Here is a 68,931-nt window from a genome sequence, read left to right as displayed (position 1 = left end):
AGGCGTTTCTGGCTGGTTGCTCCAGAGGAGGGAGGTCAGCCCCGGGGAGAGTTACTGCTGCCCCCTCCAGCAGTGTCCCTGCAGCCGGGGGAGATGTCCCCAGGAGAGCCGAGGGGACCCCAGCCGGGGACTGTGGGCTTGCTGCCTGTCAAGCCGACATCCAGGAGAGGAGCTGGTCTCCCCCAGAAAGCTGCCAGCTCCCAAGGGCAGTAGTGGAGTGAGGCCAGAGGAAATCTCAGAAGGGAACCCCCCTCCTGCATCAATAGGTAACATTGCCCTTAACATTAGAGCTTTAAAAATAACAGAGACATTTTGGGAAATACTGGGTGGCAAGGATGCCAAAGCTTCCTAGCACATCTAATGCTTCATCCCCAATCCTTTGGGAATCAGTCCCCAGAGCATCCTATAAATCCAAGCACATGTACAGGAGGCAACAAGGCTGCTCCTCCTCCCTGTTTTATAACCAAAGGGGAAACTGAGGCAGCAAAACCAAGCAGGCTCACCCACAGGTTCAGAAGGAGTCGATGTTGGAGGCAAGACAAGTGCTGCCAGCCCTGCAGCCATGTCTCGTTTTGGGGGGGAACACCCTTTACCAGGCATGGGTGGGAGCGCTGGCCGCCCCCAAGGAGGGACACAGCTCCTCCATGGGTTGATTTCTACCAGGCACTTTATTTGAAGGAACCCAGTTTCACCAAGAGGGCAGGAATATGCTCTATGTAACAAGTTATTTATTAATTTTAATAGAGCAGGGACCTTTCATCACACCCAGGAATCCCTCCTGCTATGTCCACTTCATCTTTCCCCCTCCTGATCACAGCCTGAACCCCACTTTTCGCTGAGCGGGGCAGAGCCGCCCTGGCCCCGCATCCCTGCACCGCCCTGCCGGACAGACAGACCTACGCACACCAGCTCCCAGGGCAATGGCACAACGTGTACCACCTCACGCACGTCCCTGCTGCCCACAGGAGCTGAAGGGAGGTGGGTGGGCTCACCAGCTCCCTGCATCTGGCACAGGGATCCCACCTACACGCTGTGCTCCAAGCCATGAGGGGAGGCAGCCCAAAGGCATCCCCCTCCTTCCCCTGCTCTCTCATGCTGGGGGGGCACATCTCTCCCACCCCCTCGCTCCCTCCAGCCCCAGGAGGGTTTGCAACAGCCAGCCAAGGAGAAGGACTGGGGATGACAGGAGAGGCGAGGGCTGCCACCGGACCGCAGTGCAGGGCGATGGCCAGCTGAGAGCGGTTCTGGCCGCAGCCATCAGCCCTGCCACCCTGCCAGGTGAGTAGAGAAAGTGCAAGGCGAAGCGTTTTCGGTGCCAGCCAGGCAGCCGGTGGTCCCCCATAAGCATCTCACCCCCAAAAGCAGGGAGCTAGGTTTACCCAGGGGCTTTGCATGGAAAATGAGGGTCGTGTTGTTCATCAGCAAACGGGGCTGCACGTCACTGCCGCGCAGCAGAGCTTGTGCAAGGGACTTTGAGATGGCGCAAGCGAGGTGCAGGATTTGGGAGGTGGTGATGGACAGGCCAGGACAGTAAGATGGAGCCAACAACCAATGCTCTCCCCTTGCACTCTGCATCCCCTTCCAGCGTCCCCTGCAACTGCTTCACCCCGACCCACCCACACCCTTTGTGGTTCTATTTTTTTGGCTTATTTAGTTTGTTTTTAAACCCCATGGAGATCAAATTGTGACTTGGCAGCTAACAGAGCTGGCCCTGCCGGGCTCCCCAGACTGAGTGAAGATCTTAAGAGACCAGAGTGAAGTCCTGGGGTGAGCAAAGCCCTCCCTGCCCCTCGCCCGGCCCCGCTGGCCGCTCACAGGGTGGCGGTGGGATACTGCGCCCAGCCCACCTCCTTGTACGCCGCTGTCACATGGGTGTAGATGAGAGTCTTCATCTTGGTCCAGGCGCCGTGCGCCTCTGGGGTGAAGTCGTTGGCGTACTCTTCAGCAATGACCTCCAGCATGACACCAGTGAGTTTCTGGAGGGAGGTGGACAGCAAAGGGTTAATAACTCTCCAGGGAGAAGCTAACAGCAAATTTAGCTTTCTCCTACAAAAACTGTTGCTGAGTTCTGGGAATGACAACCCTCTGCAGGACAGACAGACATTCAGGAGGTCTGCCGACACCCCAGGGAACAGAGAAGGCAGGTAACCAGCCTGCTGGGGCAGGGGGGAGGGCTGAGACCCGGGCACAGCGGGGTGCTGCTTGCAGGTTCAAGCATCTCCCTAATTTGGGTACCTCAAATTATTGAGTCCCTTCTATCATGCTTGATTTCTAAAAGAAGGGACATACAGGCACCACCATGCCGAAGGGGCTGCGGGCAGGAGGGTTTCCCCGGGCAGGGCGAGGTACTTGATGCTCCAGCGTTGGCTACATTTGGGAATGGTGGTCTGCGTGGGGTGGCATCGCAGTGGGACACTGCAGCTACGTGGGGAGCAACCCCCATGACTAGCCAACCTCCTCCGGACGAGGACAGGCAGCACCAGCTCCTCACGGCTCCCTCTCTCCTGCCCTCTTCCTAATTTCTAAAACATCCCAGAGATTTTTTTGCTCCCATCCTTTACCTTAAAGTAGATGGGCTCCACTTTGTGCTTGAGGGCATGGGCCTTGCCCACCAAGGCCAGGACAGAGGAGACCTTTTCGGAGTCATTGAGGTTCTCCACCACAGTGTTAATGGCACCCATGACCCGCCGAGCGTGCTTACGCAGTTGCAAGCTCCTCTCCATCTCCAGCGGGTCCTCCATGTGCTTGAACTGGCTGAAGTACTGCTTGGCCGACGGGAAGTTGACAAAAAACCTTCAAGAAAGAATAGACACAAAATACCATCAGGAGGGTGAGAGCAGGCTGAGAGGTTAAAGCAAAGCACAGAGTGGTGGAGATGCTGGAAAACACCCCCTTGCATCTAACACAGCTTGGGCTGGTTTTCTCATTGAATTCCCCAGGAGCTGTGGCATTCAGCTGCCTAAAAATCAGCAGGTTAATGCCTTTCTCCCCAACCTTCCCCATCTGCTACAAGGGCATTGCAGCTGGATATTCATCTACAAAGCAGAGGCAAGACTGAGTTCTTGATACCCAGAGACTCCACCCAGGCATGCCAGGTGCTGTATACATACCCTCATACATCAAAACATCATGTCCTGTCTCAGAGAGTTGGAGATGAGCATGAAAACCTCTCTTTATCCCAGCCAGCCTCTCCCTGCCCCTCTTCCCCAGTCCCACAGCAGCTTCCTGGCCCCATGGGCTTTATTCCTGCATTACCACCCAAAATAGTCTCCCGCTGCCCAGGATGCCTCTGACTTTCAGAGATCACCCCACCAGAGTGCCCAGCAAGATCTCAGCTCCTGGCTCATGTATGCCAGGAGCCCTTTCCCCCAGCACAAAGATGCCCCAAACACCCAGGCAGCCCCTCCGAGCCACTGAGGACCTTCTTTCCTGTGGGATTAAATCAACCTCAATGAAAAGCATCTGAAGCAAATGAGGCTGCAGTTGCAGCTGATGTGCTGAGCTCCCTGGGGAGTAGGAGGGCTGGGGAAGGTTTGAAGGGCACAAGGTGACGAGGTGCAGGTCTGGGACCACAAATGCCACAGCCAGTCGCTCTCAGCAGCCGGGGCTGACACTCAAGTCGCATTAACCACTCCCTTCCACCCGATTTACATGGGACAGAACCATGGCAGCATTTGTTCCCCGCTTTCACTCAGCTCCCTCCCTCCAACAAGGATCTCCCTGCCTCCTCCTGGGCCCTCCTTCGCCTGGATGGGAGGCAGTGAAAGATGCTCAGGAGGTGGCAGACAGCTCCCAGGGCTGTCCCCCATCATCCCCTTGGTCTTTGGCTCCAGACAGACACCCGGCTGCCTCCTCCCCTCTCCCAGGCTGCAGTAACCCCTTCCCCAAGCACCATCCCAAACCACGGGAACCCATCCCACCTCTATTCCCACCCATCCCTACCTCCCTCCAGGACCAGGTGGGATCCTCTTCCCCACTCACCACTCCATGAATAATCACAATATTGAGGACCAGGCTCGTTTACCACTTCATTATCCTCCTTTCCCCCCCCCCCCTTCCCCCGCTCCGTTGGCTTGCAAAAGCTTGGGGGCATTGCCAAGGAAGCGACGTGAAGCAGCGCCTGGAGTGCACCGCCGCTTCTGTTGCTTCCCAGAGGCATCTGGGATTCATCAGATGGCCCAAAATAGGTTTCGGAGGTGTGAAGAGTGTGCAGCGGAAAGGGTGGGGGAGGAAGGAAGGTGGAAAGGGGGAGATAAGGTGTTGCTTCTAAAACCTGGAGAGGACCCATGACAAAACTCCTCTTGTTATTGTGCAGCCTTCCCCCCCTGCCCCAGCAAAGCTCCTCCTAACACATCTGGTCCCTGTCAGGAGAAATCATTTCCAGGCCTGGCTGTCTCCAGCTCCTGTCACCGCAGAGATGCTCAGTCCCTACCCTTCAGCTCGGAGCCATCAGAGGGGTGGTCGGGGACGGACACCGGTCCCCTGGCCGGGGGACGGAGACAGCCAGGGCCACACAGATAGCACCGTTCCCAGGATTCAAGACTTCTGCTGGGAGCATTTCCCAACAGAAGGACAAGCGTTCCTCTCTGTTTTAATGGGACCATTTTTTCCATTTGGCCCCAGCATCCTTCTCCTGACGTTCCATCCCTCCCTACCTCTGGGCAAGCTGCTGCAGCTCCAGCCGGCCCTTGAGATCAATGCCCTCCAGCTATCGACATCAACACTCCCGCTGAGGTTGAAGCTAAGGGTTTTGCCATCCCTTCTAGTAGATCTTCCCCCCCTCACCCTCCGGCAGGCGTACCCCGGGGTGCTGGGAGCAGGGGGTGCTGCTGGAAGTTGGACGCGCTGCCCACAGAGTACCCTGATGCAGGGGATGGAGGCTGCCAGCTGGTCAAGGCATGCCTAAGCCTCTGAATCCCAAACCCTTGGAAGTTCCCCGAAAAGCCCTATTTGATCACAGCTCAAGGGCATGTTGTTGTGAAGACCCAAGGAATGAGCTGACAAAAATTCCTGGTCTGAGCCAGGCTCTTTCAGCAGGAGTACAGCAAGGGGGGACGGACCCCTGCATCGCCAGGAATCACGGCATCCCCCCAAGAGAAGAGCCAAAAGGAGCCCCGGGGCTGATGCCCTTCAGGAGCAGAGACTTTGCACCTCTCCCACGGCATCACCTCCACCTCTCTGCCGCTTTCAGCCAGCTACGCCAGGAGCAAAGATTGATTAAACCCCAAAAAGTCCCCAACCTGGGTGAGACAAGGCCAGTGAAGGATCCGAATATTTAGTTTCCAACCTTTCCCCATTTTGCAGACCCTCAAGGTGATGCTCCCGCGGGAGCCGAGCCCAGCAGTTTTTCTAAGGGACCTACAAGAGGGATGGCAGTGGTGCTGGAGGGATGTAAAGCCAGCAAAGCCCTGGCTCCCGTGCTCAACCCCGTGTGCTGTCTGCTTGCTCACATTGATGGAGAACTGAAACAGGGGAGCCCAAACCATCCTTGCTTCAAGTTGAAAAGCAAATTCGTGGCCGGCCAGAGACCTGCAGCCACTTCTCCTTGGCCATCGCCTCTCTGCAGGGCTGGAGAAAGACAGGCGCCTGCGGCAAGAACTTCTGGCCTGGAGCAAATATTTGAGTTGTCGAACCAAGAAAAAGAGGGAAGGAGGCTTGCTCAGTGGTAGTTGTTAATAAACAGAGAAGATTAATTTAACACAAAGGTTAAATATAACCAGAGGAAAGGAAAAAAAAAGGAAGAAATAAAATAACTCAAACAATAGCAAATTAAAAGAGGTGTCAGGTGGGGTTTTTCCATCTACAGAACATTTTTCGAGAGTTCAAACATCTCAGGCTGTGGAATTTTGTTGGCTCATTATCTGTGTGCGTGTTTGGGGCTCTTTTTCTTCATCAGAGTCACTAAAAGATGATATTTACCATTGCATATCACAGAAAATGATGATTGATAGAAACCAGATGCCTGCATACCGATCTCATTAAATTTCTTTTTAAGTGATTCCATTCTGCACCCGCTAATTTGTACTCTGCGAGCTACATCTGGACCCAACGGACAGGATATCAGGATTGCTTTTCCTCTCTCTTTTGCCTGTTTAACAACTTTAAGGACACAACCGTTCCCAGTAGCAGAGCCAAAGGAAATAATTAAGGTGCAAAACCACTGCAGTCACTGGGAACCTGTTTTCTGTTCAGGAGGAGAGACACCACTTCTCCTCCCATCTCCCTCCCTCTCCCCGGACCCGGCAGAGCAAACCTCACATGGAAGAAATCTTCAAACCCAGACGTCCCCTTCCTTCCGCAGCTGGAAAGGGGACACCTGGGTGCTGCTCGCTTGGTCTCCCTGAGCACCTAAATCCTTGATACTTCACTTACCGTGTTTGCAAACTGCAGGGAAAAAACCACTAGCGAGCCCTCGAAGCTGCTGGGAGGCTTCAGCTGAACCCCCAGCCAGCGCTTGTAGACTTTTTCTGCTAGATTTTCCTACAAACGCATTCATGTTTTCTCTCGCCTCATCCCTCTACGTGGGAGAAACTCTCTCTAATGCAGCCTGGAGCCTCTCCGCGTCCCTTTTCAAAGCTCTCCTTCCAACTCCTTTCTGCTCGGGTGCCTACAAAGCAGCTGATAATGGGTAGGCAGGTGGTGTGTGGTGCTGCTATTTATTATGCTGAGGGCTGTCTCACCACTTCGCCTGCACGTCCCCCTGCTCCTCCCAGCCACCTGTAGTCTATCATCCTATTTTCAGGCTGGGGCAGGGGTGCTGGGTGCTGCCCATGTTTACAGCTCCCAGGCCAAGGTGAGAAAGGTCTCAGCCATGTCAACGCCACTGCCCAGCAAGACAGAAAAGGGCAATTCTCTCTCCGAGGGCTCACGGACCGGTGGAGATGGTGGTAGGCAGCATCTCCAGCTCTGGCGCGGGAGGACTGGAGGGAAAAGGGCCAAGCCCCCGGTCCACACACTGTTGCTAAATTCAACTTCTTCTACAGCTGAGGGAGAAGAGGTGTAGCTGGCCTTCCTCCAGGTGAAGCCCACGTCCCGCTGCAAAGCCTCGGGAGCAAACTCCAGCACAACGCTGAGCCGTGCTCGGAGGCCGTAACACCCCAGGCACTGCAGAGCCCCGGGGCAGAGGGACCAGGACACCCCAGGGAGTCTGGGAGAGGACCCAGCAGCAAAGATGCAGCCAAATACATTTTGGCACGAGCTAGCAACCCCCGAGGGCACGTCCTGCTCACTCGTGTGTGCACACCTCACACCTCCAAGTCCTCATTGCCGTTGTCTTCCCCTACCATGTATGTGGATTCAGCCCAAAGCCTCTTGGTCGCGTAGATGAACCTTTAGGCTAGGGGTGAGGCCAGCTTTCATCAGATAAACGAATTAACAGTGCCAAAGTGGCTTTCCCACATGTCTCCATTTTGCTATGGCGCTTGCAATCCGCTTCATTCAGTGCCTTCATCCATAGCATCATCCTCATCCTCCACACGCGTGTCCTTGCCCCTCTCCACTGCCAAACCACTGCTCGCTGGGTGCAAGCAGCACGCAGGGATGGCCGTGTCGGCCCCCTCCACCCCGTCACCAGCATCTCCCCCCCCACCGGGCACCCTTCCTCCAGCTCTGCCAAGCAGGTCAGCGTGGCCCAGCAGGGTCCACGGGGATTAAGTAACAATGCTAAAACGTGACTCTTGCCTCCGAGGCAAACGCACGGTGAGGATGGAGCTTGCTGGAGCCCAGCTGCGTGTCCCCGACCCCCAGAGACAGCGGAGGGGTTTGGAGGTGGAAGACAACCCCAGGGTGGAGAAGGGCTAACCCAGATTCACAAGGACATGGTCCCTGCGCTGGGACCCGCCATGCATCCAGCAAAATTGGGAACCCAGTTTTTGCTGGCGTCCACCACCGCCTCTCCTCTCCAGTGCTCCTGTGCCGATTTCCAGCAGCCCCAGCTCGGCGGTACCAGTGGCTCTCCTTGACGCTCGCCCCCGGCGCTGTGCTCCAGCAGGATTGCCAGCCAGCCAGCACTCCCCGTTCCCCGGCCGCGCTCAGCGCCTGCCAGCCCAGCAAGGGCTGTCCTGACATTTCCCTGCCTTTAATGAGCGCTGAAACTCTGCAGACGGGCGCTCACCGAGCCGCGTTCGGAGGTACGGCCCTGCTCCGCTGCAGCAGCCTCATTAACGGAGCCGGTTAGCAGAGCGGAGACTTGGCCCTTGCCTCCTGCTCCGGGGGAGGGATGTTCAGGGCTGGTACCAACACATCCAGCATGTCCTCAGCCATAGCCAGGGAAACCATCTGGGGACAGCGTTCGACCCACCCTGTGCCTTTGCTTCCCTTGTCCAGGGATGTCCTTGCAGCTCTCAGGGTGTCGAGTGGGATCTTTCTCGTCCCGCGTGGTCACAAGCGATGCAAGGGCAGCTCTGGGACAGGGGAAAGACACTTCTCAGGTCACCCCGAGAGCTGCTGGCAGCCCCGAGGCCGCAGCTGGTGCGGGATGTGCCGCAGGGATCCCCGCGCAGCCACCTTGGCCATGAAGCAGCCAAAAGGGCTGGTTCCAGGTGCTGTGATTAGAGAGAGAACGCAGCCGTATGAAAAGGGGCTGTTTCTAGACGGAGCTTATTAAACCCACACTCCCCTCATGGAGGGGGCTGTTGTTTTACAAAATGGTCCTCGTGTGTGTCCTCGTCAGCAGAGCAGAGTCCTGCTGCTCTGGGGCTCTCCTTGTCTCCAGCTTGACCACAACGATTCACGAGTGTGTGACAAGCTGTGGGACAGGGACATCGTCGCACGGAAGGCTGGTCTTTTCATTGGGCCCTTTTCAAAGTGAGATATTGCAGCAGGGGGATCTCTTGGAGATGCTTTGCTCTGAAATTCACCCGTCAGCAGCCAGGAACGGACCCCTTCCCTATGGATGCCTCCACAAAACACATTGGCTTTGGGGGTAGCTGCAAAATCATTTCTTTAAATGCCATTTTTGGGTGGATTCAACCCATTTTTTTAGATACAGCTGAAAAAAAAAGGGGGTTCTGCATTGCCAGATTCATTACTCAAGCTCTTTGCTATTTTAACCTAAAACTTACAATAATGTCTGGCATCCAAGTAGTGCTTTTATATTTCAAAGCTCTTTGCAAACTGTCTGAATCCAGGTGTGTTAGCTCAGACTAAGCAGCTGTCAAAATCCAGGGGCCTGATTCTGCGTTGGCAATCCTTTCGCTTCCCCTCCTACACCTCCTGAGAGGGAAAGAGCACATCAGGAGTGATGGAGAAGGTACAAATTGTGGAAATTTGGAAAGCTGATGGGTCTGGAATGGAGACGGAGGGAACAGCGATGGAGAAACCCCATGGATGCGGCACAGGCTACGGTGGCTGTGGCAGGTTGCATTGCCTGCGCTTGGCACGGCATCAACATTTGGTGCAGATTTGCCTGGGAGCTAATAGAAACTATCCCTGGGTTTTATCCCCCGATGGGATCCGTAAAGTTTTGTGGTCCCACATCTGTGACTGCAGTATGTGTGTGTGGGTGTGGGAGCGAACGCATGTGATGGTCAGGACAGGCTGTGGTCTTAGCCCTGGCGTCCCGGGCGTTTTCGGGGTCTGCAAAGGACCGAGGGTCCCGAGCCTCCGCTGATGCTCAGCCGTGCTCGCCTGGGTGCTCTCAGCCCCTGCGTGCCGTGGAGGGTGGGCAGCGGGTGGGCTGAACCACCCGGGTGCTTGCATCCCCCGGTACAGTCTCGGAGCGTGGGGTATCGGCAAAAAAACAACTGCAAGGGTGTTAGAGAAAGGGGGATGCTTGGGGAGTGACGGCCATGTGCTGGAAGGGCTCCTGTGCCACACAGTGAGGGCTAAGACAGATGCCAGAGCGGCTGCTGCTCCCCTCGCATTCCCGGGCTCCCCCGCTGCGAGCTCTCTGATGAGGTGTGTTTTTCAAAAAGGACTGATTCCTAAATTACAGATGGGGAAACTGAGGCACAGCAACGAGCCCAGAGGCATGGGGAGGCTATGGGTGAGCTGCAGCCCGGCTCTCCCAGCTGTGCTGGCTGTCGTGCCCGCTTGGGAGAGACCCAGCCGAAACACACGGCCCCAAACGTGCAGGTCGAGGTTCCAGCTCCAGCTCCAGCAAGGGTTAAGGCGGCTGCTGTGAGATGGAGCCCGCAGAGGCCCCTGAGCTCGGAGGAGGAAGATGAGCGTGGCGAGGAGACTGTGCTTCCTCCGGCGTGAGGCTCCCCCACCGAGGAAATTGTCAATTAGTGACATAGTTTTAACCACACAGCGCAGATTCCCATGATCCAGTGGCTGCTCAACCAGAAGTCCCCATTATTCGTGTTTATGTCCCCTGGGAGCCCAGAGGCCCTGCGAGATCGGGACCCCACCGTGCTGCTGGCAGGACCACAGGGGTTTGCTATGGCTTCAAGCACCAGCAGCAGCCACGAGGGCTGGGAACATAATGCCCAGCTCTGTGCCTCAGTTTCCCCATCTGCAAAGCGTGGAAAGGCTGGGGGTGGAGGAGGAGGTTGCTGGGCAGGGGCTGAAGTGGGGGCAGAAGGAGCCAGACTGGGCTCCTGTGGGACACCGGCACCGCAGCCCTCCCCATCGCTGCCTTTTGGGTGGGCATTGCTGCCCCCCTGCCTCTGCCCTCGGGGCACAGGATCAGGCCCCAGATTGGTTTCGACTCTTTATGTCCAGAGATGCTGCAAAACCCCCAGCCCTTCCCACATGGAAAAAAGTCATTCCCTGCCCTCAGCAGCTCCGAAGGGATGGAGAGGGGACCGAGCAGGAAAGCATGGAGAAACCCTCTGCCACCAGACACAGGCAACGCCCCGGTTGCAACCCCGACAACAGAAATGTGGCTGCTAACAGATTTGCCCGCTTTTACCGTTCTGCGCAGCGGGGTTGCACCAAAGGGGGGCCCACAGCCATTCATTCCCCTTCCCTCTCCCTGGTCACCCTTGTGCACAACACTTTCTGCCTCAGTTTCCCTAGCAAGGCGATGAGCAACACCGGCCCTGTACTGGTAAAGCACAGAGGTTGGCCGGGGCAGCTCCCAGCCCCTGGCACACTGCCTGGGTGCGCACCCAAAAGCGTGCTGGGCAGGTTAGCTCGCACCACACCAGCGGCCGCCCGCTGCCCCCTCCCCAGTCCCGACCTCTGGAGCTGCTGAATCATGTCTTGGGAAGCAGCTGCCTCTCACCCGCACCACCCGGGCTCCCGGCGGCCTCCACGCATGACCCACTTCTCCCGGCGGCTGATGCCAGCTGGGAAACGCAGCCGGGAGAGCGGCTGGTGTTCCCAACCCCTGCCAGGGCTGCCCTGCTTTTGCCCGGCACACGCTTCCCCGGGGAGCTCAGGGTGAGCTCGTCGGAGCTCGCAGGGGGAGCGGGGCTCAGGGCAGCAGCACAAAGCCCTCTTTGGGGATGGGGTTTGTTGCCGGGGGGGCAGCTCGGCCACCGGAGCCGTGGCATGGGGATGCAGGCAGGTGCGCTGCTCCAACCGGTGCTGCTGGAGGGGACGGTAGCTCTCCCAGATTACACCGCCATCCCCGGGAACATGCACCGAAAGTCCAGACCTCACTTTAAGCATCCCAGGGAAGTGCTGGCTGAGGGAGCGGGTGGTGGGTTTAGCTGGGATGTGCCAGGACACATGCCGTGGCCCAGCATGTAAAGGCTCCCAAGGAGCCAGGGTTCACCCTAGGAGCCAGCTCAGTCCTGTCCTGTTGGCACAGCTCTCCCTGGAAAAACAGAATGGACCAGAAACTGCTACTGGGAAAGTTTGAGTTGGGACCAGAGCTCAGCCACATGGTCCCCGCTGCCGCACCTCTCTGCCCCTCGTCCCCAGCCCTGCTCCGAGCTCCATGACCACACGCAGGGACATCAAAAGTGATGAGCTGCCCTGGGTGAATCCCCCATGGCATTGCCATGAGTCCCTCGGTGCCAGCTGCGGGCACTCGGCCACCCTCCCTGTGCTCGCGGGCGGGGGGGCACCCAGCTGCGCTTGCAGATGGGGCCATGGCATGACCTGGGTGCCAGGCAAGGAGCTGGCCGTGCACGGCTGCTGGCCAAGCCCTGTGCCAAAGCTAATGGGATGGGGAAAAGGGGAATTTTGGCATCCCCCAGACCTCTGCCATGTGTGGGCTTCAAACCCAGCCCAGGTGGGTTTGGTGTCCCCAGCCGCGGGGCTGTCGAACTTCCAGACTGCTCCGGTCGGCTACACAGAGCGGGGGGCCGTGCAGGAACGGGCTCAGCTGTCAGCTGGCTCTGAGAGAAGGAAATGTTTGAGAAGGAGGCGAAGGGGGGACTCAAATGTCATTTTGGATTCTCTGCAGAGGGGTCTTGCTAGGAAAAACCCGTTGCAGTGCTGACAGTGAGCCGGGGTGGGGGAAGCGGGTCTGCTCACCCGCACGTCTGGGGAGCCTCTGCTTTCTGCAGATCCCGTGGGCTCGGGGCATTAGCTCTCAGCCTCTTGGAAAACTTTTGGATGATTATTAATAAGCAGTGCATCCATCCAAGGGGTCCTCCGAGCACCCGCAGTCCCCTGCACAGGAGCAAAACGGGAAGGACACAACCCAGTCTCCTGTCTCCTATCTGGGGTGCCTGGGGTTGGGTCCAGGCGGGAGCCTGACCAGGGACATCCCTGCGTTGCAGGTCCCCGGGATGGGTGGTGGGAGCTTTGTCTCTCCGGACAGCATCTTCGCTGTTTGCCAACAGGTCAGAGCGGGCATCTCGCCTGCACCTCTCCTCGCCTCCCCTGTCATCCTCTCCCCTCTTAAATAAAGGAAACAGCCTGCTGGTACTGCACCCCACTGATACCCCAAACTCCCAGCGTCCGCGGGACCCCGTGGGATTCCCACTCGGCGCTTTCCCGGAGTGCCCGGACAAGGATCGCACCCGCAGACAATGCAAGAAAACCCACCTGCCTCTGTTCCCCACCTCGAGAGCATCCCCCCTCCCCGGTTTGGTTTTGGGCGCAGACATGGGGCTTGTGAGCTGCCCGTCTCTGCCGCACAGCCCCAGGCCGTCGGGCGATGCTCCGCACCCCACTCCCAGGGCGGCTGGGTCCCTGCCCCCCATCCCACTGCCCCCCTCTCCTGCCTGTGCCCCCCGCACCCCCTTTCCACCGCCAACTTCAACGCTCTCCTTCCCGCCGACGCTGCCGCCGGAGGGACAGATGGTGCCCTCGGAGACACACCTGCTTGGGTTTTATCTTGGCTCCCAACTTGCATTATTTCACCCGCCAGCCTGCTACGTACCGATGCCATCCGCACGCAGCTAACTGGGGGGGGGGGGTAAAAAAAAAATCCCCCCAACCCACCCGAGCCCGGCAAGTGGAGCCTGGTGCTGCTCTCCCCCCGCCTCCGCCGCCCCCCCCAGCTCCGTCCGCGGGCTAAGGTGACCTTTGCGAGCGAAGCAGCTTCCCCCGAAGTCCCCGGGAAGGCTCCCCCCGCTCCCCCCGCACCGCCACCCGGCTCAAAGGTGTGGAAATCAGAGGAGTGCTGTGAAACCCTCTCTGCTCCCAGCCAGCGAATACACCCAGCCAGCTCCCCACTCGCTGTCATTCATTTCAGTTCGGTTATATATATTGTTCTGCCTCTTTCTCAGCTATAAAGAGATTTAGTTGGATTTGCTGCTTCCTTTTTTTGTTTGTTTTTTAAATACCTGATGAGTATGGAGACCCCAACGTCCTCGCAGTTTGCATATACTCTGCTCCATGTCTCTTGAATAACCTTTTTTTCTGCGTCTGAAATCTCTTCACTTCTTTCCCATCTCTCAATCTCCATTTCTCCCTGGACTTTCTCCATGAAAAACAGCCGGCACGATCCTCCGGGAAGCCAGGAGGAGATAAAGAGAGATGTGTGTGAGCGGGTATATCCTGCGAGAAGAGACAAGGTGTTTGCTCAGCGGCCGTGCGGGTGCTGGCGGCTTTGCCGACGTGTGGATGTATATGTGTGTGTGCGAGCGCGGCTGCCTGTCAGCGTGTTTATATATGTAATTTAAAAAAATATCCCGGAGGTATGATGCATGCGATTAGATTTCAGATCTCCTAGTGCTGTCCATGGCTGTAGTTAGCTTCAGCTCGGCTCGGATGTGTGTGGCTGACTGATGGGGAACTGCCTAAAAGTAAAATATTCAAAGGCATTGCAAGACCAGCCTCTTTACCAATGTGTGAACGTGAGCTCACTTTCTCTCTCTCTCCTCCTCTCTCCCACTCCTCCCTCCTTCCCTTTTTTTTTCTCCCTGAAAGGGAGGGATGAGGGAGATGTTCTGGGCAACATCAGGACGGTGCTGGGGGGGGAGGTAGGGCTGGAAGTTTTTTTTTCAGCCCTTGTAAACAGCTCAGAGGAAATTCAGGATCCAAAGTGCCAAGTTAAAGTTATCCCAACCGCTGGCTGCGCTGAGCTCTGCCTCGGCTCTCCCCCTTGCGCTCCCTTATTTTGCAGGCGGTTGTGTTTTGAAGGATGGACCCTCGCTTGCCTCGGATTCTTGGGTTGCACGGAGCGTCAGGGCAAGGGGGGAGCACGAGGTACCCCCACCCGCGGGCCTCTCTCTGCCACCCAAAGGAGATCATGGTCTGTCCCATGGGGACTTCGTTAACGACGAGAATTTGCTCTCCCTTCTTGTGGCAGGACCCAACTGTAAAGGGATCCAGAGTTGAGGCACTCGTGAAATGAATATATTACTGTTGTTCTGCGATTGCATCGCTCCTGGTGGCATCTTGGCAGGGACGAGGAGTGCGGGAATACCTCCACGCCAAGCTTCCCGCTGCCTTCCTGTGTGTGCTTTTGGGCTGTTTTTTACCCAAATGCCATTTCCAGCTCCCAGAAAATCCGGCATATTAAACCTGCAGCGCAGTCCATTTGCACAGAGAGAAGGAAAATACTACAGAGACTTGTAATAACCGACAATCCCCCAGAGGGGGATCAGAGACAAGAGAAGCAGCCTGGTGTGCACAGCCGCCTCCCGCACCCGCTGCGCACCCTGGCAGGGCAGACAGACAGACAGACAGACAGGCTGAGGGTGCAGCTCTGACACCTGGACAGGCAGGGGCTGGGGGGGTGGCTGAGCCCCTTTGGGCGCTGGAGCGTTGTTATTGCAGCTCTGTCGAGGCAAAAAGCTGTTATTTCTCCTCAAAGCCAGCCTCGGTTGGCAGCAGCCAGACCGGCGGTGTCAGCAAATTTGCTCTTGCAGATCTAACGAGAGCTGGCGGAGAAGATGCTCCCCACGCGTGCCCTGCTGTGGGTCCCCCATCGACTTTGCGCTGGGACAGACTGGGAGCCCCAAGCCTTCCTGAACCCCTCGGCTCCGGGACACAAAGCTCGGTTCAGCTGGGAGCTGCCAAACCCACCAGCGAGCAAACAGCAGCGCGGCCAACCCTTCCCAGCTGGAGGTTGAGCATCATTCAGGTCCCCCATAACACCACCACTGGCTTGTAAATCATCGGATTTTCACCAGCCAGCTTAAAGTTTGGATTTGCCTCCTGTCCATTAGCAACTGGGATTAGCATCCGTGAGCCTGAGCTCAGATATTAACTACAATGTCCCCAGGTGGCCACCACGCAACAGAGAAACCCCTCTGGACCCAGGGTGGCAGGGCCAAGCTTATCGCCCTCCCTTTAAAATGCAGGGGAAGAGGCGCTGTGTTAGACCCAGCTTAAAACCAGAGCAAAACTGCAATGCAGTGCTAGCGCTTTCAAAAAGGGAAAAAACCCTCAAATTCTGACAAATACGAACGCTTGGGCAGTAATCTAGGTGGAGCATTGGTTAAGTTATTACTCGCTGTGTGTTTAAAGAAAAGGGCTCTTTGAAGCTTCTGTACGCTGTGCCTTAGTCAATCCTGGGCTCGCAGCCTGGTACCTGGCTACACGGCGAGCCTGGCTGCAGCGGGCGCTTCGCCTCGCTCCCCAGCACTGGGAGTCAAAGTGTCTTGGCTCAAGAGTCTCCATTTAGAAATACTAGAATATTAGAAAATATTAGAGTATTAGAAAATATTAGAAAAGTACATGAGAAACCCCCCAGCCTTTTCAAGGTTTCGCCCACCCTCTTTGGGGACATCACATCTGGCCCTGGCAGGAGCCCAGCCCCAGCCCGGTTCCCACGTGCCATCCTGCTCCGCAAACAGGAGAGAGCGAGTAAAGCAGCGGCTGCTGCCTCCAAATCCCAAACGAAACCCAACAGCCCTGAACTTCTGCGTCTCGTCCCAGACGTGAGACATAAATCAGGGGCAGGAGCGCAGGCACACGCTGTCACGCGCCAGCCGCCCGTTTCCATGGTTTCCCGCGACTATTGCTCTAGAGGGCTCGGGGTTAGGAGGCGACTTGTTCCAGAAGGAGAAAGATGCTGCGTTGACACCATTGCTGCAAAATCCCAGCTGGGGATTGCACTGGCAGGCAAGCAGCATTGCCCTGCGACGCCCTGCCAGCCTGTACAGCCCCGTAGTGACTCGGGTGACCCCCTGGTCCCTTTGGTGCAAGGTGCTGTGCGGAGGGAGGTGGCAGCCCTGAGGGCTGGGATGGCATTTGTTCACCCTGCCCAGCCCAAGCTGTCCATGGTCACTGCCTGCTGTCCCAGAGAGGAGCTCAGCACAGTGCCCGCTGCCATGGCAGGGTGGCCCAGGGCCATGGGGCTCAGGGATGGGGACAGAGGACTTGGTTCCCACAGCCAGTGGGAAGGCTGAGATGGAATCAAACTGGGTAATCCACGTGGAAGAAATAATTCCATCTCTCTCAGTTCCCAATTCATTTCAACACCCTGAGCCCTTTCCCCTCTCCAGTTGAGCATTGCAGCTCAACTGCTTTCCACCTCCTTCCCATGGACTCGCCCCCACGACGAGGTGGCACCTGGCAGCGGGGTGCCAGCCCTGCCAGGGTCCCCGTCCCTGCCAAGCCCCAGCCTGCTCCTCCCACAGCTTCTGCATGGCAGGGAGAGATCAAGTGCCTGTTCAAGCTGTCCTCCATCAGCCTCAGGGGCTGAGAATGGGTTTCCAGGCCCTCCGAGCAGCTCGTGGTGTGCAGTGTTCCTGCAGGGTCTGTACCCACCTGCTGACGGCTTCTCCCACTCCCCCCGTGCCCTCCCACATTGCCTCTCCTCCTCCCCGCGCGCTGGGTGCAATGAGAAATGTACTTGGCTCCCGATCCTCGAGTGGGAGGTGAAGGCAAAAAACCCGGGACTTCAGCTCCACGGCATGTGGGATGTGGATGATGGCAGATCCTCACCCTTGACTGTCCACTGTCTCTGGGGTGAAGGAAGAAACCCCAAATCCAGACGCTCGGGGCTGAGCCCACCTTCCCTCATGCGTGGGGACAGCCTTGTTATTTGGTTCCTGGAGAAAAGTGGGTGTCTTCTTGGGACCCCTGCAAAGCCAGCTCTCCGGGACCTTCTGACAAACACCATTAGTTGGGGTGGTCCTGGGAAGAGACCCCATGAGCAACCTCAGGGAGTGCTTTGAGAAGGAGCTGCAGGAGCTGCCCCAAGCCCTTGGGGCTGGCGTGATGCTGGGAGGCGAGCGAGGACCACTTCTCCAGACCCTCGAGACACCAACCTGGCCAGAAGAGGAGCAGTCCTGGGATTTTAAGTGAAATAAGGCTGAAGGCTTCAGTGTGGTAAAGCCCAAGGCATTCGGAAGAGCAGCCCTGACTCTGCCCCTTTTCCCTCTGAGCTGGACAGCGTGGGAGGTGGAAGATGCTGATAGGGCTCGTTGTCATTTTTGCTCCCGCCGATGTGGCTGAGGGCTATTGCAGGACACGTGTGCGTGCCAGGTTGGGTGTTCCTCCTTTGTCCTCCTCCCGGAGCCACTCCGGGCTGCTGCACTATCTCACCCAGAGAGGTTGGACTTGTCATCCTGAACATTGCTGAAGCGAAGCCCCTGTTTGCCAGCCTGGCTCACCCAGCATTGCCCCCAGCGTGCAATGCCTCTCTCTCCCCCCCTTCCTAATCCAGCCCTGCTGCCAACTGCAAAGTCCTGGCCTGAAAAGGAATAACAAACTTTAGGAAATGGCTTTGCAGTGCCTGCTCCAGCCAGCCACCCCGGGAGGGAAGGATTTAGCCTGAAGCCTGTATAAATGCTCTGTACTTATTGCAGGTTTCCTTCCCCTGGCTTCTCTGATCCCGGGAGACCTGTGCGCAATCCCGATGCTCCAGCCCTGCGCCGGCAGCGCCTGTGGCCTGTGAGCCGTCACTGTGGGAACAGGCTGGAGGACAACATGCCAGGGGTTTAAAAGGGGCTACAGCCAACAGGACCCCCCCCCCCCAGATCCTGCTGGGGTTGCATCACTGCCTGCATCTCCATCATGTGGGGTGGTGAGCCCATGTGGGATGTTGTAGGATCCCGGTTTAATCACACAGCCATTGTCTGCATGGCTGGCATGCTCGGTTGCTAATTTACTCGTAAAGACCAGTAGTATCAAGAAAGTTGGATTCCCCCAGCTCCATGTCCTCAACACGGCTGGGAAGAGCTGGGCAAGGGAGGTGACAGTGCAGGGAGCTGCTGTCCCCCCACCTCCCCAGGCCCCGGGCAGCCCTGGGGAAGTGAAACCCAGGCTGCTTGTGCAGCGCAAAGCCGGGGCCGACATTCCTCCTCTGATTGAAACCAGACCTCAGGCGGTGCTGCCGGAGCTGGTGGGGAAGGCGTTTAAACCAAACCAGCCCATACTCTCCTTCTTACATGGAAATAGGGTTCGTCTGCTCTGGGGTCGAAGTCCAACAGATGCGGCTTTATGTAGGTCTGTGGTGCCCCCAAAGCAAACCCCCCAGTGGGACCCTGCCCCGAGCCCCCAGCTCCCAGAGGGGACCCCAACCCCTGGGGCCACCCCAACCTCCAGCTCGCCACTCCCACACGTGGGAGCAGGACAGTGTGGGATGCCAGGGACGCCGGCTTGGGGACCGGGACAGCAGCAGCGCTGGGGTGATGCCCGGGAAGGGAGAACGGGATGAAGACACCCAGGCAGGACCTTCTGCAGCAGCGGGCAGAGGGGAGCCGGGGGGGGGGGGTGAGACAGGGACAGCACAGCCTCCCTGTGACCTTCTCAAACCCTGTGTCAGCTTTCCAACTCCCTCCCCAAAAAATCCCTACCAACCCACAGAATCTGAAGAACCCAAGATTAGGAAATCCAGGGGAACAAAAGGAAGCGGAGGGGGGCCCTGGGAATGAGGCTGGGTGCTGCCCCGTGCTCTCAGGCAGGGCAGGGCAGGGCAGGGCAGGGCGAGAAGCTGCTGAGGCAGCCCTGGAGAGCACTTCCCACCCAGGCCAACCTGGTCCTGGCCTGGGAACTGTTGCATAAACCCCCAGTCTCACCCTGGGATTTGAGGAAACTGAAACCTTGTGATGCAACTGGGAGAGATGAAGCAAGAGGCGCTCACTCAGGAAGCAGGTGACAGATCCAGCACTGTGGGGCTGCACGGGTGAGGCATCATACGGCTGCTAAACTTCCTTGGACCCTGCACAGCCTCCAGTGTCACCACCTTCCCCTTCACCCCCCCGTGCTGAGCCCTCCCGCCGGCAGGAGCCGGCCACCCCCCCGGGAGCACAGCCCCTGTCACAGCCGGACCCTTCAGCGGTAAGCGAGGATGACAGGGTTATTGGGAAACAAGTCGACACTTCCAAACAGATTCTCTTTGCTGCTCTTTTCCTTCCTGAAGCTGGTCTGAGCATGGCAGGGGTTGCTCAGGAAAGCCAGCAAGCTAATATATTCATGTCATCTTGCATTTGGTGCCAGGACATGAAGTAAACACCGTCAGGGACCTCGCTCCGGTTCAAAGACAAGCCCTGTTTCTTATTCCGATCACATTATCCATGCTCCCTGTACAGCTTCATTGATTCATATCTTAAAAAGAAAAGCCTTCAAAACCCATTAAGTCTGCCTTGCCGTTCCAGCCCTGCTCTCAAGGGCTAGGGCAAGAAGCATTAACTAATCTGCTCACATTACCTTGCCTTTGAACTGAGCATCTCTCAGCGTCAATCAAGAGTGTTTGGAAGTGATATGCTCCCGTGCGGGGTGATATTTGGCCGGTGAGATCACCCAATGTCAAGCGAGTGGAGGGACTGGCACTTAGGCATTGCCCCCTGCACCAGGCTCCGGGTGAGCAGTGCTGTGAGCTCCGGCACGAGCCCACAGAGGCACGGTGGAACAGCCCAAGCTACAGTCCTCTGTTTGGTTATGGAGGACCGTACGATTATAACAAGCCCATGAAGGAGCAAGTTCCTGGGGCTGCTCTTTCTCAGGGCCTCAGACAGCATCTGGAGCACCAGAGCAGGGACCTTGCTGGTGTCAGCCCTTCTGGGCCTTGGCGAGGGGAGAAGGGTTTGCAAGCAGCGACGTCCTCCCAGGGATTATGAAAGCCATGCTGCCTATTGCCAGGGAAAAGAAGGTCCTGCTAGCCCCTTGGGCTCCAGCTCAGCCAGCAGCCCCTGTTTGTTTGGCTTCAATGACTTCACAGCATACCGAAACATGCTCCTGGGGGCCCAGTGTGCTCCAGCGCTGCCGGCCGGGACGCCGGGTTTGGCCACCCCACGCGCTCCCCAGTGCCTTGCGTAAGGCAGGTCCGCACCCTCCGGCCTGACTTCCACTCAGGAAGAAATTATTCTCTCTCGTTTCCATCTGGCTGCAGGCGACGCTTGGGATGTTTCTTCCACCGCCCACCTGAAGGCTTCCCACCCTGCCGGTGCCAGCAGCAAGGCCATATCCATCCCCTCTGCCCCCGGCTGACCCCCGAGTTCAGGGTCGGGGACTGTTTACTGGATGGGCTTAGAGGGATTTGGGTTTACTAACATTTCAAGTGGTGCTTGTGACTGTTGTTTTTAGGGTTTGGAGCACTTCGGGAGGATGTGTCTACTGAGTGGGGATTAACCACAGCCGTCCCAGGCCTCTGCCATGGCTGGACTTGGGGGGCATCTCTGGCCCCAGCCAGCCAGGGATGGAAAGCCAGGCTTCCTGGAAGCTCAGCTTTGCTTTCTCTTTCAGACCCAGTCATTGAACCCAGACCAACCTAGATTCCTTGGATTCGGTTCTGTTTTCAAAATGCTTTTGCAGGGGGAAGCTGTTTTCCAGCTGAGTTACGGGAATGTCCAGCTTGGGGCTTTTCCTGGCTGTCCTGCCGCAGCCAGCATCGTCAGCCCCCACCTTGCTCCCCAGGGCCAAACCGGAGCTGGAGTAAGAGGGAGAACCCATGGGGCTGCATGCAGCCCCCTGGGCACGGCCCCAAAGAGAGACACATCCTGACTTTGGTGAGCACCAGCATTACACACCCCAAGGGTGTCCGCAGCTCGGAGCCCGCCGCCTCGGTGTCGGTGTAGGGCAGGCAGCACTGGAGGTGTGGGCAGCTGAGAGCATTCACCCAAGGTCCCTTGTGGCAAAACCCCACGTGGGGACAAAAAAACACATGGGGACAAAAAACACAGGGGCACCAACGCATGGCTGTCTAGGACGCCAGTGGCCCCTGCTCCCTGCCTCCGGGGCTCTTCTCTGGGTCAGGACCTTCACGCACCATTAAACCCTACGTGTGTGCGTTCACAGGCATGCATGGGCACACACATGGCTGTCTTCCCCTTGCTCTATCTCTTACAGAGGTTTCTTTCCCATTTATTCTCTTTAACCTAAATCCACAAAGTCACTCAACTCCAGAAAACATGTTTTGCCTTGCAAAGGGCTGGGCTGGGGCAAGGTGCGTGAAGGCACTTCGCTGCCCATGGACTGGGACATCTAAGGAGCTTATAGGGAAAGGAAAGGCTTCCCTGGTGAGACACAGAAACCAGCACAGAGGTCTGCGGTGAGGCTGTGGGGCCAGAGCTGAGCCATGGGGAGAGGTGTGCGTGCTGCTGAGGGACGGGAGAGCGGGGAGGAGGAGGGAGACACAGCCCAGGCGAGGGGAGGATGCAGACAAGGTCTCACAATCAGCTGGCCGAGACACGTCCACGGGGAATTACAGGCAGGTCTGAGCCTGTCAGATTACCAGAGCCAGGAAGGGGGGAGCGGGTTGAGGCAGGTCTGGCAGGAGGAGGGAAACAGGAGCCAGAGAGAAAGGGAGGAGCCGGGGGAAGGTGGGCAAAGAGGGGAGGGAGGCACACGGGAAAGCGGGGAGTAGAGAGGAGAACCCAGCCCTGGTGGTGATGGGGCTGGTGGGTGCAGGAAGATGGGCTGGGGGGGGCCATGAGGTGGACAGGGTGGGAACGGGCTTGGTCCATCACACGTCACCCCCAGCGCCCACCTGGCCAAGGTGCGGGACTGGCGGCCAGCCGGGGCGGGAGCACCACACGCCAAAACCAATTAAGTGCTCAAGGGGTCACAGACCAGCCGCTCGGCTTCCTCCCGTCTGAAGGTCAGAGGAGACTGTCCTCATTTGTCGCCTCTTAATTACATCTGATCCTGCCCTAATTCCTCCTAAAACCAGCCCTGAGAGCCTTCAGGTGGCTGCTGGGGAGAGGTAGCCACCAGCCAGGGTGACAGGCCAGCCAGGCACGGGTGACAGCCCTGGGCTGAGCGGTGCCTCCGGGAGGGACGCGAGAGGCCGGCAGTGCTGCGTGGTGATGGAGGAAGCGCCATGTGCACCACTGTCCTGCTCCTCGGCACGTTGGTCATGCTGCTGCGGCGCCGCTTCTTCAACAAAGTCGAACCGTACGTCCTCTCCCGTCCCCTTCACATCCCCTCGGGGCCCCGGAGCTGGGAATGGGATGGTGAGGGGCGGTCCTGGGGAGGAGTATCTTGCTACTCAGCCTAAGACCCATCCTTGCAGATATTTGGTTTCCTTCTAGTTTTGGTCCTCTGGGTGACACTGGGAGACATTCCCTTGTGCTGGGCAGAGGGGAGCCTTGTGTGATGTGCTGTCACCTCCTCCTCGTTGCACCAGCACCAGCAAGGAAGAAATGCAGGATTGGTCCCCTGTCTTTCTAGTGGAAAGGGACAGGGCTGAACTCCTGGGATGCTTTTACACACACCAAACAAGGTGTTTCCCAAACGGAGCAGTCCAGCACCCTGCTGTCCATCCAGGCAAGCAGCCTGGCTGCCTGTTTGTCTTCATGCCTCGGCTGGGGAGGAGACTGAGCAGTGGTCTCGGCCGTGGGGACATCATCAGACTGCCAATGACACCCCAGCAGCACCCAGCTGGCAAAACTTCAGCTGGCGTAAAATAGCCCCAGGGAGGTCCCGCTCCATTCCTGGGGCGCTGGGAGGTCAGATGAGGGTCTGGGTACGGAGGATGCTCTCAGAAGAGCCAGCAGCCACCACCCTGCAGCCACACACACTCACACACGTCCCGGCTCCGAGGTGACGGCAGGGAGCAGATGGGAAGGGACTTGCTGCAGTTCTGCAGCAAGGCAATGACAAAGCGGCGACCAGAGTGCAGGGTCAGCTCCTGCTCGGTGCATCCCCACGGTGCCTTGGGCACGGTGCCGGCGGCTGCGGTTTCTACTACCTGCAGCTCCCCGTGTCTTTTGGGAGGGAGTTTTGTTCCCGTTCAGCACTCGCTTGGCTTCAGCTCGGCAGCAGCGGGGCCACGCTCACAGCGGGGCCGAGCATCGCCCTTGCTGGCTGTGCAGCCGCCTGCTCCAACGCCAGGCTCAGCTAGAGGAGGTTTCCGCTGGAGACGCACAAATCTATTTACCAGTGGAGACTGGAGACATCTGAAAGTGGGGAGGTCAAATTAGCACTTAATGAGTCAATTAAGTCAGGGGAGGGAGATACAAGACTGGAAGCAGGGAAAGCATCTCCTTGCGTGCCCCCAGCCCTCTCCATGCTACCTGCAGCCCTGGCTGAATTAAGGACTCATTAAGTGCCTGAGCAAACATGTGCTCGCTGCAGAGGTGGGGGCTGTCTCTGGGCAGGGGGTATGGGGTGGCTGGTGAAGCTGGCAGAGCTGGCGGCCTGCAGGTCCGTCCCTCAGGGAAGCTGCAGGGCGAGCGGGCAGCACTGCCCGCACACAGGGCAGGTGCGTGGCTGGGGGACAGGTCACCTGGAGCAATGGCACCTGTGCTGGCAGCGTGTGGGCAGCCCAGGGACCTGACCCCAGGGAGGCAGCTCCAGCCCCAGCACAAGCCCTGCCCGTGGGAGCAGGCGTGAGCTGCCTTCAGGGTGGCCAGGGCAGGGGTGCCGGGGAGCTTTGTGGCTGGCTCACCACCCTCTTAGGAGCAAGAAAAGCATGCAGGTGTGGGAGAAGGTGTCAGGGCTGCAGGACTGGTTTGTGGCTCAGCCACCGTGTCCTTGCTGTTAGGAGCAAGCACTGGGAAAGCACAAAACCTTGCAGGAGGATGTAGGATGGAGCCAAAAAAGCTGGGGTTAGGAGGGACACTGGGGCTGCCCTGGCTATTTCCACTCATGGCAGGATCAGCACACCCTCCACCATGTCTAAACTGGGGCCCTGCAGTCTGGCCAGACCTCACACCCGACTGCCATCATCACCATCGTCATCATCAATGTGTGACCGGTGAGACAGCAATGCAGCATGGGGAAGGGAGCGTGCCTGGTGCTGGCCCTGGCAGCTCAAGGCTTGACTCAGCTCGAGGGCTCCCTGGCATGGCGCGGGACCCCGGGGAGCACGAGGGAGACTCACAGCTGGATGGACGGGAGAAGCTTCCTCCAAGCCCCACCGCAGGTTTCAGACAGGGTCCTGATCTGGATGTAAAGATACCAGCTGATAGAGAAGCCATACACTGCTAGATTAGTTCTTTTGGTGATTAACTGCTCTCACCTTTAAAGACCAGTGGCTATTAAGAGGTTTTCTACTTGCTCTATTTTGGACTCCCATCTATCCACCTCACTCTGTGCTGGCATAAATCAGTGCAGTTCCACTGGCAGCTTTATACCAGGAGCAAATTTGTCTCCAGCCTTTCATATTTTGGAAAAGAGAAGTAGCAGAAGCAAGAGAAAGAAGTGCTGCTGGCCAAGGACTGGGGAGAAGTGGTACATGTGACCAAGGCAGAAGGACCAAGGCTTTGGATGGGCAGAGTGGAGGGCAGGCAGCATCCTCCAGACCACGAACAGACCTGAGGCACCAGAGCCCAAATCCAGTTTTGATCCAACTGAATTTTGGTGAGTTAGAGGACCAGGCTCAGGCTGGGCAGGCACCAGGCCCCCATACAGCAACAAAGACCAGGATTTCCCACATGTGCACTCGTCTGGATGACCCCTGGATTAAAGACATCCCTGAAAACCAGCACACAGTGAAGAAAAAGACAGGAGCCCACATGTTGCATGGGATAAAACTGCCTCAGCGAAGGAGTGTCCCTCTGGCTCTGACGTCCCCGTGTGCGAAGCAGAGCGTGCGTCCTGGGCAAAGGACACAAATGAACAGCACAGGCAAGATCAGATTATGTGAAATCCCCCGCTCACTTGACCTCCTTCACGTCTCGTCTTCTATTTATATGCCTTGGGGCTGTCAGGGACAGTACAGGGTGTCCTTGGCCCACACTGACAGGGCTGGGGGGCTCAGCTGTGGACGTGTGGGGTTAGGGTTGGCCCCTGGAGCTGGCTGCCACCGTCTCAAAAAGAGAGGTTTAAAGGGTTTCCTCCTAACAGCCCAACTGTGAGGTCTGCTATCCCCCCCTCGCCGGAGGTGAAAAGCAAACTGAAATGCTACCCTGGACTAACCTCCCCATTGAAGGACAGGAAGGTCAAGGGGGACTCCTTGGGTTTCAGAGCTTGGCTTTCCTCGACAAGCAGTGATTTATTCTTTGGTTTATGCGATATTTAACGAGAAGGTCCTGGCCGGGGGCCAGGGCTGGTTACGGATGCCTGCTCTGTTTGCCTTTCTCATGTTCTTCCCCTCTGGTCCCTTCTTGGCAGGAGCTGCTCACCACCTGCTCCTGAGTGATATGAGGGTTTGGGGAGGTAGAGGTGCCGCTGACCCGGAGCCCAGGGTTTGGTCTCGGTGCTGGACCAGCACAGGGGAACACTGGGCAGTGAGCACCCAAGGGAGCACAGGAGCACCCAAAGGAGCCTGCTAGGAAGAGCCAGGACTGTAAGGGGAGATGTCCTCCATGGAGAGCTCTTGGAGAGGGATCAGCCCTCTTGGGCTTCATGGGGCAGGGCTGGACTATGGCAAAGCAAAGGAGGCGCTTTGGGGAAGTGAAATGTGGATTTGCCTTTACTGCTGCTTTCTCAGCCCTCTCACAACAGGCTGGACGTGAATCCCCCGGGCCCCAGAAGGGCTGTTCCCCTAGGACTGGGAGCCAGGGCCATGGGCAGAGGGAGTTTGGCACCTGCACTGATCTCTCCCCCTCGAGGACACCACAGCCCACACACTGTGCTGCAAGGCGAGATCAGACCCTCTGCACCTCAGGCTGGAGAAAACAGAGCCGGTAGCTTGGCATCATCTGGATTTAACCTTCCAGCTTAGTCCCTCTGGGAAGCAGGACGTGACCTCTTCATTTCCACCGCCCAGGCATGGCTGGCAACCGGCAGCAGCGGCACACGGCTCTGCATCTCCGGGCTGGAGCAATCAGCACGCAGCAGGCATGCACAGACAAGTGTCAGCTGAATTTCTGTATGACTTTAAATACATTAGCAAGGCCACAAACACAGCTCCAAAGTGCTGCAGGCACAGCTGAGCTGATAAAAAAACCCCAAACCCACCAGCAAGAAAATAACCCCCCTCTTTCTATGGAAGACAAGGCTTAGCATCACTTTCCCCCTTATATCTGTATACCAACTGAGCAGATCCACTCTCTACCTTGCTGTGTTTGAATCCAGTACCAGAAGGGTCAATTCTGTGCCACTTCTGCGGAGTCATTATACTGTCAGTTATATAAATGTCTGGGCATGCACAAAAGGCAGTGCTGATACAGTGGCTCCAACACCAACTCTCTCCAACACCTGCTTTTCAGCTGGAGAGAAAGCCGAGCACAAGAACATCTCGAGAGCTGTCATACAGAAGGCTGCTGTCTTTCAAGCTGAATGGAGGTCTAAATAGCTCTCACTTCTCCTTTAGAATCTCATTTCTAAATGCAATTAATACTGGCACATGCATAATGAGAGACTGACGAGTGAATACAGACTCCTGCAATAAAGAAGCCAGCCCCAAGTGCTATGTAAATATTACAAATCCTCACTAGAAGCTGACCCGGGGAAGACAGCTTTCTGCTGATTAAACCCAAGTGACAATACGACTGGATTCCTACATCTGTCACAATACTACCTGCTGATACATAATGAGCTACGCTAAAAGAACTAGCTCTTGCTGCTCTTCAATGCAGATAAAATGTCTATTTGTAGAATGTAATTAATCTCTTCTTCAAAATCAGGAACCTTAGTGTCCTTGGTAACAACATGCCAATGACTCAGAGAGCGTCTTCAGCTTTTTCTTCTGATTTTTGAGCGAGTTATTGAAAGTGACCCCAAATTCTAGCACTGAAAAGGAGCTGTGCTTCAGAAGTGGAAAAGCCAGCTGAGTATCTGGAGATAGGGATGGGTTTTATCCACCTTTCTGGTCTCTGCAGGGCTCCTTTGGCAGCTTAAGGAGGCTCCTGGACTCATTTCAGCCACGTTCCCTAGGATGAGACGAGCTCTGTCCCAAGACCTGGTCCCCAACCCATCAGCACAAATTCCCTTTTACCATCAGGTGTAACCAGGCAGAGAATAATACCGAAAGCAGAGCAAGGGCGAGAATCACAGGATGAAGCTGCTCCCTCTTTTACCTGGTTTCCAAAGGCAGTAAGTGCCGTGCGATCACACCCGGTGTGTGTACATGCACACACATGTGTGGTTGCTCCCCCAGATCGCTTTCGAGCCTGCTGGCTTCTTTCAGCCAAGTTTGGCAGGGGGTAGAGGTTCAAAGACATCCAGTCCCTACCAGGTAGCGAAGATGCAAAGCCATGAGCACTGGTGTGGCAGAGGGATGCGGGGAAGTGTGGGTGGCAGAGCCCCGGGTCCTTTTGAGGGTTGTGCTTGGGCATCACCTGCTCCTCCGGCCACCCCGCTCCGGGCTGGCTGAGGTGGGTGCTGAAAAGGCAAAGCTGGGCCACTCAAAAGCACCCAGGGGCCATATCTGCTTTCTATGAATTTCAGTGGGAAGCAACTGCTGCTGGATGTCGCTCACTGAACCAGTTACAAAGCCCAGGGAAAGGATGGGCCATGATAAAGGGGGAGAGTGGGTGATGGAGGACTTGCATGATTTATTTATTTCCTGGCAAAAAGGAGAAAAAGAATTGTTGGCTAAAATCAGCATATTCCAGGCTAAACTGTGCTGCAGCAACTCCTCGTGGGACTTGAGCTGAGGTGCTTGGTCCCCCTGCAAGGGATGTTCACCCCTGCCCTCTGCATGCTGCTTTGCAGAGCCGGGGGGGACATGGGGAAAAGGAGGTTTTTGTTGTTACCGAGGGCTCAGCTCTTTCGATGCAAAACCGCCCTTTCTTGCAGCAAGTTAACAGCTTTCATTTAAAATGCCAAATTAGTCCAGAGGCTCTGCTCCCACCGAGGGCAAGGTTTCAGAGCAATTTGCCTGCAGGCTGCCTGGGGGCTGCAATCGGCACCGCTGCCCACAGCTTACCCCATCTCCTCTGTCCCCAGGCATCCGGAGGGAGAGGAAGAGACCAGGAGAGAGGTTGGCTCTGACCCTCGCACCACATAACACCGCTTCGGAGTAAAAGCCAGGTGGGATGTAGCAGTTATCTGGGACAGATGCAGCTTTGGGGAAATTGTGGAAAGTGCTAGCTTGGGGTAAAAAGCCTGGTCTTTGCCTTTCTGCCCTGCTCACAGACCCCACAGTCATTGTAATGATGGTTTCTTCCTGTTTCACCCAGGATTTATAGGTCTCTGCCTACTGGTGAGGCTGTGAAGGCTCTAGAAAAGGGGCTCGCTCTGGGGGAAGGAAATTAGGGCCTGAAACAGCCAGATTGGAATGGAAAAGCCCATTTTTCCACCACTTCCAATAGCAGCTCAGTTCCCAGGTGAAGGCACATCCAACCCTTCCTCTGTGGCCTCCCGCCCGCTGCCTGGGTGGCAGGAGCATCTCACAGGGACAGAAAAGGCAGCAGAGCGGGTGGTGGTCCAGCTGAGGTGGGGATGGGGTGCATGTGATGTGGGGATTTGGGACTGATGTGGCTTTGTGTCCTACACAGTGACCCCAGGGAGTGAGGGCCGGCTCCAGGCTGTCTGTCTGCGGCTCCCAGCAAAGGTAGGGCCACTCACACTGGTGTCTTGGCCCCAGGAGGAAACCTTGGTGTTGAGGGTGAGGGGACGCTGGCCTGGGCTGGGGCATGCGTGTGGAGTTCACGGGGGAACTGAGGCCAGGGCTGTCTTTCCTAGTCCCCCCCTAGCCTACAAGGCACAGCAGAATGCCCACGGGCAGCTCAGGGACTCACCCTGCCCTGCCTTCCCTTCGGCAGATCCCCTAAAGCTCATAACCTTGTCTGTCCCAGCTCTCAGCAAATGATTACCTGTGACTCTCTCTCCTCCTGCAGCTCCCCTGCGCCCTGCAGCTGGCACCCAGCACATCCCGGCCTCGGAACATGCCGAAACCCCCGGCAAAACAACCCGCGACGCCAACCTGCACGCCGACAAACCCACATCACCCCAGCTCCCCTCCCGCAGCTCAGGGGGGACCAGGCACCGGGTTAAATGCTGGTGCAGAAAAGAGATTTGCCTGTCCTTAAGGCTGAGCCCTGGGGGGTGGCCGGGAGCCCCACGGCGATGCCCTCTGCAAACCATAACGCAGCCTGTGAGCATGGGGCGATCAGACATCCTGCTCCCAGCGCTGGGGTTCGCACACCCTCTGCAGCTTTCCCATCTATATAAATACGTTAATAAAAGATCAGTTTGCAGACACAGCTTGCTGTAGATGACAGCATTAGAGGCGCATCTGTTTCTACTAAGCACCAGTCTCGTGCTGGGTTTATTTGGTCCATTTGCGGCAGGGAAGAGTTGCTTTCGGCATTCAGAGATGTCTTGTGTCTGGGAGAAGTGGGGGGGAGATATATTTTTGGCTCTATTTAGCCACAAAAATTTGGTTTTAGAATAAAGAAAAATATTCCTGTTTTCTGTTTGCTGCCAAACTGAGGCAGACGATTTCTTGTGCAAGCCTTCATTTGTTTAAGAACTCCGTGTCCTGTTGGAAAAATAAACGTTCTGATGGGAAAAGTCTATCAGCGTATATTGATCAGTCATTGGGACCAGTGGACTTGCAAACATCAGCTTCACCCTAACTGAAAAAAAAAGCAGTTCCCAAAGCTTTTGCCAATGCACGTGAGGCAGAAGGAGACAGGTCTTTGCTTTTTTGGTGAGTGAAGTAGTTACAGAGCAGAATCCTTTCTGTGGGCACCGTTGCGCCAGCCTCACCACGACTGCCAAATACACCCCCTTTGCACCTAGGACAGGCTGTTTGCTCCTTTCTGAGAGCCATCCACCGCTGGCGGCCACGAGCAGGACGCAGTGACGGTGGGGAAGAATCCCAGGATGTGTCTCCTGCCCCGGGTGCTCCCGGCTGATGGCAGCACCTTTTCTCCATCCCGGAGCTGCAGGGTCGCCTCCCCACCGCCGAGGTAAGACCAGACATATGGACGAGAGCTCCCAGTGACTTGGTTCTCCTCAGTGAGAATTTCACAAATGCCTATAGAGTTTTCCTAATAGATTTTTAACCCCTGAAGCTTTTTAATTAAGCCTTTATAACCTCAACTCCCTTTAAACCATTTTTTTTTCTTCTTTTTGGTAAAGGAAATATTATGATCAAGAAGAATAAAACTGCTGTTTTACCTGGAGCTGCCTTCATTTTATAGCAGATTAAAAGCAAGATGGAGAGTCAATAGTGCCAGGAAGGGGGGGTCAGGGGATGAATACAATGTCCATGCACTGAAGGCAGCGCAAAAGAGATTGGGGGCTGGAAAGACAAAAGCTTATCAGGATTGAAGCCTCAAAAGCAGAATCAGCTCCTCAGATGACATAAATCACCCAGACTCCCCTGACATGCTGGTATTGCTGTAGCATGACTTTTATGTATTGATTTAAGGGAAAATAAAAGTCAGAAGCTTAGCTGCAGAGGAGGCATCAGGGCTGAGGCTGTTCAGCTCTGGGTGGGCAGTGATGAGCAACAAGGAGGATCTGCAAGGTCAAAAACAGGATGGAGAGGAGCCCCAAGAAAGATCTACATATGCTGGAGCTGTGATAGCCCCAAAGACTAGGAGCAGAGCCTACTGTAACCTGCTGAGGGTAGCTGACTGAGCCCACATTTGCAGGGTTGGGCTTAGGGAAAAATCCAGATTTCAGTCTGGACCTTACCATCAGTATCTCTGACCTTTCCCCCATCTGGACTAGCACAAAAAAAATCCCAGAAAGGATGACGTGGAGCCAGCTGGAAATGGCGCATGCAAATGTCACGGTGCTGCTGGGAACAGGGTCACTGCACCGCAAACCTGAGTGTGCAAACATCGCTTGCTAAATCGACTGCATGGGGGTGTTGTAGATTTGGGGGATAAAGGTTTCCTGAGCTGCAGAAAGGCCAGCCCTCCGCCTGGGGACCTCCGAGAGGGTGGATTTCATGAGAAATGTTCTTTATTTACTCAATCAGCCGCAGCCAGCAGCTGAGCTAAGAGCAGGCGAGTCTGCCTGTAGCAAGCGACTGCGTGAGGGTTGCTGGCCGCGACGAGGTGTTTGCTGTCTGAGATTTGTGATGGTCCTGGAAGGCCCTTGGTGGGTGGGAGTGGGAATTTGCTTAACCTCATTTACTGCGTCCTCTCTGCTGGCCAAAACCACCCTCCGCTTTACGAGAAACACAGAACTGGTAGTGACAGCCCTCATGGGCCAGGCGTGGTGTCACCGGCGGTTGTCCGAGGGATGGGATGCTGATGGTCTCCTTGGGGCCAGGAGGGTGAAGGGCACGGTCCCACCATCATGGTCCATTGTTGTGGTCTCGCTGAGGAGATGCCGTTTTCTTGAGGAGGAAGGAAGGATTGCAACATCTTTGCTCTTCTTCTTTCCATCTCTGTCCCCACTAAAACACACTTTGGGGAAAAAACAAAAGGGAAATGAAATGGCGAGTGGGCTACAGTCAGCTGGGGGGGGGTGGAGGTGGGGTGGGACCAACAGTCCCATGCAGCCTGGAGGAGGGGGTGAAGCTGTGGGGCCTTGCTGGGCCCAGCTCCCTGGGGTTTATCTGACTGTCTGTTTTCATCATTCCTCTGTGAGAAGGGAAAGGGACCACACAGCAGCAGAAAGTCTTGGAAATCTGTGAGAGAGACCATTCCCAGCACCCTTCCCTCCACTGTCGCCCCTGTATACAGTTGGCTATGGAGGATGTATGGCTCTATATAGGCTCCAACTCGGTGAGATAATGCCTCACAATTAAATTCCTAGTTACAGCCAGCGAGTGTACTGTCCCAGCTCTGACCCTCCTGTCTCAGTTGCACACGTGGTCACTCTGACGGACCAAGTGGACGAGACCTGGGGTCACCTCATCTTGACTGGCCTGTCTGCTCCATCCCCTCCATATCTGACACTGCTGTCTCTCCTTTGCTCCCACTTCTCAGGCATCCTAAAGGCTGCTTGTGCCCTATAACTGTTCCTTTTCTCAAAAAAAAAAAAAAAAATCAACCAAAAAACTACAGTAGAAGCAGGGGGAGGAAATTGCTTCAAGTTTCTTAACTATCTCATGGAACAAAAATGCTTCTTAAGGCTGTTCAGGGAAAGAGAGGGTCAAATGTCCCTCATTAACACTGATTTACTGAGAGGGTTGGGAAGTGGAAGAGGGAGACAGTCCAGCTGCCTGTCTCAGTGCACAAGGAGCTCGGTCTGGGATCCAGGCTGGGAAGTAAGGGCCGGTCCCTCCAGCATGAGATCAGGGTGGTGGGTTTACTGGCCGAAGGTAGAGTGGGGTGCAGGCTGCTGCACACCCACCCTGGGCTGCCTGCACCCCAGAGCAGAGACCTGCACTAACACGGCAGAGAAGCAGGCCAGAGCTCCCTCGGCTCTTAGTAGCAGTTTGGAAATTTGGTGAATTTCTGAAGAAAAGAGCAGAAGTTGCATCCTTTGCAGGGAGGCTGGTGCTAGCTGGGGGCATCTTCCTTGCACCAACCTCAGCCCATGCTGCCCTTCGGTGGAGCCTGGCAGAGAGGAAAGGGAGAAGGCTGGCCCAGATTTGAGGGTGTAAATCGGCAGGATTCCTCTCCAGAGAGAGCTCAATTACATTGATTTACACTTGCTGCGGATTTGGTCCATTCAACCCAATTAAAACTCCAGAGGAAGCGCAGAGAGGCAGGATGTAATTACCCGTGCTGGAATCCCAGTTCAGAACAGGAGGCAGAGCTCTCCGGATCAAATTAATCCCTGGTGTAACTCTGCCGAAGTTACACCAGGGCTATAATTGGCCTGAAACATTTTAACTATCTCATTTAATGTTATTCATGCTCTGCTGGAGATGAGAATGTTTATCCTAAATGAGAGACTCTAATGCTCCGTAGCAATAATAGAGTGTGAGGCTTATGCGGTTTCTCATTTACAAGGATGCTGGGGAGGCCAGATTGTCACAGAAGATGCGGCAGATCTGGACTCCCCAAATCTTTAACCATTTCCATGGATCCTGCGGTGGCTGGTTGTCCTGTTGTCCTTCCTCCAGCGTGCCCACCCTCCCTATGCCCAGGCTGCTTTTCCATCTCTTGGAGATGTTGGGGGCTTGTAGCCCAGACCCAGCCAGGGGCAGAAGTAGGAGGAGATCTAAAGTGGTAGAAGAGCGAATGGAAAGCACTGAGAGAGGCCTTTCAAGATTAAAGCTCCTATAAATCAGCAAAAGTGAGATTTCCCAGCAATAGACTTGCCTCCCCAGTGATGCTAAAAGACGGGATTTCCATCGATGAGAGCTGGCTCTGTGGCCTTTCTCCGAGTTACTCCAGGGAAGCAGCCCCCCAGCCTCCTGCACAGGTAGCTCAGCAAGCACGCAGAGCGCCACGGTCCCCGCTGCCAGCCAGACACCCCCACAAAGTGTTCCCAGCTGCCAGCCCTGGGTTATCCACCAGGCTCAGAGGACGATCCCATGGTCATTTGAGCTGTCGCCCCAGAGGAGGCCTGAGCGTGCTCCCCACAGCGGGACGCAGCAAGGCGCTGTCACCCTCCATGGGGAACATGGCTCAGGAGCCACGATCCATCCCATTCCCCTTCCCGTGGCGATGCCATCGGCCAGCCCAAGCACGCAGCCTGCCGCTTGGAAAGCAAAGCCTGTGGGTTACATTCCTCCCTGCCACAGCTGTATTCTGGCTGGTGGCACCCTGCCAGGGATGCAATTTGGCCCTGAACCTCTGCTGCGTGCCCTGCATCCTCGCTGAGCCAGCCCTGGCAGGTACCGCTTGCTGCAGGCTCTGCATCGGCATTATCAGGCTTTTGGAGGATTGCGATTATCTGTCATTAAATCATACTTCCACTCCCTAGGCTGTTTTTAAGACAGACCCCTGGTCTTTCCCTCTGCGCCCTTGCCAGTGGAAACCACAGGAAAGACAGATCTGTTTGTTCCAAAGCAATTTTTAATTCCCTATAGCTTAGTAGAGGCTCAAGCATTGCAATTCATTCTGGCTCCTCTCTGTTCCTCAGAGGATATTAGACCCTTCTCTTGATACTTCCTCACTCTTTGTAGATGTTACCCTAGTTTTAATTTTCAGGGCTTCCAGACTGTTTTTAACAATGCTGAGCTTTCAAGTTGCTTCCTTCAAACTTTCTCCAGCCGTGCTTTCCCAGAGCCTAAATAGCTTTGATTATTCCCAGATGTTTTTAGTTTGTTAACCCCAGAGTAGTATTGTGTAATGGCTTGGAAAGAAGACTGGTAGCAAGCATCCTGAGTTCTCTTTCCTGGTTCATCAAATTACTTCCTGAGCAGAACATCTATGGGATTTATCCTACAGAAGCAATGCCATTAGCACCAGGTTATCTTGCTATAGAGAACAGGACTAGAGGTGGCTGAAATCCTCTTGCTGATAAAGATAACCCTCTGAAAGCATGGGCCATTTTCTCCACCCAGTTCCTCCTTAAACTCTCTGCTGAGACTTCTAAGCAGGATGACATGTTGGGGCAACAAGCCCACAGGGAAGCCTTTGAGCAGGCATCACCGAGGCTGCCAGGCAGCATCTGATGGAAAAGACCTTGTCCACCTCCGGGCCAGGCGGGATTCAAGCTGTGGCCATCCCTACCCGCCAGCCACCCGGCCAACAGCACAACAGCAGCTCTGCTCTGCTCCAGCCAAGTTTTCCTTGGCCTAGGAGGATGCATGCGTGTATCCTGACAGGCCAAAGTGTGGGGAGTAAGGAGTTCTACACAACTGGCTGAGCTCCTAGCAAACCTCTGCGGCCCTCCTGACTCCGGCAATCTTGCTGCTCTCGTGCTTAAGCCATTGCATTGCTAAACACACACAAAAAACATCCCCATTCCCACTAGCAGAGAGCCAGGCTGTAGCCGGGCTGGCAGGAGATGCAGTTCCTCTCAACCATCTATAAATCTTCCCGAGATCACCCCAAATACCCCATATTTCTTGGTGCCTCCACCCACCCTGCCGGATCCTTCCACTTCTGTTTCTCAGCCCAGTGCTCAGCTCCACAAAGCCCAAGGTTACTGGGACGGATGTGAATACATCACATAGCGTCTCCCTCCCATATGCGGAGGACCACGCCTGGGCAGGGCAAGGAACAACAACGAAGAAGGAGGAAAACAAGATGGGAAAAGGAAGAAAAGCATCAAGAGAGAATATTTTTTTAGCAGAGGGCTAAGCTAAGGGACAAACCAACCTGCCCTGGCATGTCACCATGACTGCAGCGTGGTACCCAGCCTTGCCAGCTTGCACCAGCTGCAGCTGGGAAAGCAGGTGAGAGGCAATCCAGCAGCATTAAGCCCTTGTACAGCCAAACTGACCTGCTGTATGAAGACGCTACCCCAAGGCAAACATCCATGCCTCTGGCTGGGACATGGAGCATCCCCTGCACCCAGCCCCACCATAGCAGGGTGCAGTGCAGTGCTAAGCAGATGTGCCTCAGGCCAGCTCTGTCTGAGCTGGTCGGACCAGGGCTGCACCCTGAGGGGCTCAGGAGAGCAGGAAGGAGGTTGAGGGAGGAGGACCAGAAAGCCAAGCTGTGAGTGAAGAGTGTCAGTGCTTGGAAAGCGCAACCAATTTGCTTTTAGTACAGTTCATGCCTCTCCAACAGTGCCTAGAATAACAAATTCCTTCCACCGTCCAAGCCTGAATGCTGGAGGAAACTGCTGAGAAACTTAATTGATTAGCTGGATGCGTGCACAGAAAAAAATTGCCCAGCATCAAGGAAGTCACTGTCTTGACAGTTAATGCAGACACTGGTGGGAGATTAGAGAGACCAGCTGCAGTTTTTTATCACACAACCCCTTCTTTTAGTCCGGGAACAAGGCAAGGTCTGTTTTGACGGGGCAACCCATTTTGCAGCGGTGTCGAGGGGCTGGAGCATTACGGCTGCGTCCAGGCTGCGGCCACCACCCCACCCAGGGCTCACTGGGCAGGCATGGCCCGATCCTCAGTCCCAGCACCTTCAGCTGTGAAGGGCAGGGGAGCAGACTTTGGGCTGCTTGCACCTCTCACCCGCCGCTCTCCAGCCCCAGAGGTCCTATCAGCCCTGGCAGCTCCTGAGCAGCAGGAGAAGATGTCCTGAGAGCAACTTCAGCATCCAGGGTGCAGTAGACAGAGCTGAAAACATTGGAGGAGCTGAGTTTCCCAATGCCTCACAGCATCCTCCCAAAAAAAGAGGTGCCCAGCCTCCCTAGACCCCACAGGCCATCTCCCCCCCCCCCGCCCCCAGCCCCTGCCTAGGCTTTCTGCTTTGCTCTCAGCATCTCTAGCACTGCCCTGCCTGCCACAGGGTCACCGCCTGTGACTCTGTCACCGCACAGGATTGCCTTCCCCGTTTGGCAAAAGAAAACAAGAAGCCAAAGGCCTGCAGGGGCTGTGAACTTGCCTGTCATGTTCTCTGACAGTATTAAAACCTTTTGCTGCTTGTGTTTTTCCCAAACTGTCACCGCTCATCACACCCCTTGCTTAAACCTCTGATCCTGAAAGCTTCCCTGAGCCCTCTGCAAAACAAATGGAGAGAGCGTGGTCTGTTCTCCAAGGAGATCAGACACCACCGCAAAAGCAACGAGGCTGACAATGCCAGAGCTCCCCAGAGCAGGTACAGGCAGAGCCAAGTGTGCATGCCTGTGCCACATGGCTGCCAGGGGTGGGAGACAGGCAGCCTGCTAACCCCCAGCTTCCTCCTTTCCCTCAAACTGCTCAGCTCCTGCTTTTTGGCTCAGGGGAGGATGAAAGGAAAGGAAAGGGCTCTGTCCTCCTGCTTGCTCTCTGCTGAGCAGCACTGCTCTCCTGCCCCCCGTTTCCCCTATTGCTGCTATTTGCTATTTGACCTGAGCAGCCCAGAGGAATTTTAGTCACGGTGCATTCCTAGCACAGCATCTGTTTTCTAGAGCAAAATGGGAACAGCTGCCAAGAAACAAATCTTCCCCTGACGCCTGGCACTTCTCATGGGTGGAACGAAAATTTTTGAAACCCCAGGGAAAAAACCACCAGAGCTCAGCTGCAGCAAAACCCATCCCACTCCAGCCCATCCCCTCCAGGGATTTTTGCAGCATGAGGGGGCTCAGAGACTAATGAACATCATGATAGCATCCATACAGTACCACTTTGAAAGCTTTGAGTGAAAGAAGAGCTAAAGAGAGATCTCTCCTTCAGCTGAAGGCAGAGTGCTGTGGGAAAGAGTGCACTCTGGCTGAACCCCCCCAGCCCCAGCATCCAAGTCCATCTGTGCCCAGTGTTCTCCTACCTGTCCAGGCCTGTTGTGCCTACTGTAACCGGGCAGGATAGAGGCAGATAGATGGTGCCGATATGGGACACGGTGAGTTCACACATGGTTTGCTGTGAAAGAGCTTTTGAGGCTTGTCAGGGCTAAGTGAAGTTTGTCCCCACGAACTGTGAGAAAGCCTGGTGCTATTGAAGTCAGACTAGCAAGGAGCAATGCACACGGGGGTTGCATGGGCTGAGCTGGTTCTCAGATTTCAGGTGGAGGTGCCTATGTTCGCAGGATCACTGCATACTTGAATAGCAGAGCTGACAGATGTACATAACCCCTTTTCCCATGAAGGTTAATATCTCTCCCAGGTATTAACCAAGTGTGGGACAGAGCCTGCAACAGTCTCTCTGCCCTGCCCATGGGTCTCTTCTCAGATTGCTGTGGCTTAGCAGGTTTTTCAATGGAGGCTAAAGACTGATGAGTCTCTGGTTACTGGGAGGAGTAAGGAGCAGAGCAGCTCAGGTAGCTGATGCAGTCAGGCAGAGCTTCAGCAATGCTTCAGGAGCAGCAGCATTACTTGAGAACAGGGAGGTGGTCAAAGATAGCCAGAAGGGAATTAGGAAAGATTTTCTGGAGGCTTGGGACCTGCTGAGACACACAAGCAGCCTCAGAGCACATGGTTTCTTGGCCCTTCCAGCTGAAGCAACACCACTTGCTCTGTGTTTGCTCACATCTTGAATGCAATAGATAGAATAAGGTCAGAAATATTGATAACCCAGTTTCTTGGAGGGCTTATACCAGCTGACACCTGGTTTTTGCTGGTAACCAGGTTCCACCCTCAGACATGATGCAGAAGGCAGACTTCATGCAATATCAAGGCAATATGCTTTTTCTTGTTCACCCTGATTGAGACCGAGGTTTATCTTGGAAGTACCCTTTGCAGTTAGTGCTCAGCAGTCTCAGTCTGTCAACAACGGGCTTGATGGAGGTTCAGCTACATCTTCTCAGTGCATTATTTTAGCAGGATATGCTGGAACAAGCTCAGACAGTAGCAGTACCAGCCAATAACTTGCACCATCTCAGTGGTTCACTCAAGTAGGGGCACTGTTTTTCCGAGATTTTTAGGCATGAAGCATGTAGAGGTCACAGCTAGGACAGATGTAGCACTGATCTGCTAAAGCCTCAGGCAGTGACACCAGGTTAACAACAGTTAAGATGCATTTAGGTTTTCTGTAAAGGTAACATGAAGGTTACATTGCAACACACATCACATCCTCGGTCCTTGAAAGTCCCAGGAGATTGCCATGAATGCTGCAGTGACTAGAGCTACTGACTGCAGGCAAGTCATGACAGCACTTTAGTTTGTAAGTTGAAGATGGCAGAGAAGCCTAATCCTTGAAAAAGCAAGAGCTCATTTGTGATCCAGGCCTTCAAACCAGGTTTACATAGCAAGCTAGTCTCAGCAAGACTAGACTGCAGCTTCTCCTTCTGTTTCTTGGCTAGACCAGGCCGTTCTGTTATAACAACACAAGCAAAGTCCACTGTCGCAAACACCATCTGCTGAAGAGGAGGAAGGTTTCACACTGTGTCAGTCCCTTTTATCTCAGTGTAGGTTCTGCACAGGAGCTGGCTGAGGTTGGAAAAGCAAAGGAGACCCCAGCAACAGCTTTCCCGGGTGCTGTCTGTGGGCAGTTACCAATTTAACTAGAATAGGACTTTGGGGAGGCGGGACAGCCCATAAGCAGGCCAGGGCCTCACATCACTCTTCAGGCTTTGGTTGAAAGTAGTATCATGGTTTTCCCCCACCAATCTGCATGAAGCCCCAGGCAACAGAAGCAGCCTTGCTCAAGAGCTAAGCCAGCCCAGCTGAGCTCAGTCTTTCTGCTTCAGATCAGGTCACTCCAGCAACAGCCAGGCTGGGACTGGCTGTAGGAGGAAGCACTGCATACATCTTCCCTCCCGTATCTGCACAAAGGTATGGCCACACACAAGTCAGCAGCAGCAAGGTCAGCTTCTTAAACCATCCAACAGGTACTCAAGCTTCTCTGGAAACAGCGTCTTCTGATGACAGCTCAGCACCACTGTCAGACTCAGCAGCTGAAGCCAGAACATAATTAGAGAGGCTGTAGAGCAAATATAGCAGATCAGAGCACATTTCTACAGCAATACAGGTTGCACACGCCAGCCAGAGACATCTCACAGCAGAGAACAGCTACCCAGCTATGGGTGCTGAAGTGATACATACCCTACAGCTCGGTGTGGGGCTGAGCAGGATTGGGCCAGGGGGACACCGGGGCAAACACAAGACTGGGGAGGAGCACAAGCCCTTTCCCTGGTTGGGCAGGAGCAGAGCAGGTGGGACTGGGCAGAAACGAGCCCTGACTGGGGGCTGGTGACCAGCTGAGACCTCAGGCAAGTTGGTGCGGAGTACAGTCCTCCTTTGCTCCCCAGGGACTCTGTTCTCATATGTCCTCCTCACGCATGCACCCTCATTTTCCCAGCCCAAAGTCTCCCCCATGCTGAGAAGGATGCCCCCCTTCCCCTGAGAGCCCACACAGATGATGGTCCTGCTCCAGGGTTGGGGATCTGGGACCCAGAATGTCAGATCTGCATGGAGGCTGGAGAGCAGTCACTGATCTCCACAGCCTGCAATACCCAGGCCTTCAGACCAAGTCCCTCTCAGCCTGGAGCCAATCCAGGATACAGCTCCAGCTCTTCAACAGCAAAAAGCTGAATTAGTAAAAGTCATGTTGCCAGCTGTGTATTTACACAGGAATTACATAGGGTTTCTGCTGCTGTAATGCACCAAGTGCCGGCAGTGCTACGGAGGCAGACGAGGAAGGAGGGGCAGTGGGCCGGGAACTGGGAGCCCCCATCTCCTGAGAGGTGCTCAGAAGAAAGAGGGGCTCCTAATTCCTGCCCTGCTCACATGCAGGCAAGGTACCCCTGCAGTCAGCCAGCCCGCAGCACCTTGCTCCTTTGAGCTCCCTGGCTCCTGCTGAGTTTTGACCACCATGAACCTTAAGTTTGGGAGAGAAAACATCGTCAGGAGCACTCACAGCCACTGACTCCTAGCATAGATGCCCTGGCCGTGAACTGGGATCCTACGGCACGAGGTGCTGGCCAAATGCAGACATCAAAGGTGGCGCCTATGCCAAACTGCAGCCTCTTGGAGGAAGATGTTAGGGAAGCGATTATGAATTTGGAGCCTCCCAAAGCGTGTTGGCAGCTGGATCCTCTGGATGAATAAAATCCTGCCAAAAATTAAGATCTGTTTCTGCAAAGCTGTACAGCAAACCTGTTTGTCTTTCCTCCTTCCCCTCCCAATTGTGTTGTTGTTTTAAATGTTTACAGAGACCTTTATACTGTTTAAATAATGATTTGGGAAGGGGGGCAATTGTTTTAACTTTTTTTGCCAGCTGCTCCAAGTCAACAGCACTTCACACAGAACTTCTGGTAAATCAGGTGCCGTGGTTTGAGACGTTACTGCCCACGCTGTCCTGGTTACCTCTGCCTCAGTTCGCCTGCCCCAGAGCTGGTCTGGCAGAAGGAACCCCCATGACCCCCCCTTAAGCCTCAGTCATGCCCCCACCAGCTACCAGGGAAGGGGGTTACCCAGAGACCGGCGAGCCGCAGCAGCTCCATCTCTGCAGGCTCTGCTGCGTGTTTGCGGGAGGAGTGCCAGCAAGTGCAGCCCCTGGTTTCCTAGGTAAAGGAGTGTACGTCCAGCTCCCACCACACAGTCCCCCATTTAACCCCCCAGCAGCACTCCCCAAGCCCCAGAGCTCGCACACGGGTGCTGGTGCACACATATGTGCTGGGCAGCCATGGTGGGGCTTTCTCCCCTTGACGTGGCGAGGAGAGGTGGAGGAGGATGCCACCGCAGCTGAGTTCTCCCATCCCCGAGCACAAGCACAAGGGAAGATCAGCCATCTCCTGCGGTGCGTGTTCTCCCGCCCACCTCCTTCAGCAGCAAGGCTGCTCGAGATGACAGCTAAAGGGAGAAAGCAGAGCACTTGAAATATGCAGGGGGAGAGATGGCTGAACACAGACCGACCTTTATGCAACAGCAGAAGCATTGGGTCAACAGCAAAGCAGCAGTACATGTGTTGGTAGTTAAATCAGAAAGGCACATGAGTCTCTCTGTCCTGGGCAGGTCTCGAAGAATTTGGGGGTTGTGCTGGACTGATTGAGTTTTATTTGCAACCTGGCAGAGGCTGGGGAGGTTGGGGGGAAAAGGAGTGAAGAAGGCTGTCAAGGAGAACTGGAGGGTTTTTGCAGGATGTTTGGACTGAGTGAAGGGATGGAGAAGTGAGTATGAGGCATGTTGTGGAAGCAGGATGTGGGATAGAGAAAATGTTTATACAGTCAACCGTGGGCTAATCCATGGGAGGCTTCAGAGACCATAAAAGCCATCTGCAAGTGGATAGATCACATTCTGTAGGAAACTAGTGGTTTAAAACAATGCTACCCTCACTCTTTGATCTATTCTGAAGAGATCAGACTTGGGAGCCTGAAAAGAAGGGAAGGATAAGTAGATCCATACGTTCTGCCCACACAGGCAGGGTGGGTAGGAAAGACCATTCATGGTCTCTTCCTGTACAAGAACTTGGGGCCATCAAACAAAACTAACAGAAGCCAGACACAGAACAAACGAAAGGAAGGTGGTCCTCGCAGCACAGGCTGACCTGTGCAAATCCTCCCCACTGGAGGGAATGGCTCTTACAGGTTCACGGGGGACTGGGCACGTTCATGGAAAAGAAAGTTACTGAAATCTCCATTCCAAAGAAAACCCATTAGTGAAGGCACTGAACTGACATCTGGCTCTCAAAGTTTGCACCCCTCAAATGGTTGGTGGTTGGTAGGGTACTGGGAGATGTATCATATGTAATCACCCCACTCCTGCACGTTCCTAGGCATCCATTTTGGGTGTCTCTTGGACACAAGACATTAGTCTGGATGGCCCTTGGTCTGATGCCGTGCAGCAGGGCCCCCTCAAGGAGATGTGACCCAGAGGCTGCCCTCAACAGATCTTCTTACAGACAGCAGGAGGAATAACTGCAGGCCTTTAACCGACTGCCCTCTGTAATCCAGTGAGACCTCAGTTTACCACTTTGGACTTGATCAAATTGGGCATTCGGCCTGCTTCCCCTGCATAAGGGCAAGAAAAATGACCTAACAGGCCCTGAAATAATGTGACCTTTCATCATTAAAACATGTTCTTTCCCACTAAGCAAGGAAAGTAGCAGAGATGCTATTCTTAAAAGTACCTCAAAACAATTTATCTCCTTCCTCTGGTATAAATGATGGGAAGCAAGAGGTGAGCCAGAGATACGGCACTTGCAATTCTCCATTTTCAGTCTTCAGTAGGAAGAAATGTTGGCGATTTGCATTGTGCTCTGACACAACTGCTTGACCTCAGTGCAGCTTATGCTAATTGCTTGCTAATATGCTTGTTTGCTCCGTGCATGCCTAGCATATTTCTTGTATCTCAGCTTGATAGATGAAATATTGCTTATATGTCAGCGCAGATTGGGTTGACTGAATCAACAGCTGGTTGGCCAAGTAATCCAGGCAAACAGAAATACTGTTTGTGATAAAAGAGGACCTGAGAAGTTCCTCATTAATATTGCCTAGATATTTTTATACCAACTCACTCCCTTTTTGCTTACTACGCCTTTAGTCTCTCAGGCTGACACAGAAAATAGAGAGGATCCATCTCTTTGTCCAAAGCAAGGTCAACTCTCAGTTGACCTAGTAATTTTTTATCTAGCTTGGCCTTAAAGACCTTCTGTGATGGAAATCTTACTCCTGGTTTCACTAGCATTACAGTGTTAAGTTTTTCCTACCATCTTTGAGTGCATTTTGTAGCTGTATGTATCTTCCATCTCTGGGTATGCTCTGAGGATATATATTTTAATTAAACATATTCATCCACGAAGAAGCTTGATTCCTACTGCTATTGTTCAACAAGTGCATATGTCTGGCCCCAGGATTTATCCATGCATGCACTGCAATCGGAACAATTTGTTGTGTGCTCTCTGTTCTGATCGGCTCCTCCAAGGAACGAAGCTGTGAATGCAATCTGGCTAGCTTTGACAAGATGGTCACTTTGCCTAGCTGGGACATCAGACCTGAAGCAATTAAGTCAGTCGATCAGCTTGTCTCCATTCCCCTGACACGATCTCCTCAAGCTCCATTCCTTGTTGCACTTGAAGACAGTACCTTAAGACTGGTTTTTTTGCACTGTGCCCAAAACTCAGTTGAGAAAAGGGGGAAGAAGTGGGAGGAACAGCTGAGTGGCTGAAGTTGCCATTTCTTCTGCTGTTCAGCACCATCCAGAGGAGAAATGGGAACCTTTTCTGCAGGAATCCATACCATAGCCCTGCCTGCAGATACCACCATGCTCCCAGAAAAGCCATCCCTTAGTTGCACAGCTATTCTGTAAAGACAACACTCTTGTTATTCAGTGTGTGAGGTTCAGCCTTTAGACAGGCCCCAGTTACAGCAGAGCATTTCTGAGCCTGCTAAAATTCTCTGTAAGCACACAGCACATGCTGAGGAGTAATGGGTCTAAGCGTGTATTTAACATTAAACGGAGGCTTAAGAGCTTTGCTGCTGGGAGAAGGGAAGGACTTTTTTTGCAGTGTGCCTTGGCCTGTGTGGGAAGATGTTGCTTGTCTGCTACTGAGCTCCAAAGAACGTTTCTAGTATTGCTTGGGACTGATTTGAAGCAGCAGACACCGGGATTTGGGACCTTGTGGCAGGCTCTTTTTAACACTACAGATCTTTTCTCTCAGAAGTCTGGCACCTGAAATACCAGCAAGCGATCTCCAGCCATACCCCAGGAGACTGTTCTTTGCGCACTGCTGTGCGCACAGCACGTATAACAGAAACAAGCATCAATCTAGCTACCCCCTGCACCTCTGCATCTCCTCATGCTTCATACGCTCAAGCCATGCAGGGGGCTGGTGCCTGCCAGCCACAGTTAGCAATGGGAGACTCGCTTTTTAATGTGTTCAAATACCCTGGTTGCTTCCCCCGGCCATATGTCAAAGAAGATAACCACAGCGGGGTGTCTCTGAATGAACGGATGCTTTGTTTCTCCAGACTTTGTGGAACCCTGTCTGCAGGGTGGGACTGGGACAGGCAGAGGGGGAAATCAAGAGGAAATCAAATTGCTGTCAGTAAGCATGGAGCATTTCTTCCTGGCGGGACTTACAGGCAGCCAAGAGGGGAAATGGGTGGGAAATTGGGAGGAGACCTTGTCCTTCAATTCAAGCGTGGGATCAAAGCCCAGCTGAAGTTGGAGAGGTTCTGTCATTGATTTCTGTTTGTCTTTCTGCCTCTCCCTTCTCTGTCACATATTCTGCCCATTCTCCTGTTATCTACTCTAGAGATAACCAAATACCCAACAGCAGAACTCAGGCTTCCTTGTAGAGGGTCATGCTGTGGCTTTACAGGACAGATACCGAAGTGCCTTGAGAAAGCAGAAAGATAGGGGCTTAATGTAGCATATGATTTGCTGGAAGAAGTCATCCCCCCCAAATCCTCTGTCGGGAAGTTGAGAGCCACCCCAAAATGTTCACACGTAGATCTCCATGCCCTTTTAGTAGCTTTCCTTACTTACTCAACACAAAGAGAAGTCCTTTCAAAGACTACAGCAAGAAAATATTGTAACCGACGGAGACTAGCCACAGGAAATCTACCAAAATGATGTCCAAATTGTCTTTGGGAACAGCATTGCAACCGCCTGAGGAAGGAGAATATGTTCAACCAGAACTGTTCAAGCAAGACTAACTCCCTTCGCATCCCTACCAAGGTTCACAGACTCTTCAGAAGAGCCACCACGTTCTGCTGACCTCTGGGAGGCTTTGCCTTGTACTGCAGCTCCTGCCCGAAGTCTGCACGTCGAAGATATGTGTGACATGGACGCCCTCTAAAGGGAAGAGCTGAGAAAACGTGGTTCAAAGTTGCAGAGATTTAAGAGAGCGTGGGCATGGGTGAGGCGACGACCATCTCCCTTCATCCAAAGTCTTTGTTCTGCCTCTAAAACGTGCTTGGAAACAATATCCATGCACTGCAACCATGAATAATTACAGCCAATCTACTGCGCACTTAGCTCATGCTATTCTCCTGAGCTTTTAATTGTTGAGTCAGTTCATTACTTGGTACCTTGCAGAGCTCATATGTTTATAGGCACAAGTAGACAGTTACTCTATGGTCTGAGCAGCTTCCACCCAAAAATCAAGATGGTGGCAAAGCCCTCAGCACATCTGAGTCTACATCTTCTTTCCTTCCAGGATCTGAACTCTGCACAAGGGGGGAAATTTAATTGTTTTGTTTTATTTTAAAAACCTTATGTCCCTTGGGGACTTAAAGGGCTAATTCTAGTTGCAGGGTATTATGTATTTGTTTAGTTGGAAAGCTAAAAGTAGTCAGGCAGATTGCCAGCCACATCTCCACAGAGTAAAGGCCACTGCAATGAAGGCTGCGTTAATTACTGCCATTCTGTGTCATCATCTGCCTTCCCACCAGGCCAAACACCAGTGCAACAGGCTCCTGCAGGGCAGGAGGGTGCTGAAGCTCTCTCACGTCCTCAGGCCAGAGCACGGGACTCGCTGCAGGCTGCTGCCTCCAGGCTCCTGCCCAAGCTGCCTGGGCAGCCTGCTAGGCTTTCTTGTGAAGGCACAGAGGGCTGGGGAAGACCTTATAGTCAGCCCCTTATGTTGGAAGTGGCTTATTTTTAATGGCACGTTGGCATCTCTTTACAGCTTTCTTGCACCACTGCAAAAAAAAAAAAAAAAAAAGGTGCCTCTTACAGTCTGTTGACTTTTTAAGGGAGACTTTTAAGAAACAACATAGGCCACTCTGGACAGCAACAGACTCACGAGTTGGGTTAAAGCTATGCTCTGGAAAAAAAAAAAAAAAATCAGGTTCTGAAATAGGAACAAGGCCAGAAGGATCCAAGCACTAAAAATAAACATGAAGTCATGCTGCCTTTCCCTGGGAACTTGACTGCCTTGCCCGGAGAGGGACGTCCCGGCGTGCGAGGCCGGCCGGTGTGGGCAGCAGCGCGGAGCCATGTCCCTGCCATCAGACAGAATCCAGGAGCAGAGAGACACCGAGCTCCTTGGCAGCACTTCCCTCCAGTTCACAGCACTCCGCTCTTCAGGATAACACGAGATGTTGCTTTCACATACTCGGCAGTCCAGGCCACCAGGTCAGACAGCAGATGAGTTGGCCATGCCGTACAATGCCAACGTAGGATGCTTACTCTTCCTATCGCTGTGGAGAACCAGGCAACTTTCCACAAGCACATCGTCAATTCAAACACCCCAAGGGACTGTGAATCCCCCACTTCTCTGACATTTCAGGGGTGACGCTGGTTAAATACGGGGCTTTCATCTGTACTCAGACTTCTCTGCTTTCAGACTCAGGCTTGTCTGCTTTCCATTTCCAGTCACTGGAGCTTTTCACCACAAGGGTGGATAAAGCTTTGGGGCACGAAAGTGGGTATTAGCTATTCTTATTTTTCCTCTCCCTGGTTCTGTTTACACTTCGTTATTGTTCATAAGCTAAACAGGATCCTACAGATTTCATGGCAGTTTTTAACAGTGAAGGACAATCATAGTACATACTGGAAGCATCACATATTCAAAGCACAGCACATACATTTACTAACTAATCTCTGACTAATCCCCAATCCCCAGCTGATTACTCTTTTTGACGTGTGCCCCTTCCTACATAAGCTAATGCTTGTTCAGCCTTTTGAAGCATTTAGCGTGCTAAGTACAATCATGCGCGTCTCCCTAGTAAACAGAGCACATGAAGAATGAATAAACGCAATTAACGAGCAGCGTGAGAGTGCAAAAGCTCTGCATGCGGAGCCCAGGCCCAGCTCCGGGCTCACAAGCCCGTATCGCCGCGGCTGACCCCATCCACCCCCATGGCTTCCCTGCATCGGCTGCCGAGCCCTCAGGCGAGGCAACAGCCGCAGAAGCAGCCTCTGGAAGAGTCAAGCCTCGCTCTAGTGATGAGTTACACACGCTTCTTTCTTTCTGTTATTCAGCATCTCCACAGGATGGAGCGAGGGAACCTGCCCTCCTCATGGCTCCTCTCGGAGGGGCCCAACCACCCCCACCTCCGCCACACAGGCACCCGCTGCCACACGCCAGGCCCAGGCCCACCCTCACGGCCCCGGGGGCCAGCCCCGAGGGCAGGGTGCCTCCGGCCATACGGGGGGCAGCAGGACAGGGCCGGGCCAGCGATGGGGCCAGCCCCGAGAGCACGGTGCCTCGGGCGGTGCCTCCGGCCGTACGGGCGGCGGGGCAGGGCCGGGCCAGCGGTGAGGGCCGCTGAGGGGCGGGACTACGCTTCCCATCAGCCCCCGCGCCTCTCGCGAGGCTTGGCGGGCGCGTGCGCAGCCCCCCCCTCTGGCTCTCCACGCTCCCGCCGGGCCGACATGGCGGCCGGGCCGCAGGTGGTGAGTAGGGTGGACCGCTATCAGCAGCCATCCGCGGGCACGGCGGCCCCGAGGGGCGCGGGGGCAGCGGGAGGGAGAGCGGGGCACTCCTGCGCGCCGCCGCGGCTGTCTATAGGGGTGCGGCGAGGCCTCGATGTCTGCCTGTGGGGAGGTAATAGTGCCCCCACCCCGCCAAGGCGAGCGGAGGGAAGCAAGGCCGCGCTGGGCCCCGCGGCTCCTGCTCGCCGCCTGGGCGGGGCTCTGGCCCTCTCCGTGCGGGGGATGCACGGGGCCTGGCCCAGGCGATCCTCGGCTCGTAGATTTTGGCTACGCTAGTACTGATTCTCCCCCAGCAGCGCCTGTGGGAGAGTATTTAATACAGCAGCTGGTATAGCTCAGCCTGGCCCTTGCATCAGTGCAGTATTGACACGCGGAAACGAACTTCACAACTCAGAAAGAGTTATAAAGCAGGCGTGTTTCTTGCGGCGCCGGGTGCAAGGGGATTTCTCCTCAAAGCTTGCACACGGGGATAAAATCATGACAGGTATTTAAAATAGTTAACAAAGTTAGTTACGCCTACTGGTGCTACTCCTTAATTAACTATTGGTTAATACTTTTCTTACTTCATCTTAAAGTTACACTTCTCTTTTAATTCACCACGCATGCTCAGAGAGTAGGGGGCTAAATTGGGTTGGGGCTTCTCTAGCTAGGAGGTGTGTTTTTTAGTATTAAAATGAGATCATAATGAGACAAGTTAACTCTAGGGCACTATTTTGGCAGTCTTTTCTATTTTTCTACGATTCGTCCTTGCGCTAATCATTATTGCTAGTTAGCAGAGAGTCAGTGAAGACAATCTTTATCAGCAGAGAGTCAGTGGAGACAGTCTTTATCTCTAATATGTTTAAGTACCGGGTGCAGTTGTTACAAAGTATCTTCTCTACACTTTTCTTTCTTACTTTTAACCCTTGTTTCTCAAAATGCCCTGTAACAGTATCGGGGCTTGTCTTTGAGCACCCTCCGAGCAGTGAGGTTTAGCGGGCTGAGCCCGCTTTACCCATCACGCTTGACCGAGTACCCACGCAGAAAGAGGTCAGTAGAACGAGTCATACCCACGAGGTGTTGTTGCTGCCCGGGTGAGGAGCACGCTAACCACAAAGTCAAGAGGTTTTTGGGGTGGCCCTGCATAGGTCGGGTTTGGCTGCTCTGGAAGCTGAGCTAGTGATGATAAAGTTATCCCTGTCTGAAGTTAATCTTTCCTCTGTGGAAACATGACTCTGAGGCTCAGCGTTAGACACAAAGGTAAAAGAACGGTCTGTTACATGAACTAACTCTCTGTCCTCTTCCTCTGTTTCAGAGCATGGCATGGTATCGAGCAAGGGTGAAAACACTCACCTGCCTGGGAAGCAGATTCCTTCACTGGACTGACAGTAAACCTGCACCAGCTGCACAATGGTGAGAAACATCAGCATCTATTTTGTCATAGCCTAGTTTTCTCCTGTTGTTGGGCTGTGGAAGTAAGACTCATTCTGCTCTGTCAGATGATATCCTTCTATGTCCCTGGGGCTACTGGGAGGAGATATAAAAGCCCAGTGGCTTGATTAATGTAATTAAGCCAATCAAGGCTGTAGCTTTGTTGCAGCTGCCACCTGAGTGCGCAGCCCTTTGCTGCCATGGAGCACAAGTTGAAAGGCAGCACAGAATGAATGGGAATTTTACTGGTGGTGGTGCCCAGTAGAGCACCTGCTTGTCAGCGTGGTCGAAGATGAGCAGGAGTAGAAGGGATCAGAAGTAGGAGGGATTGGATGACAGCCCATTACGGAGACACTTGACACAGCTCATCTCATAATTGTATTTGTCACAGAAATAGACCTAGCGAAAGAATAATTGGTCTGTATGCCTACCTCGAGGTGCACTGGGACAGTTTCAAACTTGCATCAGGTTGCTGGGGGTGGAGAGGTACAGCTCATGTACATCAAAGGGTCATCCTGGAAAGGACACGCCCTGAAGAGTCCTTCCACAGAAGGGATGTGTTGGTCTTAGGTCTGCTTGAATGCATTTCTCAAGATAAACCCATAGACAATTTACATCCTGGATGAATGGATTATTCTTGTGTGCAAGGAGGGAGTTGGATTAAGATGTTGCTGTGTGATGAGGAGGATGTCTGCTTGAAACAGCTAAAAAGGGTCTAAACCACCGAAGTCTCAGAGCTGGTGGGGTATTTTTCTAAGCAAGGATTTAAACAGCATCCATCTCCCCAAGTTTCTTGTCTCTGAGCGAGGCATCTCACTGGCAAGCATGCTCCTTTGTCTCCGAGGGACAGGTTTCTGCTGTGCCAAGCTAGTGAGACAAAAATCGCCTGCCTCTGAATGGAAAAATCCCTGGGTTTGATTCTTGCTCTGTGACCCAGTACTGTTTTTTTCAGAAGGGATGGAGAAGAGATGAGTGGAGGACAAACTTTATTCGAAGTACTGTTGCTAACAGTGTTCAATGCAACTTGTATTTAGAAGGAAATCGTCCTGCAGAATCCCGGGGTTGTACTGTTGCCCAAAGACAGCTTTGGCAAGAGGGCAGCTGCTAAGTTGGGCTTCAAGCTGGTAAGAGAATGCTTCAGTATTGTATGCTGTTCGTTTTCAATTTATTAATTATATGTCACATAAGTAGGCAGCGTGACTCATCTGCTGAGCAGAATACCTAGTCTTTGAACACTTACCAGGAAAAATACTAGTCATCAGGAAGAACGCTGGTCATCGGCATGTTGTCATCTGGGTGTCTACTGTATGTAATTTTGTAGAATTTGAGGAGTTTATATAGCCAAGGGCAGGAGAGAAACTGAGCCTGTGATGTGCTGTTATCCCTGTCTGAACTCAGCTGTGAGGGAGAAACAACTGTTCACTGAGGCTTATTTATTTCCTCTTAGCAGGTCTCCTACCCCTTGCGAAGACTCAGATGACACAAGTGGCACCAGTAAGGCAAAAGCAGCATCTCTCCCCTTTCCTCCAGCCCTTGCAATGTGCAGCGGCAGCACAAGTGCTGTCCCATACGCACGGGCTGTTCAGCAGCCAGCTCTCCGGAGCCCAGATATGGCAGGGCTCAGTACAGGGACTGTAAGCACTGCCTGCTGTTGTCATAGCACAGTTTAGATCTGCGAAAAGCTTTTAAATTACTTACACAAACAGTGAGGCAGAGCGGCAGGTTGAAGGGCAGATAAGAAATGCATTTGTATCTCACCTGATGTACAGTCACTGAATACACATGCTGTAACAGCACTTTGTCTCCAGGTAGCTGACAGCTGCATTCTACTAAATAATTTCACGCTTTATTTAACAGAATTTGTATTTGTTTGCAGAAGATCAATAACATTCACTGACAGGCTGAACCGGCAAACTGACGACAGCGGACTTCCTTAAGAAGTCACGGTTAGTATGCAGAAGGGGAGGGAATGGTGCTACAAACCCGCAGTCAGATTAGTTGCTCTGTCAATACAGCTGTGTTCTGAGTAGGACCAGTCGCGGGGAAGAGCATGTGGGATGCGGGGCTTTTGGCTTCCAAGGAGTAAGGGGAAAAAGGGAAGAGGCGGCCTGGTGATAAATAAGTAAAAGCTACTCAGTGCTTTGAGCCTAGAGAGGGGCAGGAATTGTTTCAGAACAAACTTGTTTAGGAAAGCTGTTACATCATTGCGTTGTGGTGTCTCCCAACTCCAGGAGCAACAGAAGGAAGATTGTTCTGGAGTGGGTCTCGCAAATGGCCACTGATGCGTCATTCAGAATGGTGTAAAATGGCCACCTGTGCATAACTGCAGGCTCCTCCTCGCTACTCAGTGGTTGCTGCAGCTACATCGTGGGTAAGTTCCCAGTAAAGCCAAAGGGGATTTGGGTACTAGTGCCATCGGCTGGGGGGGAGCAAGTTTTTGTCTCCTGAGACCTGTACTTTCAATTAAATAGTGCAAATCAGGAACTTTTCAGCTGACAGTTGCTTTGCTCTGACACTGTGTTTTTTCCACTAGGAAAAAAGCTGGCTGGAGGAAAAAGCAGTTCCCTGCTGTCTTCTGTTCCGGAATAAAACAAGTTATGGAAAATTTTGGGAGTTGAAGTTGTTTTGGATTTTTTTTGGTAAAAGTTCTCTACTTGAACAGAAATGGTTTTGAGCAGGTAGAAAGGCTTTGGGGTTAAAAGGCTTTCTGAAATCGAAGCAGTTGTGAGCTTACCCTTCATAGCAAAACCTGCTCCTCCCTGATACCAAAGGACTTCAGTGTCTGCATGCACTGAAAGTTGAAGAAAAGCAGTTCATGATAACTGCGTGACAAAACTACTTACAGTTAAGCTAGGACTGGTGACAGATACGGTTCTTGTGGTCTGCTTGGAAGCTCAAAGATAAGGGAGAAGTGAGAGGCAGTAGTACAGCCATCAGGTTCCTTGTCTCGTAAGCCGTTAAAATGGAGTGTGTTTAACTCCAGGGCTAGGCTACACCCTTGGCTAGAAACCCTCCCTTCTTGAAATGGGAGAGGAGGGTGTGCATAGTAGTTCTTGGTGTGCACAAACAGCTCTGCCCATGAGCTGGATGGGATTCCTGGCAGGATGCTGCACTGTGACAGCACTTGTTTTTAAAACCTGTTCTTTTTGCCCTGTGCATCAAGGTGCTGCTGATCACCATGTTCAAAGTCACCTGCACGGGCTGTGCTGAGGCTTGGCCAGAGCTGGTTGGAGGAGGTTTTGGTGCCATCTTGGTCAGGTGATGTGAGGATCAGGCTCGTTCTTGTCATGAAAGGAGTTTTGCTGAGTGTTTGTGAATAAAAAACAGGCCTAACAGGCTGCCTTGGTACCATTGTAAGGTGGCTCTGATGCGAACAAAAGTTAATTTGAGACCTGGGAACACAAGATGGGCTCTGAGCTAGAGATTACATCTGAAACAGGCTGATAGACTAATCTTCCGTAATGCTCATTTGAACTGGCTGAAAGCAGCCTGCCCTGAGCTTGAGGGGGTTTTGAGGTTCCCTGGCTCACGGCCAGGCTATCTTGCCATCTCTGCAGTAAATTGTTCCTCCCCAGCTGATGTACACCAAATGCATCCCAAGTGGAAAAAGGCTGTGCTCAGAGCTGCTCCAGCAGATCCGGCAAGGTGGGGGGCACAGGGGCTCCCTGCCAGCCCAGGTCTCCAGGGTGTAACCCCACTCCAGTCCCTACCTCTGCGGCTGTTCCCCGGTTGAAGGCTCGCTCTACTACATGCTATAGCTCCTCTGCTGCGGGAGGTGGGGGGGTGTCACTCCCACCCCATTCACCAAAACAACTGAAACAGGCATGAAAGAAAACAAATCATTCAACATTTATGTAATTACACAAAGTGGGAAAGTGTCTCAGATTACACTGCTCCCACTCCTGTGCTGGATCAACCCTCCGGCCCCTGCCAGCTGGAGTAACCTCTCCAGCAGGTCTTCCTTAGCAGTGCTGGCTTACACAGGATAGCTGAAGGGTTCAAGACCTTCACCTCGCTCAAGTTTTTTTAGGAGGAAAAAAATTAAAAGAGTGACAATCACTTAGGCTCACCCAACAACCAGGTTCCCTAACCCACCTGTCATGGGGCTGCCTTCTCAAAGCACTCAGAGGGCACCGCATGGTCCCTGTGCAAGAAAAACCCAACAAACCCACTACTGCACCTGCGTGGGCTGTAGACCAGCTCTTGTCTCCAGGCTGCTCAAAGGTCAGCCGCGTTTCTGGTGTCCCAGCTGAGCCACAGTAACCCTACTCGTAGCTGATGGCTTTTAAGACCCTTCCTTGTTTGAAAACACCATGGTCTAGAGACGGGGAAAATGAGAGGGCACTCTGTGTGTCTGTCACAGGAGAGGGTGGCCAAGCCGCTGGCTTTCCAGCTTGTCATGGAGGCAAACATCCTTCTGGAAAGTGGCCCACGTCAACCCAGAGCTGGCTGGAGTTACGGCTTTCTGCAGTCCGGGAGGGAAGCGTTCTCCAACCACACCACCTTCCTATTAGCTGGATGATGTAGTCTCCAGTCCGAGGATTCATCATGCCCGTTCTGGTCCCAACACGGTGACAAGCGTTTGAGCTGGGGTGTGATGGCAAGGTGAACAGCGTCTTCCAGCCAGAGGCTGCTACATGTACATGTCTCCAGGATCTTCTTGAGCATCACCCTGCCCCTCCTGGGCTTCCAGTCTGTGGGGCTGGGAGGTCCCAGCCACAAGCCATGGTGCTTCTTGGTGCCCCAAAGGCCACGTTCAGTCACATTGAACCACGAAACAAGTTGCTGGCGATCCCTGAGGAAATGCAGCATTTCCCCATACCAGCTTAAGCTTGCCCCTTACCACCATCACCGCCACTGGCTGTGGTGCGGAGCGTCTGCTCCATGGGCTGGCTGGCCAGCTGGGGAGAACCCTCTGGAGGGAGAAGGTGGCCTTCGGGAAAGAGAAGAGCTGCGGGAGTCCTTGGACTTGCCCCCGTGGGCCACCGTCTGCCCTCACCGCTGGTAGAGGGTCATGATCCCTGCCCGGTGCAGGCTCCTCCACAGCGCTGCCTCCAGCATCATGTCGTGGTTGGCGTAAAACACCAGCGGTTTCTTCTCCAGCTCGTAGTAGTGGTCTGAGAACTGCTCGTAGTTGGTGGTGATGAACCCATAGGCACTGACCTGCAGGGCGGGAGGTGGGGCAGATGGACAAAGGATGGGGTTAGGGCTCAGCCTAAGGCGCTCCATGCCTCAACACCCCTCTGGGGACAGGGGGTGGCACATGTAGGACAGCCACCAGGACATGCTGGTCCCCACCGGGAGCCTTACAGCAGCTAGTCACAAGCCCCAGCAGCCAAAGGGGGGGTCCCCAGGGGGTCCCCTGGTTCGCAGGTGGCCCCACGGCCTCTTACCTGGTCACACGTGTGGAGCGCGGTGAGGAGCATGAGGGCGCCGGTGCTGGGCATGTAGAGCGAGCCGTACTGCGTGTTCAGGAGCTCCGACCGCAGGAACCTGCCGGTGGACGTGGCGGGTCAAGGGCGGGGGGGTCACAGCTGGCACAGCACCATGGCCCCCAGCACCACACCCAGCAGCACCCAGTGCCCGTCCAGCCCCCATTGTGCGCTCGGTGACACCGGTGCCCAGTAAGGCAGGAATACTGAGTGAAACACAGTACTTGTGTGGATTCTCTGATGGCTGCTACTGTGGTTCAGCTCATTTGCTGCAGGTTGCTGAAAGGCACCTCCCCACTGTTTGAAATCATCCCAACCCAGACGCCTGCTTTCATGAAAGGTAGGAAGAGACAATCCCTTTGGGCCTTACCTCTGCTCCTGTTAGACTAGGTCAAAATTTAATTTATTTTGGGAAGTGGGAGGCAAGGTGAGCATGGTGAGGCTGTGGGAGTCTCCCCGCCAGGAGGGGCCATGAGCTGTGCTGCAGTGAATGGGAACAGCGTGGGACAAATCTCTCTGCTTTACCTGCAGAGAGCAGGACGGAGGTAGTTCCAGTGCCTGGAACTGGGGCTGTGCTTTGCGGCTGGGCAGCCACTGGTCTGTACTGGAGAGAGCAGTGGCGGGATGCAGGCAGTCTAAGCCCAGCCCACAGCAGAGCTGGGCAGCAGCCACAGTCCTCATCATCCTCACCTCGCTATCAGGTACTGCAAGAAATCAGGATGCAGCAACTTGAACTTCTCTGCAGTTGCCTCCGGTCCAAAATACTTCCGCGGCCTGCAGCGGGGCAAGGAGACGGGCAGAATTCATGTTACAGGAGTCTTGGGGCTACTTGGGGTTCATCCCACTAGGGACAGGCGTGGGGTGAGGGCAGGCAAGTCATGCTCCCTCCGGTGCATCACCAAAGGTGCTGGGGGGATTTTGGGGGGCTACTCACTCGTCCCCCTTGTCTGAGCCCTCAGGGACTGGGCTGCCCTGGATGGCCGACTTCAGCATGATGTAGTCACGGACATCCGAGGGGATGAAGATGTACCTCAGGTCCTGCAGTGGGGGACATAGACATGGCACTTGGGGGGAGCTTTGGGGCACTGCCTGCATCAGTGGGGCAAGGGCTGAGGGCTCCTGAGATGGGGGGAAAGTCTGGGGGGCAAGCCCAGCCTCAGGGGACAGTTTGGGGTCACCACCCTGACAAATTCTTGGGATCTCACCTTGGCCTGGGGTATCTGGGTGAAGCCGTACTCCTCGTAAGCAATGAGGGAGTTCTTCATGGTGTTCACCGTGAAGCCGTAGAATGAGATCTTGGTCCCGACGTCTTCCTCGAAGCCTTTGATCACAGCACCGTTGAGCCTGCAGGAAAAGCACAGGATGCATGTCCAGGGCTGGCCTCTCCCAGCACCCATGGCCCCATCCTGCCCTGGACCCGTCCCCACCTGAACACCAGGTCGTGAGCGTCGATCGCCTTGCCCTGCCGCGAGCCGTTGAGGATGCCGCCATTGCCCACCACAGCGCAGCGGACACAGCCCCCGGGGAAGGCATCCCTGTCGAAGAGGCGTCTGTTGGCGGAGGTGTTGAGGAGCCGGAGGGTGCTGCCCACCACTGGAACGGAGCGGGATGTGGCCGGTCAGCGGGGAAAAGGTGTGTGTCAGCCTGCACTTAAGTGTGCAAGAGCACACACAGACAAGCTTGTGCAAGAGCACATCCAGGAGCAGCACACAAGAAAGCTCACGCCATCGTCATGCAGGAGAGGGGTCTACAGATGGGATGGGGGGACACCAGCCAGACCCTTCTCTCCCAGGCTTGGTGTCACCTCTCACACAGCCCCTCATGTTCCTAAGCTCCAAACATCAGCCACCTGAGCCCGTGCAAAGCACGGGGACACATCCGGACATCTCCAGCCCTGGTCCCGTGATGCTGCTGCCCATGTCCCCTCCTGACAATGCCTCCTTGCAACTGCCACCGGTTTGCTCCCCCCCCCGCCGTCCCCAGCATTTCCCAGCCCAGGGATTGAAGCCGGTGGCTGCCGGGGAGAGCAGAGAGCGGTTTGGGGTAGGAAGGGAAAAAATCTCCATCCACAACAATGGAGCGGGTTGTCCGAGCTCCTCCTCCGACCCCAGTTAATAATCATACACACACTGGAGCTTTTATTTGGGGAAAATGTCACAAGATGCAGCAAGTAGCATTTGCAAAGCCATTCCCTCTGCCCCGCGCCCCAGGAGGCGGAGTGGGAAGAGATCAAGGTCCCCACTCCTCTGCAGGGCTTTTCTGCCTGCCCCATGTCTTCAGTCCCTTCTGCTGGGTTCCCCAGGTCCCTCAAGCTGCCCCACACCCTGCCATCACCCCCCCTGCCCCATCTGCTGCCACCCCCATGCTGCTTGGGTCCGTACCTGCGTGGGACAAGCCTTGCCAGCCATAGGGGACGTGTCGCGTCTTCAGCCTGTCCCAGGTCTCTGGGGTGAAGTGCTGGTCCCACATCAGCACAGGGGTGTCGAAGCGGAAGATCTCCCCAAACTTGGGGTCTGCCTTTGCTCTGGCCGTCACTGAGCGGAGGCACATGCTGGGCTGGGGGGCAGGGAGGAAGACCTCGATTCAGTCTCCAGCCTGGGTCTACCTTCCCTCCAACATCCCCACCCCTCAGCAGGCACTGAGGAGAGGACAAACCCAGGGACAGAAATTCTCTTTGTCCATCACACGTTCTGCTGGGTCACCCAGGCAGGGCACTGCGTCACGCCTCGGTTTCCTACTGCAAAACACCCTTTAGTACGCAGCTGACTGGGGCTGGGAGGACCGGGGCTTACAGAGCCACCTGAGAGCATGAGCCCCGTGAAAGATTCAGCACCTTCTAGTGTGGGCACCCCAGTAAAGGCCTTTGCTGTACAAGAACAGCCCCAGTGCCCAGGACCGGTCCCCCCCAGAGCCTGGGTCCATCCTCACGAGTGTCCAGCCCAGCTGGTGGCCCAGGTGTCACGGGGTTGGGGGGAGCAGGTGATGCTGCCTCCATCCTCCACATTGGGGAATTGCTTGGGGAGGTGCTGTTGAGGGAGACCTGCATCCATGGAGGATGGTTGCTCCTCTACATACACACACCCCCAACGCCTTCCAGATGATTCTGCTCCTCCTCAGCTTCCCCACACAGACCTTCAACCAACAAAACCCAGCAAGGAGGGGTACGGGGGACACTAACTGTACTCTGCTAATGATTACCTGCTTTCTGCTGGGCTTGGGCTCCTCCTGCTCGGCAGAAGGCTTGAAGGACTTCCCACTGAAAAGGGGGAAACATAGAGCGGAGTTAAAAATCCATCACTTGGAGCAATGGGGAACCCCACAGTGGGCAGGGGGCTCCCAGCTGTGCCAGGACTGCTGCGCACACCTTCCCCCTTACCTCTCTAAGCTGCCTTCAAGGGCCCATCTGCGGCTGCTGGCTCGGCGCGATGCCCCCGGCGGAGCCAGGACCAGTGGCTCCGGCTGCAGCAGACTGGGAGAAGAAGCCGGTGGGGGCTCAGCTGGGGAGGTGACACTGAGCCACCACACCGCGACACCCCCCCACCTGTGAGAGCCACGGGGCAAGACCACGTCACCTCCACTCGGACCCCTCCACCGCTGCCTGCGCCCACCCACCCCCGTCTGCGCGTTTCTGCAAGCGGAGAGCCGCAGATTTGCAAAATACTGGGTTTATGCAGAAAGCAACTGCCATCTCCCGGTGGGTCCCACCTCCAGGACCCCCACATACCAGAAACCACACCCAGCCCAGCCTGCAGCCTTGGGGGGACCCCACCGAGACCTCCCTGGCTCTTCCCACCATCCCACCCTTCCTGAGCCCGAGGGGACGGGGCTGGGACAAGCTGGACAGCAGGCCGGCAGGACACGTTCAGTTGCTACACTGGAAAAGCAATTGGCAACTGGGATCTGGAGGCTCTGGGGGTGCACAGGACCCCCCTCTGCCATGGGGCCAGCTGCAGCATGCCCTGGTCCTTCATTTAGCGCTGGGGGACGGAGGCAGAGGGCTTCCCACCCCGAGCATCTTGGGGTGCCCTGAACCCCATGGGGCCAGGCAGAGCAAACCCATCCTCCTGGGGGGGGTGTGGGGCTGGGGGCCGGGCAGGGTCACAGCCTGGCAAGCAGGAGGTGGGAGCCCACCGGAGGGGAACAGGCTCCCATTCATCCCCGCACAGAAGGGCCCTTCAGAGCCCCCCGGCGCCGCCTCCAGCCCAGCCGGCAGGTGCTCAGGCCAGAAGGGGGGTATTGTGGAGGAGACAAGGGCCCCCTTGTCTGCTTGGGAGCCCGGGGACAGGTAGAGGCAGGTGGGGAGCGGAGCTCTGCCTACCCCCCCCCGGCCCCCACCGCCGTGATGCTGCCCAGCGCAGCGGGCATTGGGTTTCCGTCCCCGCCACGGCCCCTGTCGACACCAGCAGTGCCCACAGCCCTGCCCAGGAGCAGATCCAGACCCATTTGCCACTCAAACCCTGCGTCATGCCACGCCAGGGGTACAGCGTGACATGGAAGGACAGCCCAGTGCCTTGCCTGGGGGCTGGCACTGGGGGCTGGACCGTGTCCCCAGGCGTGGATGGGGAGTCAGGGCCACGCAGGCTTTAGTCCCAGCTCCATCCTTGCTCCATCCCAGCACTGCCAGCTCTGGGCAGGGGATGCCGAGGGCGAAGGCGTCCCCCCTGCACAGGGGACTGAGCACCACCAGCGGAGCGGGGCACCTTTTTAAATCGAGCCAGTGCATCTTGCCTCAGTAGCCCATAAAAAGGCAGCTGCCCACCAAGAGCTGCTGCCCTGCAGAGCCCCCACCCTTCAAAACACACACACTCCAGCCCAGGGGCAAGGTCCTGCCCTGTGGCCACATCCTGCCCTCCAAACACATCCTGCCCTCCAAACACGTGTAAAAAGCGGTCCTGCTGCATACAGGAGTGCTGACAGCAGGGCTGGCCCCAGAGCCAGGAGAAGGGTCCGGCACGGTGCTGTCCCCACCTTCCCTCGAAGCCACCAGCTCATCCCTGAGGCTCATCCCGGGAGCACCCGAGCTGGCGGAGAGGAGGGAGGGCAAAGCCCCAGGATGGTCCACCAAAGCGGAGCTGAGCCGTCCCAGGGAGATGCTGGAGCTGCAGCTTTCTGCAGCGCCTTTCTGGCGTTATCGCTGCAACCATCTAAATAAACCCAGCCTGGCCAAACTTGCCTGTTCCCTCGGCTTGTGGCCGGGAGCGGAGCTGCCCTGGCAGGGTCTGAGCACAGCGAGGCACCGGCTGGGAAATGCCCTCCAAAGGCTGTACACGAGGCCTCACGATTACGCCGGAGGCTGCTCTTTCAGCCCATCTCTGCCAGGTACAGGCAGGACACGTCGGTCAGAGCGGAGCTCGCCCATGCAAGAGTCTTGCACCAAGGAGAGCAAGGAGAGCTCTGCGAGCTGAGTCAGCTTAGCTGCAACGAACTGCCACGGCATCCCCAGGGAGCTCACCCTCAGCGAGCTGCCCCAGCCCTGCTTGCGTCCTCCATCTCACGACGCAGGAGATCCCTGGCCCACAAGCCTCACAAGCAGGAGCTTATCGATGTTACCAGCACCTGAATGACAGACCCGGGACTGAAGAAACCTCCCTGCTCCAAACCCAGAGCCAGAACCAGCTCCTGCAAAGCACTGAGCTCCTTGGAGCAGCACACCCCCCTGCATCCAAAGCCCCCCAGTTTGCCCACCCACCCTTTTTCTGGCCGCAGAGATGCAACCCACTACCAAACCCCAAAAGCCGTTACCCTCACACACCGTGCCCAGGCTCATGCTGCCCAGGAGCTGCACAAACACAGCCTCTCCCGGCCCGGCTGCCTCCCCAGCCCTTCCCCATCAGGCTCACGAGCCCCAGCTGCACACCTCTGCTCACCCAGCCCCTCCCCAGCCCTCCAAGCTCTCCCACTCTTCTTTCTTGGTACAGACCCTTCCCTTCCCCTTCCCCTTCCCCGGCTCATCCCAGTGTCTGCGGGACGAGGGAAAGACCTGGGTGCTGGCAGCGGGAGGGTGCTGTGCTACTTTCTGAACTGCCAGGGATGCTGCGGGAGCACCCAGGGCAGCGTGGGGGGCTCAGGCTGGCTGGAGGGAGGTGGGTGCAAGCAGCCCTGTAGGTTGGTTCCTGCTGACGTTCGATGGGAGCTGGGACCCACCTCCATCCGTGGCCAGACACAGTGCGTGGCACTTGCTCATCGCTTCTTCCAGGACTTGTGTCAATCTGATAAATCCAATCCCTGTGTCGGCACCTCTCTGCGCTCGCATCCCAGCTGTAGGTGCTGAAGCCACCTCCTCAGCATCGCGGCAGCCATCCTGGCTGTGGCCACTGCCCAAACCCTGCTGGGGAGGGCGTGGGGCGGCTGGAACCCCCGCCAGACAGCAGCTCAGCGGCGGGTCGGGGAGCCAAACGCTTTGACGTCACCCGCCAGGATGTGGCGAAGCACCTCGTGATGCTTGGTTGACTCAGAAGATGACAACCCTCCCTGGGACCGGCCGATGCACAATGGGGCTCTGGGGAAGGAGTGGCCCGTGGCTGCCCAGGCACCAGCTGCCACAATGGAGCCAGCCAAGCCTGGGTACGCTCTCTCACTGCCGTGGCATTCACAAATATGACGTCCCTGGTCCGCGGCCACCCCCCGTTTCCGGAAGATAACACCGTGTACGAGTGTTGTGAACACACACTCCGGCCTTATCTTCAGCAAACACTCCCAAGGCCCCGCAGAGCCATTTGAGGGAGCTGAAGCAGCAACACAAACCCACTCTCAGAAGGCATTTGCTCCATCCCACCACGAAGGGCCGAGCTCCAGAAAGCATCTTTCCCCAGCGCAGAGCCAGAGCGGCATGGCGAGGCTGGGCAGAGCTCCACGCTCATCCTGTCTGCCCTAATAATGAAGCACAAGCAGTGCCGGCAGCTCCCCAGTGGGGTTTCAGAGAGATGGGCAGGCGGGGAGTGGGACGGGGCGGACCGCGGGGTGGCCGGCTCTGCGAGGATGGGGGCATTTCGCCCATCTCCGTAGGGGCCTCACCACTGTCACCAGCTTTGGGCTGAACTGGAGGGGGACTCGGCATTGCCGTGGGTATCTGGCCCTCGGGTGACTTGGTGCTGGCAGCAGCCAGCAACAATGAGGGGGATCAGCTTCCTCCTGAGCCACTTCATCCCCCCGTAAGTCTGCATGGAGGCACTGCTCACACAAACCTCCCTGCTGAAACGTGGCTGCCTGCGTCGATGTGTGAGCACCCCCGACCCTCCCTTTCTGCCCCGACGGCAGGCAGAGCGGGAAGCGTGCGCTCTGCCATAGTGCATCAGCCATGCAAAACACTGGCCATCCCGGTTTCACCTCCGGACTCAGCCCCGCGTCCGTCGGCGGGGCTGCGCCGATTCCTCCGGGTGCACAATTCAGGCTGGACAAGGAGCAATCACGGGGCAGCGTGTTTGCATACACAGGGAATTGGAGCGAACAAGACTTGCTCTGGTTTGGCTCTATCTTTAGCGGTTGGATTAAAGCCAAGAGGAAAAGTCCAAGAAAGCTTTAGAGCTCAGGTCAGCTCCCCGTTACCTCACCCTGGGGCTCCCCCTCCTCTCTGGGGGTGGACGAGCTGACCCTCGGTCCCATCGGTCGCGGGGCAGGAGCCCAGGCTGGCTCTGCGGCGGGGGCACCCGGGGCTGGGGCAGGCGCAGGCAAGGGTTAGGCAATGGCTGAGTTACCTGCAGCCTGCCATGTGGTGGGGGGAACCCGCTCCCAGCTCCCAACCCATGGGTCTCCTCCGGACCCTGCTCCCAGGATGGGCCATGGACCCTGTGCCAGGGCACGGCTGGTTTCCATTCCCAGCTCCAGTGTGGTCCTTGGGCATGTCCTGCTGCCCTCATGGGCCTCAGTTTCCCCTCTCATGGACATCAAGCGGGGAGCTGCTCCAAACGCCAGCTGCAACCTGCCCTGAGCACCGTGCGGTACGGGCTAACGCTGCTGCCGCCGGCACCACTGCTCACCCAGCACGGCCCAGGGTGGAAACAGGCAACCTCTGCCCGGGCTGCTGGGGATATGTCTGCTCTGCAAGCCCAGCAGGAGAGGGGATCTCTGCCCTGGGCAGGACAGGAGGGGGCAAGGAGAGCGCCCAGCTCCCAGATGGGGAAGAGAGAGAGCCTGGACCCCAGGGCAGCCCAGCCAGCTGCATCCCCAGCAACTCCCAGTGCCAATCTGGTTGCACTCAGCTCACCCCGTGCAGGACCGACTCCGGTCCCTACAGCATCCTCCACTCCCGGGCAGCACCCAGGCAGCTGAGCCTTGTTGCACCGTCAGCACCCAAGAGCACCCAGCGTGGAGGTGAGGGACACCCGTAGCACTCTCCTGGCACATTACCTCATGCTTGCAGGAGAGAAGGGTGGCTGGTCCTGCAGGCCAAGTGCTGTGCAGGCACCCTCACACCCTGCCCGCTCAGCCGGGCTCCCCAGGGCTCCCGGGGGCTCCCTGCGGGACCTCAGCACCCTCGCCCGCCTGGCACCGGGGAGACTCGGGAAGGGGCTTGGGGAGGTTGGAGGATGTAGGGAAGGCAGATGTGACAGCAAAGGGGGAGATGCAAATTGCTGGAGTTTGGGAAATGCTCCAGCCCCCGGGAGTTAGCAAGTGGGGGGGGGGGGACAGCCCCAGGGATCGGAGGGGGCTGTGGGCATGCACTGCCCCTGCAGTGGGGGGGATCAGTGCAGCTCCATGGGGGCCAAATCTCCCCCCCAGGTCAATCAGCCAGTTCCAACCCTAAATCAGCCCAGCGCGGACACGCGGGGCTCGCAGGGGGTCTGGCTGGCTGCTGAAGGGGGTTGATCCTGCTGGGGGCTGAGCACCCTCAGCCATGCCTGCACCCACCCACCGTTTCTTTGCACTGTGATGGGCTGAACCCATGTGGGGACCTCTGCAGCCCCTCACGGCCCCGGGGTCCCCCTCTGGGCACCCCTGGGCTCGGCTGGCAGCCATGGGCAGCACTGGGTGCCCAGGACACCTCGGGGTGGGGGGCAGAGCCTGCTGCAAGCACATTTCTCAAACCAGCCAACAACCAGGGGCACAGCTGGGACAACCTGCTCTAAGAGACCCACACTGGCACCCCAATTCCCCCTCCCATCCCAGCACACGGTACCTCATGCTGGATTTGCACATCCCTACCTCCCACCGCTCCCTCCCCGTGCCCCCCTTACCTGGCTATGATCCTCTGGCTGGTGGGCGACTCTACCGTAGCGTAGTAGTGACTGTAGAGGAGCAGGGAGGATGTTAAACCTGCCAGGAGCAAAAGGCAGAGCCGTTTCCAGTGCGGGGATCCCATCCCAGGCACTCCAACCGCTGGAGAAGCGCAGGCAAGCGGGAGCGTGGGAGCCAGGGCTGCCTGCACCGGGCACACCGCCGTCCCGCCGCTGCCTGCGAGGGCCCCCGCAAACTTCCTGGCCCGGTGGGTGCGGACACCGCTCTGGCCTGGCTCCGTCCTGCCCTGGGTGCCCAGCTGCACCTTGGAGCAGGCTGGGATATTCCTCCGGAGCGGAGGGAGGGAGGGTGTGAGCCGGAGGGAGGAGGCACCAGGCTGACTGGTTCAGACTTGCTGAGAAAAAAAGCACTTTTGAGCTGCTTTTTCTCTCCGAGCTGGGGATTAAACATTTACTCAGACCAGCAGGGAAATGCACTATTTTTTTTTTTTTTTTTGCCTCCTTTTCATGCCACCCACCTACAGCTCACAAAGCACGGAGGTTCCCCCTTTCCTTAACTTTCTTGTTCAGCTAAAACACGCTCTTTCACCAACCGGCTGCTTCGCCACCGGCAGCACGCACAGCCCACGCCAACACCCGGCGACCCCATGGTGCAGCCAACCGTCGAGGGTGGCCAGAGGCATCTGCTGTTTATTTTCTCAGAAACTCCAGGCTCGGAAGCGAAGCTGGGCTCCGGCCCTGGGCTGCCCGATAGCAGCACCTTGGCACGTACCTGCACCGAGCCGCTCGCAGGCAAACCCGCCGCCGCGGGAGCAAATCTGGTGTAAAAAGAGAGAAAGGGGGGACGCACTGGTGGGGTGCTGCCTTTGGGTCCCTGGCCACTTTCTGGCTGAACAGATCGCTCCCCCCCAATGTGGTTTTGCAGCAAAAAAACCCGTTGAGGGCTTTGTGCCGAGTTCGGCAAATAGTTTGGGCTGGGGGAAAGGAAAAATGGGTTGGGGAAATCAAAATGGAGCATTTTGACATTTTTGGAAAGGAAGTGCTTCAGTTTCTTTTTTGAAAGAATATTTCAACATTACTTAGTTAAACTCCTCTAAACAAAGAGAACAGCCTTGCGAACTAAAGGATATGCATACCAAAATGTTTGTTGCAGCGGGGGAAGGGACTCAGCAAGGAAAACAAGCGTTTTCAGTTGATCTGCAGTGATTTCGGGGGGTTAGATTTTTAGGAAGCCACCAGACTCGTGGAGCAGCAGCATGGTGAGCCCTGCTCCAGCCAAACCCTCAGCCCTGCGCCCGTGGCTCCCTGAGCACCCATGACATGTTGCCCCGGGGTGTCACCCCCCTCCAGCCCCTCCCCAAATACCCGCTGTCTTTATTCAGACCCAGAAACCTGGGGCCAAACCCCATCCCTGCTCCCGAGTCCCACCTGCACACCCCCAGGTAGGTGTATTCACGGCTGCATTTTCGCCAACACTTCTTACCCCCCCAGAGCCAACCACTCCCCACTTCCATTCCTGCCTGCCCAGACACCTTTCCAATGATGCTGCTCGTTCAAAGGAAGATAAATGGAAAAATCATTTCATATGAGTTTGCTTCAGTCTCCATTTGCTTGTGTTACTTCAAGTCCCCTGGCTGCCAGCCCCGGTCCTCTGGGAATTTTGGCTGTGCAGGGATGGCACCACGAGGTGCCCAAGTTGCATCGGTGGCAATGCCCCAGTGCAAACTTGGGAGCAGGTCTGCAACCCAAGGCTGGCAGTGGTGGCAGCGCTGGCCTTGTCCCACTGGGAAAGCGGACATTGGACCTGGGTCACCACGAGGGGATGGTGGCCACATTGATTTTTAAGAAAACTTAAGAGGGAACAAGCCCTGCTGTCGTGCAGGGACCAGGGAGCTGTGGCAGGCAGGCTTTGCTGGGCACGGGGAGTCTCGGGGAAGGAGAGAGCAGGCAAGAAGCAGGATAGACAGGACATACCATCACCACTTGGACACGCAGGGATGAAATCAGGTCTAAAGCCCAGCTGGAGCTAAAACTACAAAAGGGTGGGCAGGAAGAGGGAGTTAACATGTATCCTAGTAGCAAAGGGCAGCTCAGAGAAATGTGGGTGCACTGATGGAAGGATTTGATGCTTTTTGACGCTATCAGTAAAGTCTGCTCCCAGCTCCCCGGGGTACTGGCATAATCCAGAAGACTCAGGGCCAGCGGAACGGGGACAAGAGTCTGGGGTCCTGCTGAAGGGTCCCCCAGCCTGGAGCCTGTCCCCACTCGGCACGACTCAGGGATTGCCCTTGTTCACTCTGACCTGATGGATTTGCTCCCTGCGACCCAGTGCCTCGGTTCATGTGCTCTTGACTCTGGCCCTCTGTTAATCACAGCTAATTATTACCAACTGTTTTAGTAAGTCACAAGGGACATAGCAAGGCTTGGCCCTGGAGGTGGACAGCCGATGGTCCCAAGCGAGTGGCCTGGGGAAAGTCAGGAATTTGCCATCCAGAGACATTTATGGCCCAATTATGCAAATGCTGGTGGAGTGCACTTGCCCAGGGGGATGGAGGAGCTGGTTTCTTTGCATTGCTCTCATCTCTCTGTTTCCATGTTATATGGTTTTCTACTGTTGGTTTTTTTTCAAAGGGGTGGAAATGAGATGCACAGTTCTTCATCTGCTCTACTTGTTTTGTGCTACAATGCATTTTGGCCCATGCCCCAAAATTAAGTGGTGCTTAACTTAGAAGCTAAATAAGTGTGAAAACCTTTTAGGATGATAGTTGCCAAATAAAGATTAGGAAAAGAACACAAAAGAAATTACAATGAAAAGCAGCAAGTATAATTTTTAGCCTGGGCTTTTTATTCCAATGATTACTTCTTGGAAACAAAACCCAAGCCATCCACATGGCTAGAGAGAGCGAGAGGAAAATAAGCACATCTTGCACCAGCTGGCTGTTGGCCACGGGTTGATGGAGGAAAGTCTTGTGGTCTTTGCCATGATGAACTGTCCAGCTGGGAGAAAGAAATCGCCAAAAAACTCCTGGAGGATTTATACACCCCAATTTGTCCAGCACAGGTCAGAGATGCATTTAAGAAAGAGCCAAAAATCTGCTCATAGAAAATGTCCCTGAAATTCAAAGTCTGGACCTAGGAACGCGTTGCTGTGTCAGCCCCGCTGGAGAACGTGGGGCCATATGGCTGCCTGCGGAGGCAAGGCCATCGCATAATGAAAAATTCGTCAGCAGATGTCTCGGGAGGCTGACGCACAGCCCCTTCCCGACGGGGAGGAGAGAGCAGCGAGAGCGCGCCTCGGCCAAACGTCCTCTCGCCAGGTCCTCCGCAGAAACGGGGTCAGGCAAAGTGCCTGCCCGTGCTAACGCTGCCCGGGCAGTGCTGTGGATGCTCCCTGAGGGTCTTTGCTTGGATTTTTAGGTGTTACTGCAACCAAAGCCAGGAGGTGAGTGGGGAAGTGACCACATGGAGGATGCTTCGACATGAGGACTCCAGCACTCAGCTGCGGGACCAGAGATGCTCAGGGCTGTGCTCAGCATCACCCCATGGCAACTGCAGCTCCAAGCGATGGGCTCTGCCTTTCTGCCTTGTGCACAATCCCACGCTGCGGTTAGGAAAGGGGCTCGGGGATGCAGCTGTGCAGTGAAACTGATGTGATGTGCCCCATCCTTGTGCCAATCTGGCAGGAAGTGGTCCATCGGGAAAACACCTGGCCTGGCTCTTATCGCAGAGACGTCTGCACCTGGCAAAGCTGTTGGTCAGCCTTGGACCGTTGACCGGGGCTGAGATAAGCTGAACACACAGTCTGAAGGCCATCCCCTCTCCGCCAGGCACAAAGCAACCTGTGAGCCTCTGGGTTGTGCGCTGGAGTGCTGCAGAGCTGGGAAACACCTTTGAGAAATTAGGGTGACAACACAAACCACTGCCTTCCCCTTTCTTGCCGGCTCTGGATCAGGCAGAGCAGATGTGGACTGATCCTGCCCTGTTCTTAGCAGTGTAAACAGTCCCTGAGGTCTGCTGAAACATGGGAGCCTCAAAGCCACATGGCCCAGGGGTAGGGCCAGGCTCTGTCCCCGAAGCACACAGCTGGGGAGAGGGGACACAGTCTCTGAGCGTGGGTGGGCGCCAGCCCCTTGTCTGCCTGTGCGGTCCCACCTGACACTGCATGGCTGCTGCGAGAGGGATGGAGGGAGCCTTGGGATGTCCTCAAGACTCAGCAAGTGTCTTTCCAGGATTTACCACCCCAAGGGCTGGGTCAGGGCTCAGCCTGGCAGAGGAGCCCGCACTACCACAGCCCCTTGGCTTGGGAAGCAGGAGCTGCTGCACCCCCAGGAGCTGTTTGCTTGCAGGACCCTGCCCCAGCACCTGGAGATGAGGGTTCACTGCAGGGGAGGTGCTCGGAGGTCATCTGGTGCTTTTTGCACAACAAAGCCATGGACTGCTCCTTTATCTTGTTCTCCCTCCCCTACTACCAATAGTTTTTCTAGTCCAACTGGATTTCCCTGCTGCCACATCCCCAACAAAGGGAGAAGGTCCACATAGCGGAGGTGAGGAGAGTGAACCCCCCACCCCTGCGCACCAACGACCTGCCCCAAACCTCTCTGCAATTGGGGAATATAAATAGCATCTGGTAAGTCACCAGCACAGGGTTTTTTGCGCTGACCTGGAGCAGGCACATGCCTCTGCTACGCTCCCGCGGCGCCCAGTCAGCCACGGCTGCTCGAGAGCAA

General features: G+C 55.4%; 2 protein-coding genes, 1 long non-coding RNA gene and 1 other non-coding gene across 5 annotated transcripts; 2 read left to right on the top strand and 2 right to left on the bottom strand.

Annotated features, from left to right (window-relative positions):
- Window positions 1–1,632: 1,632 nt before the first annotated feature.
- Window positions 1,633–14,076, bottom strand: CYGB (cytoglobin). The gene is made up of 3 exons (XM_059828237.1): window positions 13,632–14,076; window positions 2,562–2,793; window positions 1,633–1,976 (listed from the first exon to the last, which is right to left on the bottom strand). Exons 1-3 carry the CDS (start codon window positions 13,772–13,774, stop codon window positions 1,812–1,814), a joined length of 540 nt encoding a protein of 179 aa, XP_059684220.1. The 5' UTR covers window positions 13,775–14,076; the 3' UTR covers window positions 1,633–1,811.
- Window positions 14,077–49,339: 35,263 nt separating this feature from the next.
- LOC132319012 (small nucleolar RNA R38) lies at window positions 49,340–49,414 on the top strand. The gene has a single exon (XR_009484428.1). It is a non-coding gene; the product is annotated as a small nucleolar RNA R38 (small nucleolar RNA).
- A 74-nt stretch (window positions 49,415–49,488) lies between these two features.
- LOC132318976 (uncharacterized) lies at window positions 49,489–52,196 on the top strand. Of its 2 annotated transcripts, none has more exons than XR_009484422.1 (5): window positions 49,489–49,581; window positions 50,634–50,723; window positions 51,476–51,545; window positions 51,831–51,970; window positions 52,133–52,196. It is a non-coding gene; the product is annotated as an uncharacterized LOC132318976 (long non-coding RNA). The 2 variants fall into 2 exon arrangements; XR_009484421.1 differs by having other exon boundaries at window positions 50,552–50,723.
- Window positions 52,197–54,594: 2,398 nt separating this feature from the next.
- ST6GALNAC2 (ST6 N-acetylgalactosaminide alpha-2,6-sialyltransferase 2) lies at window positions 54,595–64,329 on the bottom strand. The gene is made up of 10 exons (XM_059828340.1): window positions 64,205–64,329; window positions 58,408–58,500; window positions 58,230–58,287; window positions 57,413–57,587; window positions 56,459–56,624; window positions 56,237–56,375; window positions 55,966–56,069; window positions 55,722–55,805; window positions 54,993–55,092; window positions 54,595–54,762 (listed from the first exon to the last, which is right to left on the bottom strand). Exons 1-10 carry the CDS (start codon window positions 64,327–64,329, stop codon window positions 54,595–54,597), a joined length of 1,212 nt encoding a protein of 403 aa, XP_059684323.1.
- Window positions 64,330–68,931: the final 4,602 nt, after the last annotated feature.

Source organism: Gavia stellata, chromosome 22, assembly GCF_030936135.1.
Source record: "Gavia stellata isolate bGavSte3 chromosome 22, bGavSte3.hap2, whole genome shotgun sequence".
Classification (NCBI taxonomy): domain Eukaryota; kingdom Metazoa; phylum Chordata; class Aves; order Gaviiformes; family Gaviidae; genus Gavia; species Gavia stellata.
The sequence above is the reverse complement of the archived record's forward strand: the minus strand, read 5'-3'. Positions and strand labels throughout refer to the sequence as shown.

Bases quoted from the DNA above. Each gene is read 5' to 3' on its own strand.
- ST6GALNAC2 (XM_059828340.1), bottom strand. From the start codon at position 64,329: ATGGGATCCCCGCACTGGAAACGGCTCTGCCTTTTGCTCCTGGCAGGT. The intron at 56,625-57,412 runs GTACGGACCCAA...GCTCCGTTCCAG, and splicing joins GCAAGGCTTGTCCCACGCAG to TGGTGGGCAGCACCCTCCGG. The intron at 55,093-55,721 runs GTGAGGATGATG...GTCCACCGGCAG, and splicing joins TTGCAGTACCTGATAGCGAG to GTTCCTGCGGTCGGAGCTCC.
- CYGB (XM_059828237.1), bottom strand. From the start codon at position 13,774: ATGGAGAAAGTCCAGGGAGAAATGGAGATTGAGAGATGGGAAAGAAGT. The intron at 2,794-13,631 runs GTATTTAAAAAA...TCTTTCTTGAAG, and splicing joins GGGGTCTCCATACTCATCAG to GTTTTTTGTCAACTTCCCGT. The intron at 1,977-2,561 runs GTAAAGGATGGG...ACCTCCCTCCAG, and splicing joins TGGAGCCCATCTACTTTAAG to AAACTCACTGGTGTCATGCT.